We start from the raw sequence: 68,944 nt of genomic DNA, 5'->3' as shown, positions 1-68,944 counted from the left end.
ATATATATATATATATATATATAATAAACTCCATGCTCCTGGAGCCAGAGCTGGAAGAAGCAGCTATGAGCTAACAGAAAGATATCCTGTGTCCCATTACTTCCTTATCAACTAAACTGTCCTTATAAGATTATCTGGAGATGATAGATAGATCTCCAGAGGATACTATTGTGCTCTGTGGGAAATATAAGTAAAGATAATGGGGACACCAGGGATATTAAATAAAACTAGGAGATTGTGAGTACACACACACTGGGATTTATGAGAGACTGGACTAGGATGGAAAGACCAGAGTTTACTGGATTCCCACAGGAATGGCAGTTGATCTTAACAGTCACTCAGATTCCCATAGGCCAGTGTCTAGAAACAAGCTGACAAGGTAAGGGACTTAACAGCTTTAATTATGTTTGACTAAAAGGTGGGAAAGGGATTTCTATACTTAAAATCTAAAGGATAAAACCATAGGGCAATGGGAGGACTTATTCTACTCTTATCTAAGTGATCTAAACTAACAGGGCCCAAGGAGCTGTAAATGGAGTCTCTGGGTGACTGCCTCAGACCTGGAACCTGCCAGGTTTGAGTACAGCTAGGGGTTTTGTGGCTTTGGGATTCTCACTGCAATCCACTGATGATCTCTGGATGCCAATAGCCAAAGTTGTCTCAGGTACCAAGTAGTGAAAGTTTTGCTTGAAGCATTGTCCACCAGATCTCAAACTTCACCTCTTCCCTGGCACAGGACTATTGATCTTCTCTCCTTTTGCTAGATGCCACCACTCAGGATCCCAAGGGAAAATCAGGATGCAAAGTGTCCTTTTACTCTGAGGTCTCCCAGGGCTCACCACAGTTTGTGTTAACCCCAAATGGAGTCCTACTCAGAGCCAAGTCACCTCTTCCTGCTCCTTCATTCCAACCTGGAATCCCCAGCTCCAGCTCCTTCCTGCTATGTACAACTTAATTCCTAATCACTAGCTAATCTAATCTTCCTCACAACAGCTCAAAGGAATAAGGAACTGGAGGAATTCCATGATGCAAAGTGAAAGGAGCAGAACCAGGAGAACATTATACACAGAGACTGATACACTGTGGTACAATCTAACATAATGGACTACTCTATTAGCAGTAATGCAATGATCCAGGACAATACTGAGGGACTTATGAGTAAGAATGCTATACACTTTTAGAGGAAGAACTATGGGAGTAGAAACACAGAAGAAAAACAACTGCTTGAACACATGGGTTGATGTGGATATGATTTGGGATATAGACTCTAAATGACCACCCCAGTGCAACTATCAATAATATGGAAATAGGTCTTGATCAATGACACATATAAAACCCAGTGGAATTGTGTGTGGGCTATGCAGGGGAGGGGGATTTGGAGGGGAGAGAAAGAACATGAATCATGTAACCATCAAAAAATTTTCTAAAAAATAAAAAAAAATTTCTTCCTTTCCCACAGATCTCACAGGTATGCTATTCTATGTTCACCTAATTTATTTATTTCATTCTTTATATTTAAGTCATTATTGGTAGAGGGTGTAAGATATTAATTGAAACCTAATTTTCCCCATACTGTTTTCCAATTTTCCCAGAAGTTTTTGTCAAATAGTGAGTGCTTGTCCCAAAAGCTGGGGTCTTTGGATTTATTGAACACTAATTTGCTGAGGTCATTTACTCCTAGTCTATTCCATTGATCCACCCCTTTTGTCTCTTAGCCAGTACCATATTGTTTTGATGACCACTGCTTTATAGTACAGTTTAAGATCTGGTACTGCTAGGCTCCCATCCTTCACATTTTTTTTTCATTATTTCCCTTGATATCCTTGATCTTTTGCTCTTCCAGATGAACTTTTTAATAATTTTTTCTAATTCTATAAAAATTTTTTGGTAGTTTGATAGGTATGGCACTGGGCAAGTAGATTAATTTGGGTAGGATTGTAATTTTTATTATATTAGCTTGTCCTACCCAGAAGCAAGTAATGTTTTTCCAATTATTTAGTTGTGTTCATATAATTCTTGTGATTGTTTTGGCAGATAGATTCCTAAACATTTTATACTGTCTAGAGGGATTTTAAATGGAGTTTCTCTTTCTAACTCCTGCTGCTGAGTTTTGTTGAAAATATATAGAAATACTAGTGATTTATATGGGTTTATCTTGTACTCCGCAACTTTGATAAAGTTGTTAATTATTTCCACTAGCCTTTTATTTGATTTTCTGGGATTCTTTAAGTATAACATCATATCATCTGAAAAGTCATTGCTTACTTTAATCCCTTCAATTGCCTTTTCTTCTCTAATTGTTATCGCTAGAGTTTCTCGGACAATATTAATTAATAGAGGTGATAATGGGCATCCTTGCTTCACTCTTGATCTTATTAGGAAGGTTTCTAATTTGTCTCCATTGCAGATGATACTTGCTGATGGTTTTAAATATATAGTTTATTATTTTGAGGAATTCCCCTTCTATTCCTATACTATAAAGTATAGGAATGGGTGTTGTATTTTATTGAAGCTTTTTCTACTTCTATTGAGATAATCATGTGATTTCTGTTGGTTTGATTATTGATATGGTCAGTTTTGTGGATGGTTTTGCTAATATTAAACCATCCTTGCATTCCTGGTATAAACCCCACCTAGTCATACTGAATAATCCTTGTGATAACTTACTGGAGTCTTTCTGCTAGTATTCTATTTAAGATTTTACATCTATATTCATTAAGGAGATTGGTCTGTAGTTTTCTTTCTCTGTTTTTTATCTGCCTGTTTTTAGAATCAGTACTATATTTGTGTCATAAAAGGAATTTGGTAAAACTCCTTTGCTTATTTTGTCAAATAATTTGGGATCAGTTCTTCAAATGTTTGATAGAATTCACTTGTGAATCCATCTGGCCCTGGGGATTTTTTCTTAGGGAGTTCCTTGATGGCTTGTTCAATTTCTTTTTCTGAGATGGGATTATTTAAGTATTCTATTTCCTCTTTTGTTAATCTAGGCAATTTATATTTTTGTAAATATTCATCCATTTCACCTAGATTGTCATATTTATTGTCATATAACTGAGCAAAATAGTTCTTAATAATTACCTTAATTTCCTCTTCATTAGAGATGAGATCACCCATTTCATCTTTGATACTGTTAATTTGATTCTCTTCTTTCTTTTTTTTAATAGATTAACCAGTATTTGTTTTTCTAAAATACCAGCTCCTAGTCTTATTTATTAGTTCAATAAATTTTTTTACTTTAAATTTTATCAATTACGCCTTTAATTTTTAGGATTTCCAATTTAGTTTTTATCTGGGTTTTTTAATTTGTTCTTTTTTCTAATTTTTTAAGTTGCACACCCAATTCATTCATTTCCGCCCTCTCTATTTTATTGGTATAGGCACTCAGTGATATAAAATTTCCCCTGAGTACTGCTTTGGCTCTTTCCCATAGGTTTTGATATGATGTCTCCTTGTTGTCATTCTCTTTAATAAAGTCCATAATTGTTTTTCTGATTTCTTCTTTGACCCACCAGTTTTGAAGAATTAGATTATTTAGTTTTCAATTAATTTTAGATTTGCCTTTCCATGGACCCTTGTTAATTATAATTTTTATCTCATTATGATCTGAAAAAGTTGCATTATTTCTGCTTTTCTGTATTTGTTTGCAATATTATTATGCCCTAGTACAGTGATGGGCAAACTTTTTAAAGAGGAGGTCAAAGGAAAGGAAATGCTCATCTGTCAGTCTGTTTCTAAGGCAACTCTTTCAAAGTTTCATTGTATTGTATCCTACTCAGCATATTCATCAGATTAGGAATAATATTATGCAGCTCAATAGAACATTTCATGGGGCTGCATCTGGCCCATGGGCCATAGTTTGCCCATCACTGCCTAGTACATGATCGATCTTTGTATATGTACCATGTACTGCTGAGAAGAACGTATATTTCTTTTTATCCCTGTTCAGTTTTCTCCAGATATCTATTAACTCTAATTTTTCTAGCATTTCATTTACTTCCCTCAATTTTTTTCTTACTTATTTTTTTGGTTCATTTATCTAGTTCTGAAAGGGAAGGTTGAGATTCCCCACTAGTATGGTCTTGCTATTTATTTCCTCCTTAAGTGCCTTTAATTTTTCCTTTGGAAATCTAGATGCTATACCATTTGGTGCATAAATATTTAGTAATGATATTACTTCATTATTTATAGTACCTTTTAGCAAAATGTAATTTCCTTCCTTATCTCTTTTAATCAGATCAGTTTCTACTTTGGCTTTTTCTGGTATCATGATTGCTACTCCTGCTGTTTTTGCTTTAGGTCAGTATTTCCCAAAGTGGGCACCACCACCCCCTGTGGGTGCTGCAGCAATCCAGGGGGGGCAGTGATGACCACAGGTGCATTTGCAGGCAGTGAATAACTATAAGGGGGCGGTGATAATATGTGACAGGGGGCGCTAAGTAATATTTTTTCTGGAAAGGGGGGTGGTAGGCCAAAAAAGTTTGGGGACCACTGCTTTAGACAATGCATAATAAATTCTGCTCCAGCCTTTTACCTTTAATCTATGTGTGTCACTCTGCCTCAAATGTGTTTCTTGTAAACAACATATAGTAGGATTCTCGTTTTTAATCCACTCTACTATCTGCTTCTGTTTATTGGGTAAGTTCATCCTGTTGACATTCAGCATTATGATAACTGTGATTATCCTCCATCATATTATCTCCTTTAGATCCTGCTCTATTCCCTTTCACTCTGTTCCTCCTCACTAGTATTTTGCTTTTTGTCACTCCCCTACTTCTCCTTCCCTTCAATTACCACTCCCTTCCCTTGTCTTGTTCCCTTTCTAATTCTCTGTATGGTGATAGAATTCTATACCCCACTGAGTATACTTGTTTTTCCCTCTCTGAGCCAGTTACAATGAGAGTAAAGTTTAAGCACTGATTGCCCATCACCACCCTTATCCTCCCCTCTATAATAATTTTTCATGCTTTATGTCAAATAATTTACTCCATTCCATCTCTCCCTTCCCTTTTCTCTCAGTGCAACCCTCTCTTTCAGCCCTTGATTGATTTTTACATGTCATTCATATGCATATATATCATATCATACATACATATTATTCCATATCATCACATTTATACATACATCATATCATCATATACATCATATTATCATAATCAGTTTACTTCTCTACCCTCTTTCTGAGTAAATTCCTTCTATCTTCTTTACTACCATGAGAAATTTTTTAGAATTACAGAAATATTCTTTCCATGTAGACATATAAACATTTTCACTTTAATGAGTCCCTTAAATTTTCTCTTTTTTATTTACCTTTTTGGGTTTTTCTTGTGTCTCATGTTCGGCCTTCAATTTTTTTGTTTATATCTGGCTTATTCCTCAGGAATGCTTGGAAATCTTCTATCTTATTGAATGACCATTTTTCCCCTTGAAAGAATATACTCAGTTTTGCTGGATAGGTTACTTGGTTTTAAATGCAAATTTTTTGCCTTTCTGAATATCGTATTCCATGCCTTTCAATTCTTTAATGTAGAAGTTGCTAGGTCCTGTGTGATCATGATTGTAACTCCATAGTTTTTGAATGTTTTCTTTCTGACTGCTTGAAGTATTTTTTCCTTGGCTTGGTGGCTCTTGAAATTTAGCTATTATGTTCCTGGAAGTTGTCAATTAAGTATTTCTTTTTGGAGGCAATCTGAATTCTTTCAATTTCAATTTTATTTTCTTGTTCAAGGATCTCTGGGCAGTTATTTTTGATAATTTCTTGTAATTTGATGTCCAAGGTTTTTTCTTCATCATGACTTTCAGGTAGTCCAGTAATTCTCAGATTGTCTCTCCTAGATGTATTTTCTAGGTCACTTCTTTTTTTATTTTCTTTTTTTAATTTAAATTTTGAATATTTTCCCATAGTTACATGTTTCATGTTCTTTTCCTCTCACCCAAACCCTACTGCTCCCCATAGCTAATGCACAATTCCCCTGGGTTTTACATGTATCGTTGATTAAGACCAAATTCCATATTATTGATAGTTGGTCTAGAGTTATCGTTTAGTGTCTACATCCCCAATAATATCCCAATCAGCCCATGTGTTCAAGCAGTTGTTTTTCTTCTGTGTTTCTACTCCCACAGTTCTTCCTCTGAATGTGGCTATTTTTCTTTCTCATAAGTCCCTCAGCCTTGCTCTGGATTCTTGCATTGCTGCTAATAGAGAAGTCCATTATGTTAGATTGTACCACAATGTATCAGTCTCTGTGTACAATGTTCTCCTGGATCTGTTCATTTCACTCTACATCAATTCCTGGAGGTCATTCCAATTCCCATGGAATTCCTCCAGTTTACTATTCCGTTGAGCACAATAGTATCCCATCACTAACAGATACCACAATTTGTTCAGCCATTCCCCAATGGAAGGACATTCTCTCATTTTCCAATTTTTTGCCATCACAAAGAGAGAGGCTATGAATATTTTTGTATAAGTCTTTTTCCTTATTATCTCTTTGGGTGATTTTATTTTTTTTTCCAATAAGAGATTCCATGTTTTCCTTTGTTTTTTCATTCCATTGATTCTGCTTTATTGTTTCTTGATTTCTCAAGAAATCATTAGTTTCTAGATGGTCAATTCTGATTTTTAAGGCCTAGTTTTCCTTTGTCAATTTTTGGTTCTACTCTTTCAATTGGCCCATTTTTTTCTTGCATCCACTTTCATTTCTCTTCTCCACTTTTCCTCTACCTTTCTTAATTGGTTTTTGAAGTCTTTTTTTTTTTTTGAGCTCTTCCAGACTCTGTGTCCAATCCATATTTTTCTTTTGGACTTTGAGTGTGTTTCCTTTGCTTTCACTGTTCCCTTTTGTGTCTGTACCTTGCTCTTTGACTCCATAAAATTCTTTAGAGTTAGGTGCTTTTTTTGTTGTTTGCTCATTTTTCCTATCTAATAATAGGTAGTTTTTTATTTCTGGGGAGTTGGGGTACCCTCTTATACTTCAGTACTTCTTTAATGCTATTTTTAGCCTATTTTCTGGGTTGTTACTAGTTTACCAGATAGTCTGAGGGCTGAGAGCTCTTAGAGCCCCCTCCCCCTGCTGATTCAATTGACCCCTGAGATGCTGATAGCTTAAAGACTTTCCTCAGGCTTAGGTATAAGCTTTTGATCTTAGTCTGAACTTCATCAGGACAAGGGCTAATCAAATTCTAACCCCAGGCTTGGGCTCAAGGTTTTGGTCTCAAGGTGTTCTTGATTCAATCAAGCACACCCTTGATTGCCCTGTCCTGGAGCTCCATTCTTAGTTTTGGGCAAAAAAGATGGTGTGGGGGGGCTCCCTCTGAGTACTGTGTCCTCACTCCAAATCATGGATTATATCCTCATTCCAAGCTCAGAGTGGGATTCCTGGCTTTGCTCTGGGCCCATATGAATCAGCTCCCTTCAGCCCAGATTGCCCTGGGCTGGGACACTGGACTTTTCCATAAGTTGAAATTTCAAGGGGTGTGAGTTGGCTTGGATCACTATTTGCTCAGGCAGGATCTAAGGGTCTGAGTGTTAGCTAGACCTTAAGTTTGGATCCTGTGACAACAGACAGGTGGGGATGTGGGGCAGGGTTATTGTTTGCTCTTGGCTTGCTCTTCACTCCCTGCTATAGCCTCCTGCTAACTCTGCTCCCCTCTCACCTCAGTTCCCTAGATGGTCTCTGCCTACCTTTTAGGTTTTTCTTTTCTTGAAGGGTGTTTCATTCTGTCTCCTTGTTGGTTCTTTCACTCCTGTATTCGTTTTGTGGTGATATTTTAATCTTGGTTGGAAAGGATTGCTGCAGCTCTAGTTACTCCTCTATCCTGGCTCCATCCCTGGAAGTGACATTAAAAATCTTGTGTTCTTTTAGCTGGGGTATTATTTTTGGATTGCTTCTATGTCTTTTTAGAAAAGGCAGAAGCCTTTAGCCTAAGATTGGTTGAAGCCTCTCCAATTCTGCTTATTCCAGACTTCTGTTCTGAGGTTTGTCATCTCTAAGGTAGGATTCTTCCTCATTTAGAGCTGAGTTTTCTGGGTTTTCTCAGGGAGAGACCTTGTCCTAATCTATGGTGAAAATCTAGTTACCTTTCCCAGATTCCTGCTGGGTCTTGTTAAAATAAATATCTGGGGACAAAAGTAGTGAGACACTCTGTGCCTTGGGCAAGTTCATCTCTGTTGGTCTTTTCATATATAATTGTATCATTAAAAGCTTCAGAATTCCTTCCAAGTGTGGCATTTATACTTGAAAGGGACTTGACTTTACATTTCATTGTCTCTCTTTACCCCATGACATCTGACTTTTCATAATTTTAAGGGGGCATATTATTTTTTAAAATTATTTTTTCTCAATTACCTGGAAACAAAAGAATTTAACATTTGTTTTAAAATTTTTTAAATCTTGAGTTTCAAATTCCAAATTCCCTCCCTCCCTCCCACATACCCTTTCCCTTCCATCTCACCTCTCCCTCCTTCTTGAGAAGTCAAACAATTTGATATAGGTTATACACATATAGTCATGCAAGACATTTCCATATTAGCCATGTTGCAAAAAAGAAAACCCAAGAATAATAAGGTTTTTTTAAAAAGGCCTCAGTCTGCATTCAGACTCCATTAATTTCTTCTTTGGTGGATTTCATCATAAATGCTTTGGAATTATCTTGGATCATTGCATTTCGGAGAATAGCTAAGTCATTCATAGTTAATCTTTTTCCGAGATTGTTGTTACTGCATACAATGTTTTCTTGGTTCTGCTAATTTTGCTTTGCATCAATTCATATTTTCCCAGATTTTTTGGAAATCATCCTGTTCATCATTTCTTACAGCACAATAGTATTCCATCACAATCATATATCATACTTTGTTCATCCGTTCCCCAATTGATGGACATCCCTTCAATTTTCAGTTCTTTATGTTTAAAACCTTATCTTCTGCCTTAGTATTAATTCTGAGATAGAGGAATGGCAATGGCTGGGCAAGGTTAAGTGGCATGCCCAGGATCACATAGCTAGGAAGTGTCTGAGGCCAGATTTAAACTTAGGTCCTCCTGACTCCAGGCTTGTTGCTCTATCCATTGTGCTATGTTGCTGCCCTTCAATTTCCATTTTTTTTGCCACCACAAAGAGTTGCTAAAAATATTTTTATGCATATAGTTCCTTTTCCTTTCATCTCTTTGGGATATTGATCTGCTAGTGGTATTGCTGGGTCAAAGGGTATGCACAGTTTTATAGCCCTTTGGGCATAGATCCAAATTGCTCTTCAGAATGGTTGGATCATTTCACATCTCTGATAATTATGTAGTAAAATCCTTTTTTTCCCACATCCCCTCCAACATTTATTATTTTCATTTTCTGACATATTAGCCAATTTGAGAGGTGTGAGGACCTCTATGCTGTTTTAATTTGCATTTCTCTAATAGTGATTTAGAGAATTTTTTCAAATGACCATAGATAGCTTTGATTTTTTCTGACAACTGCCTGTTCATATCCTTTGACCATTTATCAATTGGGGAATGACTTGTGTTCTTATAAATTTGACTCAGTTCTGTATATATTTAAGGGAGAAAGCCTTTAGTAGAGAAACTTGCAAAGAAATGTTTTACTCCCAGTTTCCTGCTTTCTTTGGCTATGCTGGTTTTGTTTGTGTAAAACCTTTCAAATTTCATGTAATCAAAATTATTTATTTTAATCCTCTAAAGTTAGCTATCTCTTGTTTGTTTATAAATTTTTCCCTTATCCATATCTGACAGGTAGAATAGTCCATGCTCCCCTAAATAGCTTATATCACCCTTTATGTCTAAATCATTTACTCATTTTGAGCCTATCTGGATGTGAGATATTAATCTATATTTAACTTCGGCCAAATTGTTTTCCAGTTTCTCCGAAGTTTTTTTTTTTTCTTTTAATCAAATAGAGATTTCTTGTAAAGGGGCATACTCCTACACAAATTAATTGATCAATGGAAAAAGTTTCTACAGTGGCTAATGTTTATTGATAAGCTAAACTTTGTGTCTCAGCACTTTTTGCCACATTGACATTTCCACGATGGACGATGGAAAGGAGCATCACTATTTTTTTCTTTCCTCCATGAGTTTCCTGGTCCCTGCCTTCAAGGACCTCACAAACCTGTGTACCTGCTCCTTATCTTCTCCCCTCCACCTGCTACCCCACTCCTGAAGCTCTCGTCCTCCTCATTTCCTCATTTTTTTTTTTTTTTTGGTTCCTTCAAGCCCCAGCTGAAATCCCACCTTCTACAAGAAATCTTTCTCAATCTCCCTTTTCTTTTTTGCTTATCTCTGATTTGCCCTGTATGTATCTTGTTTGGACATTGCCTTTTTTTTTTTTTTTAAACCTGTAACTTTCGTCTTACAATCAATACTAAGTATTGGTTTCAAGGCAGAAGAGTGGTATGGGCTAGGCAACTTGACCGAGTGATTTGTCCAGGGTCACACAGCTATGATGTGTCTGAGGTCACATTTGAACCCAGGGTCTCTCCTCTCCAGCAGTTAGGTAGCTCTCTCTCCACTGAGCCACCTAGCTGCTGCCCCTGTACATAGATTTTTGAGTATTGTCTCTCCCATCAGACAGTGAGCTCCTTCAGAACAGGGTTTATCTTTTGCCTCCCATTCTCCACATTCCCAGCATTTAGCACAATGTCCTGCGCACAGTAGTCGCGTAATAAGTGCTTGTTGACTTGACAACGTGACCAAAGGCAAACCACTTCATTCTGGGCTCGGTTTCCTCAAGTTGTCTGCAGGAGTGGGGTTTGGGACCAGATGATCTGCTAAGATCCCTTCCAACTCTAAATCCATGTCCAGTGAACTCTGAATTTTTGACAATGGGCATAACTACCCATTAGGGAGGTCGAGATATGAGCCCTGAAGGTGTTCGGAGAAGCGGTGGCTGGAGCTGCAGGTTGGGACTGGATAGGGGGTGCCACCGTTCCTCCCCGCTCCACCCTTCCTCCGGCTCCCGCTCTTTCCCTCTGAGGTGGCCCCACCCCGCTTCTGTTTTGGGCCCGAGGAGGCGGAGCTCGAGGCGCTGACGGGCAGCGCCTCCGCAGCCAGAGGAGGAGGCGGGGACAAGCCCAGGACTGCTGCCGCTACCGCGGCTGTTGCTGCCGCTTGGCTCTGCTCCTCCGGGGGGGATTCTTCGCCACGCTGCTCGAATCTAGGGGCGCCCGTCTCCCCGCTTTTCAGGCCAAGCCCTGCCCTTCCCAGGAGGGCGCTGCTGTCGCTGGGGCTCCGGGACCCAGGTAGGTGGCACAGGGACCATGGCGCTTGGGGCTGTCTTTTGTACTGCAGAGAAGGCGGTGCGCGTAGGTGCGGGTGCCCATCGTGCTCCCGCGATTCCAACCAACGCATCCCCGCCCGCGGTCGCAGACACCCTGCTCCTGGGCGGCGGCTGTCTGGGGTCGGGCCTCCCAGGGACTGGGCACTGCAGTTAAGAAGGATCCCCGGCCGCCGCCGCCGGCCCGGCTCCCGCGGGGAGGCTAGGAGCCGGCTCCGGCGGCGAGGGCGCGCGCGCGTGTCTGGGGGTGGGGCCAGGGGGCTCGTGTCAGCCCTGAGGAGGGCGCGCGGAGGATAGAGACCGGGTCCTGCAGGCTTTGGGGTAAGCGGGGCACGACGTCAGAGGAAGATTACTGTGTCAGCGGCCTTGGGGTGGGGCCGGAGATATGTGAGTGAATGTGTGTGTGTGTGTGTGTGTGTGTGTGTGTGTGTGTACGTGTGTATCCACGACCAGGCATGTTCCTTGGGAATGTGGTATGGTGCTTTTGAATCATACCGGAGCTGGGCTCTCCATCTTTTAAGATCAATGCGTTTGTATCTGTGCATGCCTTTGGGCCGAGCAAATGCATGCACCCACACTTTTTATGGTCACGCACACACGCCGGTGTGGCCGGGTATGCACGGTGTATTTCCGGGGGACAGCTCTGCAGCCGGCTTCTTTTCCCAGCTACACCCGAAGTTGCACTTGATCCCTGCCCCAGAGACTTTGGGGGAGGAGGGGTGACAGATAGTGGCTTTTGCGGGGGTGACTCCCCGTCCTTACAGTGCCCTGCCCCTCCCCTCGTCAGCTTTCCTCCTCCTCACGGCCTTTCTCCCATGGCAAATCTGGTTGTAATTGAGAAGGAGTTCCCGCTGCCCTGCCCCTTTGCCCTCCCTGGGCACCGGGAGGAGAGCGGGATGGGCCGTGACCTGCTTCCTTAGGCTCTGCCTGCGTTGGGGGTGATTGTGGGTGGGAGCACGCGCGGGCCAGAAGTGAAAGTGCGGGAGCGTGGCTGGTGGAACTGGCATCTCTCCCTGCCCCTTCTGGATTTCGGGTTACCTTGGAAGGTGAGAAGGAAGGGCTTCGAAGAGGCAGAGGGACTAAGGGGACATAGACTGCATATACTGCTGCTCCCATTGTTGAGGCTGCTAAACTCTGGTGGTAGAGCCTAAATATCGCCATCAGAATGGAGAGACTAGCAGGTTGGGAAGGGAATCCCTCTTTGGATGCTCTTGTCCTCAGCCCAGCATTCTCAAGGATCTTTCTCTTCCCTTCCCACCTCGGCTTGCAGAGATCTCCAGTTAATCTATTTCAGCTTCACTGATTCAATGCCTTTTCTTTTTTTAATGTGTAGTGTGAGGGACTGGTTAAAGGTACCCAGGTAAGGAAGGACAAGAACGGGTAACTTTTCTGTCATTTGGGAAGGGGAAGGAAGAATCCCTGAGATGGCATTTATTTATAGCAGCCCCCATGGAAGCAGTTTCAACGTAGCAGAAAGGACAGTCTGCATAACATTCGTGGCACTGCAGCAGCCCAAGTTTTAGAGCTCCCCCCATCACATCACATAACATTCAAACTACCATATGCTGTGGGGTTGGTTTGTTGCTAGTCTCTTGTTTTTTAATTTGTCTATAAAGATGAGAGATAGAGAGGACTGACACCTCTTTCAGAAGTTTATTCCTATTTTCCCCACAGATTTAAGTATTGTTTGTTAGCCAAAAAAACCCCTCAAAACAAAAAACCTAATGAGATTTTGGATTTATTTTGGGGTGCTGGTTTTGGCACTAGACTGAATGTAGCATATTTCAGAGGTCTCAAAGTATTGTATGAAACTATTCATGTTAATAAAGTATCATTTGAAGGAAGAACAAGATTAAATGTGAACCAAGGTAGTTAAGATTAGATAGGCAGAACAGATTGTTCAGGGATAAAAACTCAAGAGTTAAAATATGTAGGTTATTTGTTGTCTTTAAATGAAATTCAGTATATCAACACTGTTTTTACTGAGTATTTTAATGCATGCAGGTGTGTGATTTATTTTTCATATGAAGACACCTAAATTTAGTGTGGCTACAGCAATTAATTTTTTACTTAGATACACAATTTCCCCCTTTTATTTATAGCCTCTTAAAAAAACCCAACAAAACTCAAGTGAGAAAAATCTGGAACATATCTCTTTAAAGTGTAGCACATTTTGCTTTTTTTTGTTTGATAATCAGTATAACATTTTAGTTGTCCTTTAGAACACATTTATATGTTACAAAAAAGACTTTATGCAGACCTGTATTTCCAGTTCTTGTCTGTCATGTTTGCAGCAGAACTAAGTTTCTTGTTATATGGGGATGATTTCGTCAATACCAAAGGCAACATTGATAACCTAGAAAGCCTTTGTAGTTTTACGCAGCATTGAAAAATACTGAATGAAAACAGTGCTGCACTTTAAATAAAGTTAAAGATCTTGATATATGAAATAACTTACTTTGACATCAAATTATTTATTCATAGTATCAAAATGATTGAATACCAGACTCTTTAAAATGATTAAAAATACTTTTTAATTAATAGGTATTTACATAACTAGTATTAGAACAGCAAATTTTGTCTTGCTATATCAAATATGAATTTTCCAGTAGTGGTTTTGGAGTTAAATTTTTTTTAGCAAATGCAACATTATTTTCAGAAGTTTTAGTCTAATTAAACTCTACCTAGAAGCTTACCTTAATTTTTTTTAAAAGATTTAGGTTTTTGGGGGGCAGCTGGGTAGCTCAGTGGAGTGAGAGTCAGGCCTAGAGACGGGAGGTCCTAGGTTCACATCTGGCCTCAGCCACTTCCCAGCTGTGTGACCCTGGGCAAGTCACTTGACCCCCATTGCCCACCCTTACCACTCTTCCACCTATGAGACAATACACCGAAGTACAAGGGTTTAAAAAAAAAAAGGTTTAGGTTTTAGAAAAGTCCTATATTTGATATAGTAGAGTGGTTTGAAAGTACCAACATGTATTTACTAACAATTTTTTTCATGTATAGTGGTTTAAAAAATTAATGAAATGTTTTTGTCAGCATTTGGTATTTTGATTCTCCTTCCACTTGATTTCCAAGTTAACAGAATTTTTAATTTGTCTTAATTAATCTTACAAGTTGTAGAATACTTAGAACTTTAGAATTTATTTTAGAACTATGGTAGAATTCACCTTTAAATAATTTACTTAAAAAGTACTGACTAATCCTCACATCCCTTATGAATCTTCACAATATCAGTTTTCATGAAAAAAAGTAGAGATTGTTTTTGGATGTTAAATTATTATTCATGTCTTAGCCTCACAGTTTCTGTACTTAAAAACTCGGTCTCTTCATAAATCCTTAAATAGTAACAGAATTCATTAGCTTACCCTTTTGAGGGCATGTATGCTGAGTTGGGTACTTGCCTATTTGAGTACTCTTTTCTGTTAATGTATCCCTATTGATTTCTTAGTGAATGCTTTTTACTCCTTTTTCTTCTGTTTGTATTTTTAAATGGATAGGTATTGAAGCCTGGATTTTGGGAGGGTGGGGTTGGGGTTAGTTCTTAATGTTTTCATCTGTCTTAAAATATGAAACACCCTGGGTAAGAGCTTCCTGGGTCTTAAGAAACACTTGACAAGCAGGTTTTTCTTTTCTTTTTTATTTAATCCATTGATCTTGGGGGAATGAATGTTCTTTTTTGATCTCTTGTAGTACTTCAGGTGCATTTGCAGGCCGTCTTCAGTCTGTAGCATCCTTTTCTTGGGGAGTTTAAATCTTTGCTGGTTTCAGGTCTACATCTTTGCAGATTTCCCCCCTAGTTTCCTAATGAGCTTTGTTTGCCTTTTCAGTTCCACCCCCTTTGCCTTCTGTTCTGTTGTTGATGAATTCCTTTTTCAGGAGTCTGGTTGTTTTTTTACCATCTTTAGACTTTTCCATTCTTAGCAGTTTCCAGGATAATGTCACAGTGTTTTATGTCTACTTCCACATGGTTTATGCATGATTTCTCGTAGTTCTGGGCATTAAATCTTATCTTTCTCTATAGCTATGCCTTTTTTTTTTCCTGCAGCATTTTGCCTATTGCCTAACGTGCTGTGTTTCCCCCCCCTAATGTTGTCTTTGTTATCTGCGAGGGGGTCATAGATGTTAAATTCTAAGTAGTGACTAAAAAAGCCCTCTATTACTCAAGAGCATTTAAAATAAGATAGGGTGGATTTAGAATCAGAGTGCTTAGATTCAAATGTGACTCTTCCACTATTAACTTGGTCAAGTCTCATAGCCTCACTGGGCCTCAGTTTCTTTATCTGTAAAATGAGGGGATTGAACTAGATGACCTCTTAGTTCTCTTCCAGTCCTGAGTCTATGATCTCATGATCATGGAATTTTTTCTTCTTTTCCTATCATCAAATGTCCTTTGCTTCATCAGGGTAGCTTTTCTATCCCAAGTACACTTTCAACAGTTCTTAAAGGGAAGGAAGGAAACTAGTATTTATTGTGCCATATTCCAGGTATTTAAAAAAATATTGCCTCTTTTGATCCACACACAACCCTGGGCTACTATTATCATCATCATTTTACAGTTGGGGATACTGAGGCAGATATTGGTTAAGTGACTTACCCAGGGTAATACAGCTAGTGAGAGTCTGAGGCTGGATTTGAACTCAGATTTTCCCTGACTCATCTATAACCTGTACCTGCTCTGATCAGAGATGATGAGTTCCTGGGACTTTATGGTGCTCTTTTCTCTTTCCTACTTTTAGAAAGTCACTCTTGGAGAATGCTCATTCTTGTACTCTCCTGTGATATTTTCAGGAAGGTGAAACGAGATCTTTTTTTTAATAGCTGTGTAATGACTTATTACTCAGCATTCAGTTAAACAAAATAATGAGTCATGTCATAAACGAATAAAATGGTAGCACAATAGAGAGCGCTCCTTGGTTTCACCTTGTGTTCTATTTTTAGCTGGGTGAGGTAGTTATATGTATAATCAGTTACTATGGTTTATTTACCATGAAATTACTGACCATTCCCCCTGTTGCCATCTGGCTTTAGCTAATAGGACCCTCCCCTCTCTGATTTGTCTTCTTCCCTTCCATAAATTATAATAAAAAGTCAAGAATTGAGTTGGAATATAAATATTTTAATAGTCTTCAACAACTATTTTGAGTACTGTTCTTGAGCAAATTGGTAAAATAAGCCTCTGAATAAGAGTTCAAAATAAAAAAGTTTTGTAATAAATGATACAACATTGTAGTATATTTTGGAATCACTTTATTTAAAATTCCAATCCTGAAAGCACACAAATTATAGACTATATTTATAAAATTGAAACCAGGAAATTAGACTAAGAGGATTATATGAACTTTCTAGAGCGGGGCTTCTGGCTTTTATTTGTCCTAGTTTGGTCTTTGATTTGTGTTATAATTTGGGGCAATGTGCTAGGCAATGCAAAAACATAATTATTCTGTGCCCCTTTCCTTCTAATATTTTGTAATCTACCAAATGTGTAAGGTATGTACTAAGGTATGATGACACCCACTGGTAAATATTTGTTGTTGGTTGATTTAATACCATAATGTAGCAACATAGTTGTGCTCATTGATATGATGACTTGATATTTGGAGATCTAAATTCTAGCACCAGTTATTCAATTTTATGATTGTTACTTAAATTTAAATACTAGGAAAAAAATCACTAACTCTCTCATATGTTGTAACCCTCTTTTAGGATGTAAGTTTCTTGAGGGTAGGGAATAGATTTTGCTCTCTTTACTTTATCTCAGCTGCTTAGTAAAGTTCCTGGAGCTTTTTCATTCAACCATTTCAGAATATTTTTCACTTTATAAAAGGATTCTGAATAATTGGGCATTTTTTTAAGAGCTAAAAGGGGACTTAGATATTAGGTAGGTAAATCCTCTTATGGAATGATAATAATAGATAGCATTTATATAGTTACTTTAAGATTTGCAAAGTGCTTTACAAATTTTATCTCATTTAATCCTCACTACAACCTTATGAGCTAGGGACTGTTATTATCTTCATTTTACAAATGAGGAAACTGAGGCAGATAAGGGTTAAGTAACTTATCACCATAGCAAGTATGGGTCTGAGGTCAAATTTGAATTCAAGTCTTGCTGGCTCAAATCCAGTATTCTGTCTGACTCAACATCTAGAAAAAGAACCTGAGAACTTTCAAAAGATAGAGCTCCCTGAATGCAATGTTTCGTTAAAAAAAATAGATCAACTATTGCATAAACAAGGCAGATTTGTTTTTATGTATGTGTGTGTATATATACACACATATGCATGTGTGTATATATACACTTACCCAAAGGGCTCATGATCTCTCTATTAATGAATGTTTGATTCAGTATAGATCATTTTTTTTGTAACAAAACGAAGAAAGTCATCAGTATTTATTATACAACTTTTATGTATAAGTCACTATGTTAGGTGTCAAGAATATCAGGTTGAACAGGACCTTATTCTTGCCCTCAAGAAACTTGTTGTAGTCTACTAGGGAAGATAAATGTTTTCACAGGTAACTGCAATAATAATTAGAATTTCAGGAGAGGTATAAAATACTACAAGGGTTCTGAAGAGGCTAATCTCACAGTTGGTTGGGCAGGGAATTAGCTCAGTGACAGCTACATGGAAGAGCTGGCCATTCAAGGGTGCAAAGGATTTTAAGAATTGAAAACTGTGGTCAGGGAGAATGTTTTTAGTATAGGTCTTGGAATGAAAAAAATCATGGGTGTGTGATTAGTTAAGGGAATGCTGACCCATAAAGTACAGGAGGGCAGACAGAGTGAGAGGGCACTGGAGAGGTATGGAGGGCCTGGCATACAAGGGCCCCCTTATATCGTGCTATTTAGTTGGGAGACCATCTTAGAAGAGAGGCACTAGAAAGTGGAGAGGGGAGATTGGAAAAGGGATTTGAGCTGCATGTTGAAGGAAACCAGGGGGCAAAGACAATTTTCTGATCTCATAGGATCCAGCAGTGGGGGTGCCAAAATCATTCTATCCCAACACCATAAATCTGGAGCTGGAAAGAAATTTAGAGGCCAACTGGTACAGCCCTTTTCGCTTTATGGATGAGGAAACAGGCCCTTGATGATTGATAGTAAGCATCCAAGACAAGATTTGACCTCAATGAAAGCTGTTTTTTCCATCTTGGAGATAATCACCATCTCCAAGAAGCTAAAGCTCCGTGCAATGGACATGACTCCATGTGGCACGCCGCAGGCTAGATGCCACTTACCAAGCCTTCCTTGCCCTTTTTTGCCCCAGTGGCTTTGCTCTGCCATGAGTTCCTTTGGATTGCCATCTCCACCCATTCAGGATCCCCTTTCACAAAGCCGTCCCTTCTTTTTCCCCAGCCAGATACAGTGATCTTTCTCTCTTTTAAGTACTTTAAAAAATGCTATCCTGTATTATTATTTGTGTTTGTGACTTCCCTTTAGCTTGGAAAATTTTTCTTTGGCAGCTGAGCAGTATAAGTATGGAGGCAAGATTGATACCTGGGTTTTGAGTGGGGAAGCCTGGGAAGATTGTGGTGTTCTCTCAAGAGTAATTAGAAAATTAGGAAGAAGGAAGGGTATGTGTGTGGGGGTAATGAGTTCTGTTTTGGATGTGCTGAGTTTGAGACGTCTATGGAACATCTAGTTTAAGATATAAAAGGGCAATTGGAGATTTGAGGGGAGGAATGAATAAATACGTGGTGTGTGTGTGTGTGTGTGTGTGTGTGTGTGTGTGTGTGTGATATATTGTGTTAAAATTAAATTTCCCCCAGCATTCCCCACAAGCACCTCTCACTCAGCATGACCAAAGCAACTCATATCCTTTCTTCATAAACCCATCTTCCATGCTTCTCTGTTTTTATTGAGGGTTCCATCTCAGCCACCCTGGCTCACAGACTTAGAGTCCTCCTTGGTTCCCTCTCTTTCCCCAGCCTCCTATATCCACATCTAAGGGAATAACATTAAAAGAAGATCTTTTGTTGTCACGTTATAACACAGCAACAACAACAAAGTCTTTGGTGGGTGAAAAAGTACTTTGGGGAGTTTTGGTGGGTCTTAAACTTTATTCAGGAGGTACAGAAAGATTTGATTTCCCTGAAGGATTTAACTTCTGTAGGCAAGGGGAGAATGAATATGTGTGTATGTATAGAGATGGTTGTTTTAAAAAATTATAACTTTTCTTCTTATTTCCCCAAGTGCTTCACAGTCATTGTTTATTCCTGACAATAATCTCCTATAGGGGATTATAATTGCCTACATTTTACCGGGAAGGGGGAGAGACACAGAAAAGATAATTGTATGAATCCACAGAAGGATCAGGATGTTAGAGCCAGCATTTAATCTCCAGATTTTAACTCTCATCCTTTTATTTAGATTAGTCAGCCTTTCTGAATCTCCACAAGGATTTTTTTTAATAGAGCAGAAAAAAGAGGAACTAGCAGTTTGAAACTTTTGTGTTTTTCTTTAATTCAACGAACTGAAAACAGTTGTAACTGAATTAATTGAACGTGAAGATCTCTCTAATTTGTATCCTCTTTTGATATGTTCTGGTCTTGTCATTCTATTTTGAATTTACAAATTGTGTATTGCTTGACAAATTGTAACTTAGAATTTTGGGGGAAGGTTTAAATTAAAGGTTTATTTTTCTATTTCATGTTTAGGATCCGGAGGATAGCAAGAAAATTAGTATGCCTGTGCTCTCTTGGGACTCACTGGAAATTGTACTGTGACATCTACTGGGATTTAGTCTGGTGAGCCATTTTTATTTTGTTAAATGCTTGAACAAAAACACATATTCTGAGATATGATAAAATAAAAGTAAAATCCCAGGCATTATTGCAAATGTAATACATACAAGTACATACAAGTAGTTTTTAATATAGCGAATGCTCATAATTGCTGTTTTTTAAATTCAATATTGTCAATAGTTTTCTTTAATTTTTTAAATCTGATTTTTTCATCTTTTGATATATAAGATTTTTGCTTCTTTAAGATAGATAGTATCTTTGGAGCTGTATTTCAAAGTATAGCAGCTAGTAATATTATGGCTATTTTTAAGTTTAAAGTTTTTTTCAGGGGTTAATTTAGGTGGTATTTTAGTAAAAACGTTACCCCTCATTCTTCCAGCCAAATGTTTTGTAAAATAGTTTTGTGTGAAATACTGGTTTTATATCATAATGTTCCAAAAGGGAAAATAAACAAAACAAATCAGAGTAAATAGAGGACTTGAAAAAGGTCATCATTTATATGTTGGAATTATGAAGTCCTTTTCATCATGTATTAAAACACATTAAAATGTAGTATTCTCCTATACCCTTTCCATTATTTTGTTAGGGTGTCTTCATGTATACAACTTCTGTAGAATTGTTAGTGTTTCTTTACAGTATATCTATCACTATTTATTGCAGCCTTCTACTTGACCTGAGTCTTTGTAGGTCATTGCTTAGAAGACTACTTAGAAATATTGTCATAATCCTTAAGCAGAGTAGTTTAATAATAAACCATTGCCCAATTAGTTAGCAGCAGAATGATAAAAAAAAAAGAACAAGATAGAAAACTACTTTGGAATTCCTTAAAATGCAGATAACAGCATGATATTATTTATAAGCGTTGAAAAGGTAAAGGAATAAAATATCATAAAAAAAAAAGAAATCTGAAAGCAATTGCAAATGGGAATCATCCTTATTGGATCTTGCCTGAATTTGGGGTTTGTGACTTGGCATTAAACTGGAATACCTCCCTCCCCTCCTTCCCTCCCAGAAATCCAGTCCCAAAGTCAAACTTTTTTAAAAAGCAACATGGGGGCAGCTTGTGCCTCAGTTGATTGAGAGTGAAGTCCAGAGATGGGAAGGTCCTGGGTTTAAATCTGACCCGCAGACGCTTCCCAGCTGTGTGACCCTGGGCAAGTCACTTAACCCTCATTGCCTAGCCCTTATCACTCTTCTGCCTTAGAACCAATACACACTATTGATTCCAAGATGGAAGCAGGCACTATGCTGGGTTTGGGGGATACAAATACAAATGTTAGATAGTCTCTATTCAGGGCTAAAGTAGCTTACAATTTAATGTAATGGAGGTGAAACAAAAGCACAGAGAAGTAAATATAACATATATACGGAATGATAAAGTTGTTTTTTTTTTTTTGAGGGGAGATGCTAAGATGGAGGGGATGGTGTTCTTAATATGTGAGGCCTCTTCAAAGGGAGAGAGCACTTGGGTCCTGGATAGAAAAGAGCCAGAAATGAAGAGGAAAAATATTTTAGGAATTGAGGAGAGGCCCATGCAATGGAACATAGATAAGAGACAGAATGGGATATATGGGGAACAGTATGACCAGTTGGTTGGAGAAGATGTTTGGGAAGGAAGCAACGTACTATTAGTCTGGAAAGATAGTTTGGAGCTTTGTTGTACTAGGTTTTATATACCAGACAGAGGAGTTTATATTTTGACTTGAAGGCAATAGAGAGTCACTGAAATGATCAGGAAAGTGACATAATCAGATATTTGCTTTAGGGATATCAATTTGGCAGTGCTATGAAGTGTAGATTGGCCTAGGGAGTCACCAAGTCACCAGAAAGACCTATTGAAGTCTAGGTGAAAAGTTGTGAGAGTCTTAAACAGGGTGACTGTTGTAAGAAGGGCATGGGTGCAAGAGTTGTTAAAGAGATGCAGTCGTCAAAACTTGGGAACTTAGTAGCTATGGAAGATAAGTGAGATTGAAGACTCAAAGAAGACTCCCTAAGTTATGAACCTGGGTGGCTGGAAGAATGGCAATGCCCTGAATAGAAATTAGGAGGAGTAGTGGGAAAGATTATGAGTTCTATTTTGGAAATGTTGAGTTTAAGATACTTTGGAATACTTGGGTGGATGGATGTGTTGGAGAGGCAGTTGGAGACAGAGATTTGGAGTTTATTATTATTATTATTTTTATTTTTTAGATTAAACATTTTTTATCGATTTAAGAAAATTTTTCCATGGTTACATGATTCATGTTCTTTCCCTCCCCTCCTACCACTCCCCTCTCATAGCTGACATGCAATTTCACTGGGTTTTACATGTGTAATTGATCAAGACCTATTTCCATATTATCAATATTTGCACTAGGAGGGTGATCATTTAGAGTCTACATTCCCAATCATGTCCCCATCGACTCATGTGATCAAGAAGTTGTTTTTCTTCTGTGTTTCTTCTCCCACAGTTCTTTCTCTGGATGTGTTCTTTCTCATAAGTCCCTCAGAATTGTCCTGGATCATTGGATTGCTGCTAGTAGAGAAGTCCATTACATTCTATTGTACCACAATGTATCCGTCTCTGTGTATAAGGTTCTCCTGGTTCTGCTCCTTTTACTCTGCATCAGTTCCTGGAGTTTGTTCCAGTTCACATGAAATTCTTCCAGTTCATTATTCTTTTGAGCACAATAGTATCCATCACCAGCAGATACCACAACTTGTTCAGCCATTTCTCAATTGAAGGGCATCCCCTCATTTTCCAATTTTTTGCCACCACAAAGAGCATGGCTATGAATATTTTTGTAAAAGTCTTTTTCCTTATGATAGAGATTTGGAGTTTAGAAGGGAAATGAAGACTAGATATATGATTTTGGGAGCCTTCTGCATGGGAGTGATAGTTGAATCCATGGAAACCACTAAGTTTACCTGGAGAATGTATACAAAGAAGAGGATTCAAGACAGCCCTGGAATCCACATAAAGATGGGAGATGAATTATGGTCCTGCAGATTGTAAGGGGTAGAAATTAAAGGTTGGACTAAATTTATGAGAAATGTGGTTGCTGAAATTATTACTCAAATCAGAATGATTTTTTTATGGTAGTTTATTTATAAAAAGGAGAAAGAGTAAAAGTGAAGGAGTCAGAGAGAGATTAGATAATTACTCCAGCCCAGTTCAAACCAGGCAGGGCTTCAGAGGCCCCAGCAAAAGGGGACCAGAGGTAAATTAAACAAGGGTTCTAGCCACAAGACTTCCTCCAAGACCAGGGGCCTCTCCAGAGGCTAGTACCTCCAGAAAAAAAACAGAAAAGGGAATCAGCCATTTTCACTCACCCATGTGGGAGTCCTAAAGGAAAATCCAAGAGCAGTCTGAGGTCCCAAGCTGGAACTCCTCCAAGGCCAAGTTCAAAGGAGAAAAAGCTGGGTCAAGGAAGTTAACACCATTTTTAAAGACAGTTCTTTGCCTTCCTGTGCCTTCCTTCTACGTATATGTGGGCCAATTGCAGCTTTTGCTTTGCTTTGGACTTCTCGGGGGGCTGTCAGTCACTAACACACATAGGCAGGGGAGAATTAATCCCATCTTCACAGTCCCTCCTGTGATCATTTGGGAGTCTAGTCTCCTCAATTGATCATTTAACATAATCATCATGTACCTCAGAAAAATCTTCTAGCTACAGATCCATACAAAATTGCACCTTAGGGGAAACTACAGTAGTTAGAGATACGAGGGAAATAGAAGAGAGGGAAAGCAAAACCAGTGTTTGCTAGGCACATTGACAAAAAGTCAAATAGGGGGCAGTCCCCTTTGGCATCAAAGTTTACATTCAAAATAAATGTGTCCAACCCCCTTCAGTTCAGTCAACTGCACCCAAAGTTCATTCTGGATCTTCTTGATGCAGTATAGGTTTCTGCAGGCATCTTTCTTCAAACAGTTCATTTTCTGGAGTTAGCAAGCTTCTTTTCCTGAAATTTTTCTCAAACAAAATTTTAAATTGTGGATTTTATGAAAATATATACTTAATCTCATCTTCACAAAAGGAGACCTTGAAGGTAGAGAGAAAGAAAACCTGATAGTACAGTTTTATGCAAACCTAAGTGGGTGACTCCTAAAGGGGAAAAGTTGATTACTGGTGTTAAATGTTATAGGCTGTGGAAGCCTGAGAAAAGGCTGCCCTCTTTTTTTTTTTTCCAGCAATAAAGAGATCATAGGTAACCTTGGGAGACAGTAATATAAATCAGATGGTGGAATTAGATATCATATTGCAAGGGGCTGAAAAGTGAGTGGGAGGTGGGACAGTGGAGGCGAAGAATATAAAAGCAATTTTCTAGGAAAAGCAGGAGAGAGAGAAGATGATAGGTCAATGGAATGCTTGGATCCAAGGAAGATTCTTTAAGGATGATGGAGAACTGGAATGTTTGAAGGTAGCAGAAAAGGAACCATGACTAACAAGAAGTAGAAAATGGGGGAGAAAGAAAGAATGCTTGAAGGAGGGCAGTTTGCTAAAGGGGATAAGGGAGGAAGGGATCAAGACTTAGTATTGTTGAAGAGAAGGATCACTTCCTCCACTGAGATTGGAGCAAAGGTGGAAAGGACTGGGAGATGAAGTTGAGGAGATTGGGAATGTGGAATTCGGAGATGGAGGGAGCCTCAACTATTTTAGTAAAATATAAGGTGAGGTCCTTTTGGAAGTGATAAAGTAGGTAGTTGAGAAGAAGAAACTTGGAATAGCCACTATGGAGGGAGTGCTTTAGAATGTCCATCACTGAAGCCTCAGTGGATTAGCTTGCAGTAGCAAAGGCTCAGATTAATTTTTAGTGGCCCTAAATCAAAATGGTGGTAAGTCTCTCTAGAAGGATTCAGCAGCATTTGAACAAGGAAGAGAAGGTAAGTGATGGCAGTAATCTTAAGCTTGGGTTTGGAAAGGCATGAACAGTGATAGGATAAAGTAAGGGATTAAAGACTCAAGGAGAATGCGAAGTTGAACTGGTTACAGAAATGTCAAGATTTTGATAACATGAAAACTGAAAGGATAGGAAATTATGATTAGATAGAGGGATTTTAGAGTTTTGACTTATGGAGGTAGAACCTGTGGTTTCCATATAATATTATTGTGTATTACAGTATATATTATGTTGCTATATAATATATGACAATATATATTATATTGATAATGAGGTCATGGGTTTGGCTTTCTTTATGTGTAGCTGAAATGGAGTAAAGTGAACTATGTCAAATACTACTTCAGAGGGTAAGATTTGAGGGAACTGGAAAGCAAGAATATTTGTGAGTATTCTATGTTGATAACATGCAAACTGAAGTCTATTAAGTGAAAGGGCAGACTGCAAGCATGTATTGTCTAACTAAACGTGCCAGATATTGTCTAAAATGCTGGGAATACGAAGAAGAGCAAAGGACAATTCCTGCTCTCCAGGACTCTCTTGGAGACAAGATGCAAACACTTATGTACAAACAAGCTATATATAGGATAAATTGGAGATAATTAACAGAGGGAAGGAATTAAGAATAAGGACTGAGAAAGACTTCTTATGGAAGATAAGACTTTAGCGTTGACTTAAAGGAAGCTAGGAGGGAAAGGGAGAATTCCAGCTATAGGAGATAATCAGTGAAAATGTAACAAGGTTGGAAGAGGGATTCCTCCTTTTTTCTGAGGAATAGTAAGGAGGCCAGTGTCACTGTATCTTAGACTACCTAGTGGTGGGTTTGAGGTTGGGAGTTAGGTGTTAGAAGACTTGAAAAGTTAGGAGAGGGTTAAGTTAAGAAGGACTTTGAATAAAAGGATTAGGGTAGAGGAGAATGATTTAGAGCCTCAGCTCCTTGAGAAAGGAGGGAGAATGGCTCAGTACTAGTAGATAATAACCCCCCAAATCCAGAATTAGCAAGAAGGCCCTGAAAGTAAGCCCATTCCTCCTCTTGGCTCTGAGAAGTACATCTGTTACAGAAGAGGGAGTTGGGATTGCTAGGAGGTGGCTAGGATGCTGAGAGGAAGAGGTCTAATGTGTTGGTTAAAAATAAAATAAGGGTTCCATGGGAACAATAGAAGTGGGGGGTTGAGTTGGTTAGAGGCTTACGAGGGTTAGGGCTGACATGGATGAGGGACCATGGAACAATACTGAGGGGTGAGACCTTATTTTGGAATTCAGCAGCAGGACATTCAGTATATTATCCTAACTCTTTTTTAGTAGTTTTGGCAAATTTTGTCTTATTTTTTGAGCAAGAAATGGAAAGTGTGTGCATGGAGGTTTAGGGGACAACACTGGCAAGATGCCCTCTCTTCCTGGATGAAGCTCTATTTGAGATGGAAGTGAGATTTAACTTATTCTCTAATCAAATCGGGCAACTTGGCTCTCTGCAAGACTCAGCGCTTAGTGGGTTCCTTTCCTGGGGTGGGCATGGTGACGCATTTCTACTTGTCGAGGGCAGAGATGGATGGCAGAGCAGAGGGCAAGGTGGCTATGCTAGCTAGACTTTGGCATCTTGGTGGAATGGCTAAATGGGAATAAGTTTGTTTTGGTGTTGAGATGAGGCTCCATTTACACATATCCCAGTCAGGAAAAGGAACCAAAATTCTGCAGAAATCCAGGGGACTTGGGTTCATTTCCTGGTTCTACTACTTATTATCTCCATGACCTTAGGCCTCTTTGGGTTATTTCACCTCACTGGTTTCACCTTTATCATCCATAAAGTGAAGGACTGGGTGGTGTGAAAGATCTAAATCTAGTAATCCTATAAAAAGGAGTGAAAAAGGCTTAAGGCTTTTGAGTAACCAGAGTAGTTGCTGTAAAGCCTTTATTTATTTTGTAGGAGAAACCTGCCAGGCCTTGGTTCAGAGACCATTTTTATCTCTTCCTTTACTAGCAAGTTTGATTTCTTAACCTACAGAGGATTATAACTAGCAAGCTGGGGGAAGGGGAAGGGTAAAGAGAGTAAACTTGGTTGTGAATTTTCTACATTTGTTGCCTCCTTTTCCTTTTCCTCTTTTTTTTTTAAACATTTTTTAATATTCATTTTTAACATGTTTACATGCTTCATGCCCCTACTTTCCCCTTCACCCCTCACTCTCCCCCCACCCATGGCCGACGCGCATTTCCACTGGTTGTAACATGTGTCATCAATCAAGACCTATTTCCAAATTGTTGGTAGTTGCATTGGTGTGGTAGTTTCGAGTCCACATCCCCAATCATGTCCACCCCAACCCATGCGTTCAAGCAATTGTTTATCTTCTATGTTTCCTCTCCTGCAGTTCTTCCTCTGAATGTGGGTAGCATCTTTACCATAAATCCCTCAGAATTGTCCTGTGTCATTGTATTGTTGCTGGTATAGAAGTCCATTACATTCGATTTTACCTCAGTATATCAGTCTCTGTGTACAATGTTCTTCTGGCTCTGCTCCTTTCGCTCTGCATCAGTTCCCGGAGGTCTCTCCAGTTCGCCTGGAACTTCTCCAGTTTGTTATTCCTTTTAGCACAATAGTATTCCATCACCAGCATATACCACAGTTTCTTCAGCCATTCCCCAATTGAAGGGCATCCCCTCATTTTCCAGTTTTTTGCCACCACAAAAAGCGCAGCTATAAATATTTTCGTACAAGTCTGTTTATCTATGATCTCTTTGGGGTACAAACCCAACAATGGTATGGCTGGATCAAAGGGCAGGCATTCTTTTATAGCCCCTTGAGCATAGTTCCAAATTGCCAGCCAGAATGGTTGGATCAGTTCACAACTCCACCAGCAATGTATTAATATCCCAATTTTGCCACATCCCCTCCAGCATTCATTACTCTCCCCTTCTTTCATTTTAGCCAATCTGCTAGGTGTGAGATGATACCTCAGAGTTGTTTTGATTTGCATTTCTCTAATGATTAGACATTTAGAACACTTTCTCATGTGCTTATTGATACTTTTGATTTCTTTACCTGAAAATTGCCTATTCATGTCTCTTGCCCATTTTTTATACAACTGATTTAACTCCTTGTATATTTGAGTAATTAGACACCTGTCAGAGTTTTTTGTTATAAAGATTTTTTCCCAATTTGTTGTTTCCCTTCTGATTTTGACTACATTGTTTGTGTTTGTACAAAAGCTTTTTAGCTTAATATAATCAAAACCATTTAATTTACATTTTGTAATTTTCTCTAGCTCTTGCTTGGTTTTAAAATCTTTCCTTTCCCAGAGATCTGACAGGTATACTATTTTGTGTAACTTATTTATAGTTTCCCTCTTTATATTTAAGTCATTCACCCATTCTGAATTTATCTTGGTGTAGGGTGTGAGATGTTGATCTAAACCTAATCTCTCCCATATTGTTTTCCAAATTTCCCAGCAGTTTTTGTCAAATAGTGGATTCATGTCCCAAAAGTTGAGCTCTTTGGGTTTATCATACACTGTCTTGCTGATGTCATTAACCCCAAGTCTATTCTACTGATCCTCCCTTCTATCTCTTAGCCAGTACCATATTGTTTTGATTACTGCTGCTTTATAGTATAGTTTAATATCTGGTACTGCTAGGCCTCCTTTCTTCACATTTTTTTTTCATTATTTCCCTTGATATTCTTGATCTTTTTTTATTCCAAATGAAATTTGTTATAGTTTTTCCTAATTCAGTGAAGAAGTTTTTTGGTAATTTGATAGGTATGGCGCTAAATAGGTAAATTAATTTGGGTAGAATGTTCATTTTTATTATGTTAGCTCGTCCTACCCATGAACAGTTAATGGCTTTCCAATTGTTGAGCTCCAGTTTTATTTGTTTGGAAAGTGTTTTGTAGTTGTTTTCGTATAATTGCTGTGTTTGTTTTGGTAGATAGATTCCCAAGTATTTTATATTGTCTAGGGTGATTTTAAATGGTGTTTCTCTTTCTACCTCTTGCTGCTCTAATGAGTTGGAAATATATAGAAATGCTGATGATTTATGTGCATTTATTTTGTATCCTGCCACTTTGCTAAAGTTGTTGATTATTTCTACAAGCTTCTTAGTTGATTCTCTAGGATTTTTTAAGTAGACCATCATATCATCTGCAAAGAGTGATAGCTTAGTCTCCTCATTGACTATTTTGATACCTTCAATTTCTTTTTCTTCTCTAATTGCTATTGCTAGTGTTTCTAGTACTATGTTGAATAATAGAGGTGATAATGGGCATCGTTGTTTCACTCCTGATCTTATTGGGAAGGCTTCTAATTTATCCCCATTGCATATAATGCTTGTTGATGGTTTTAGGTATATGCTGTTTATTATTTTTAGGAAGGTTCCTTCTATTCCTATACTTTTCAATGTTTTCAATAGGAATGGATGCTGTATTTTGTCAAAGGCTTTTTCAGCATCTATTGAGATGTGATTTCTGTTTGTTAGACTGTTGATATGGTCAATTATGTGGATGGTTTTCCTAATGTTGAACCAACCTTGCATTCCTGGTATAAATCCCACCTGATCATGGTGGATGATCTTCTTAATTACTTGCTGGAGTCTCTTTGCTAATATTCTATTTAAGATTTTTGCATCTATGTTCATTAGGGAGATTGGTCTATAGTTTTCTTTCTCTGTTTTTGGTCTACCTGGCTTTGGAATCAGTACCATATTTGTGTCATAAAAGGAATTTGGTAGGACTCCTTCTTTGCTTATCATATCAAATAATTTGTATAGTATTGGGATTAGTTGCTCTTTGAATGTTTGATAGAATTCACTTGTGAATCCATCAGGTCCTGGTGACTTTTTCTTAGGGAGTTCTTTGATGGCTTGTTCAATTTCTATTTCTGATATGGGATTATTTAGGTATTCTATTTCTTCTGCTGTTAATCTAGGCAATTTATATTTTTGTAAATATTCATCCATATCTCCTAAATTTTTATATTTGTTGCCGTATAATTGGGCGAAATAGTTCTTAATGATTGCCTTGATTTCCCCTTCATTAGAGGTAAGGTCTCCCTTTTCATCTTTAATTCTGTCAATTTGGTTTTCTTCTTTCCTTTTTCTTATTAGATTGACCAGTACTTTGTCAATTTTATCTGTTTTTTCAAAATACCAGCTTCTAGTCTTATTTATTAATTCAATAGTTCTTTTACTTTCAATTTTATTAATTTCTCCCTTAATTTTTAGTATTTCTAATTTATTTTTCATCTGGGGGTTTTTAATTTGCTCGCTTTCTAATTTTTTGAGTTGAATACCCAATTCATTAATCTCTGCCCTCCTTAATTTGTTAATATATGCACTCAAGGATATAAATTTCCCCCTGAGAACTGCCTTGGCTGCATCCCACAGAGTTTGGTAGGATGTTTCATCATTGTCATTCTCTTCAATGAAATTGTTGATTGTTTCTATGATTTCTTCTTTGACAAATTGGTTTTGGAGAATCATTTTGTTTAATTTCCAATTGGTTTTTGATTTGCCTGTCCAGGTGCCCTTACTAATTATTATTTTCATTGCATTATGATCTGAGAAGGTTACATTTATTATATCTGCTCTTTTGCATTTGTTTGCAATGATTCTATGCCCTATAACATGGTCAATCTTTGTGAATGTACCATGTGCAGCTGAAAAGAAGGTGTATTCCTTTTTGTCCCTTTTTATTTTTCTCCACATATCAATTAAGTCTAATTTTTCTGGGACTTCATTCACCTCTCTTACCTCTTTCTTATTTATTTTTCGGTTTGATTTATCTAGATCTGAAAGAGGAATATTTAGATCTCCCACTATTATGATTTTACTATCTATTTCCTTCTTGAGCTCTGCCAGTTTCTCCTTTATGAATTTGGGTGCTATGCCAGTTGGTGCATACATAGTGAGCAGTGTTATTTCCTCATTGTTTATACTGCCTTTAATCAGTATGTAATGACCTTCCCTGTCTTTTTTAATCATATCTATTTTTACTTTGGCTTTGTCAGAAATCATAATAGCCACTCCTGCCTTCTTTTTCTCATTTGACGCCCAAAAGATTTTGCTCAAGCCCTGAACCTTAAACTTGTGTATGTCCACCTGCCTCATATGTGTTTCTTGTAGACAACATATGGTAGGATTTTGGTTTCTGATCCACTCTGCTATTTGCTTCCGTTTTATGAGAGAGTTCTTCCCATTCACATTCAGAGTTATAATTATAAGTTGTGCATTCACTGATATTTTCGTATCCTCCCCTATTCCTACCCCTTCTCCTTAAACTATTTCCTTTTAAACCAGTGGTTTGCTATTAAGACCCTATCCCTTATCCCCTCCCTTGACTAACTTACCTTTCTACCCCCTCCCTTATTATTCCCCTCTTTTTGTTTTTAAAGGCCTAATGAATTCCCTCCCCCTTCTTCTCCCCTCCCTTTTTTTGACCTCCCCACTCCCCTGCTCCCCTTGGTTTATCCCTTCTGACTTTCTCAGTAGGGTTAGATAAGAGTTTTATATCCCAATGGATAGTATAGCTACTCTTCCCTCTCCGGGTTGATTACACTGAGAGTAAGGTTTAAATATTACCTCTTAATGCTCTCTTCCTCTCCTTCTTATAATAGTATTTGTCCCCTTTCCTTCCCATGCCCTCTTTGTGTGTAATATAATATCCTATTTTCTTATTCACTCAAGTTTCTCTTGGTGTCCCCTACTATTCACCCACCTCTTTCCCACTCCCCATATCATCTTAGACCATTTAGTATTCAACCCTTTCCCTCTGAATTATTCTTCTGATTACTATAATAGTGAATACTATAATAGTGAATAGAGTTCACTACCGAGAATTATACATAGCATTTCTCCACATAGGAATGCAGATAATTAGATCTTACTGAGGCCCTTAAAAAGGCAAATTTAAAAGTTATGAGTTTTCTTTCTTTCCCCTCTGTTTCTTATTTATCTTTTTATGTTTCTCTCGATTTTTGTGGTTGGATATCAAACTTTCCATTTAGCCCTGTTCTTTTCTGTGCAAATACTTGGAAATCTTCAATTTTGTTGAATGCCCATACTTTCCCCTGGAAGTATATAGTCAATTTTGATGGGTAGTTGATCCGTGGTTGCAGGCCCAGCTCTCTTGCCTTTCTGAATATCATATTCCAAGCCTTGCAGTCTTTTAGCGTGGAGGCTGCCAGATCCTATGTGATCCTGATTGGTGCTCCTTGATATTTGAATTGTCTCTTTCTGGCTTCTTGTAAGATTTTTTCTTTTACTTGGAAGCTCTTAAATTTGGCAGTTATATTTCTGGGCATTATCTTTTCTAAGTCGAGTGTGGAGGGTGATCTATGGATCCTTTCAGTTTCTATATTGCCCTCTTGTTGTAGGACTTCAGGACAATTTTGCTGAATAATTTCTTTTCGTATGGAGTCCAGGTTTCTATTAATTTCTGGTTTTTCTGGAAGACCAATTATTCTCAAATTGTCTCTTCTAGACCGGTTTTCTTGGTCTGTCACACTCTCATTGAGATATTTCATGTTTCCTTCTATTTTTTCAGTCTTTAGACTTTGTTTTATTTGTTCTTGTTGTCTTGAGAGATCATTAGCTTCTAATTGCTCAATTCTAGCCTTTAGGGACTGGTTTTTGCCTGTAATCTTTTGGTTTTCGGCTATAATCTTTTGGTTTTCGGTTATGATCTTTGGTTTTTGGCTATGATCTTTTGGTTTTCGGCTATGATCTTTTGGTTTTCCTTTTCAATCTGGTCATTTCTGGTGTTCAATTTGCTTATCAGTTCATTTGATTTCTGAGCCTCACTTTCCAATTGCAAAATTCTGCCTTTTAAACTGTTGTTTTCTTGCCTGATTTCCTTTTGAGCTATTTCCCATTTCTCTAACCAAATTTTTCTTTTCAGTTCTGAATTCCCTGTCACTTCCCCACCCATTGAGAAAGTGAGAAATATGATCAACACCAATTATACATAGATTTTATTTTAAAAAGCTTTTTTATACCTGTTTGAATATACTTTTTAATGGAAAAGATAATGACTCTTTTTGCATCATACATGTTAAATAAATTTACTCCCAGAAATTTAAAAAAATTCATATTCTTGGCTATATTTTTCTACTTTTGCATCCAATAATAAAAATATATCTCAGGTAGGCAGAATGTAAGAACATAATGAAGGAAGCTGAAGGGTTCTCCATCAAAAAGGAATGGCGGAACAAGTTGTGATGGAATATTGTTGTGCTATAAGAAATGATAGGCAGGATGACCTCTTAATGACCTATTCTCTGTTTTCCTGAGTCTAGTATGTAGAGGTAAAAGCCAGTATATACCTTAGTTGTGTATTTTTTAAAATAGTATTTTATCTTCCCTCAATTACATGTAAAAACAATTTTTTAACATTCTTTTTTTTTTTAAAGTTTTGAGTTCCAAATTTTTTCCCTTCTTCCTTCTCTTCCCCTTCCTTGAAACAGTAAGCAACCTGATATGTGCATGTGTGCATATATATGTATATGTTATATGTGCAATCATGTAAAACATTTTTCCATATTAGTCATTTTGTGGATACCTCAATAAAAGAAGTAAAATATAGTATGTTTCAGTCAGCATTCAGACTTTATCAGTTTTTTCTTGGAGGGCAGATGGCATTTTTCATCATTAGTCTCTGGGATTGTCTTGGATAGCTAAGAATTACTAGATTATTCACATTTCAAGAAATATTGCTGTCATTGTACCATGTCCTTCAGGTTCTGCTCACTTCATTGTGTATCAGTTCCTCTAAATCTTTACAGATTTTTCTGAAATCATCCTGCCTATTATTTCTTATAGCACAACAGTATTCCATCACAACTTGTTCGGCCATTCCTTTATGATGGAGAACCCCTCAGTTTTTATGTTCTGTCTACTTGAGATATATTTTTATTATTGGATGCAAAACTAGAAAAATATAGCCAAGAATATGACTTTTTTTTAACATTTCTGGGAGTAAATTTATTTAACAGGTTTGGTGTAAAAAGAGGCATTATCTTTTCCATAAAAAGTATATTCAAACAGATGTAAAACATTTTCAGATTTGGTTAGATGATTTTCAGATTTGGTTAGATAGAGCTGTACACATCCCCCACACACTTTTCCATCATTGCCTCTTGAGCTGTGCCTTAACAGATAAAATTCTACCACACATTTGCTACAATTGGAACAATTTAAGTGGATTTGAGCAGAATCGCCATAATATGAATGAAAATGTTTATTTGTGTGCTTAGTCAGTCATCATCAAACAGAAGCCTTTATGAAGGGCTAACCATGTGCCTGGGCATAGATATTCCTAAATGGAAAGAGGCTCTGACCTTCAGGTGTTTGCCTCCCAATGGGAGGTGAAATGGAGATGAAATTGAGGTGAAGACCCAGAAACTGGTTCAGAGCCAGGCCTGGAGAGGAATGAGAATTGCCTGGTGTGGACGCCTGCCTCAATTAGAGGTTCTAGGAGGAGCCAGAGATGGTGGAGGGGACTGCCATGGAACTCCAGGCCTCAAGTGAGATTTCAGAATGAAGTGGTTTCTTGGTTATGATAGAGGAAGTCTAGACTGCAGGGAGGAAAGAGGGACTTATTTTAACATGTTAAGATTATTTTAATTAATAAAATTAAAATTTATTTATTAAAACAAAATTTTATTGATATTTTTTGCTTAAATTAACCCCAATGTTCCTCGTTATTGACTTTTTAAGTATGGAATCAGGCATGATGTTTGCTTCTTTGGATGAAATTGTATTAAAAACTATTGGAAAATGGAAATAATTTCCCAGTTTGTCTAGTTTCTCTCTTTATTTCCCCTGCTTTGTGGGATTGGGGAGGTGGGTTTGTTAGTCAGGGCCATTTTCTAATAGGTTAAATTTATTAAATTCTTCAAGAATTATGGACTAGACTTCTCCATAGAAATGATGGTAAAATTTAAGGCTTGAAAAAATGGACATAGAGCTCCTTTACTTTTTTTTAATCTTTATTCGTTGTAGATGAATGAGATGCATAGTGCTTCTCTTATGCAAAGATCTTGGTGGTACTTAAAATTGCCTCCAATTTTAATAATACTGAAAATATTATAGTTAAAGTGTTATGCTTCAGGCAAAGTCTGTAAGTTGGGGTCTTTCTCCAAGTAGAACTTATTATTAATTTTAGCAATTTTTAGCAACAGATATTCTATAATTGGGTGACTTTTGTAGTAAGATAATGGTCATTTAAGAAAAAAAATAATGAGAATAATAGCTAGCATTTATATAGAACTTAAGATTTATGTAAAACTTAAGGATTGCAAAGAGCTTTACCTATATTAGCTCATGTGAATTGGATGCTATTATAATCCCCATCTTACAAGATGATGAAACTGAGCTAGTCTGAGGCAAGATTTAAATCAGATCTTCCTGAATCTACCTAGCTGCCATGTGTAAACTCAGACATGAATTGTCCATATCTGAAGTCATATTTATTATGGTGGCATTTTAGGGAACAGTCAAGTTGTCCTGGTTTCGAATGGTCAGGAACACAGCTGCTTCGAGATCTCGGAACACTTCCAGATTAGGTCACATTTACCCTGTCCTCTTAGGTGTCTGGCTTGGGACCTGTTCTTGATCTCGGCTGGTCCAGTTGGGATCCGTGCCTCTGAAACGGGCCGCTGCCACTTTGTTCTTATATATAGGAGGGAATCGTCTGGGGCTCCTCAGATCAGGGATCAAAGTGAGCAGTCATCCTTGAGTCTGGATCTACTTTATCTGTTCAGGCTCAGGTTGGGGGTGTGCTGTGGTAGGAGGATTTTTAGATTACTGTTTTATGAACTTTGTATCAAAATCATGGAGACAGAACACAGAGCTGATCAAATCTAGGAATTAAGGGAGAGTTGAGGAATCAGGAACCATTTTTTGCATATTAAAAAAAATGATGAAGAAATAGACACATTGTTTCAATACAAATACTAAAATCATGCAAAAATAATTTGTGTATACATGCTTTCCTGGGAAACTAGAATCTTTAAGGGACCTTTTCAGTTTTTTGAAGGTATTTCAAGCTTGCTTTTCCTTTGTCCATTCAACCCTTGGACTACCTTGTATAGAGTATTTTTCAGGTGTACATACTGATGAACATGCTCTTATTGGTTATACACATAAATGCATGTTTTCATCTGGGAAATAAGACATTCTTTATCCTCATGATCTTTCTTTTGTGGATGATAAAGGCCTCGAGGGAAATATTGAAAAAAGTCTTCCTTCCAGGAGGCCAGGCAATTGGATGCAATCAGCACAGTGTTACCCACAAAGTGGAAGACCTCACCATCCAAAGGAATCCATTCTCTTTAGCTTGGAGCCTGAGCTGGTCTCCTCCATCCCAGGTGTGAAAACTTTAGTGAGCATACTTCTACCTGATTTATTCCTTTCTGATGTTTAGGATCCAAGAGTGGTTCAAAAAGGCTCTTTTTGGTATCTCTTTCAAGGAATCTTGAATGATTATTTTTCAGTTAATTGTAAGATGGTAAAAATGTGGTATATTGTTGAACATCATAAAAGCCAATTTGCTTCCTACGAACACTTTCATAAAGGATATTCTCAACTGATATAAATATAAAGACTTGTATAGACAGGTTGTAGGCATAGATAGATTGATAGTTATTCATGTTCCCTCAGTTAACTTCTTTCTGTGTTAATAAGGTCTGAGATTCCCCTCCCCACACCTTCTGAGATCTTTCCCTTTTTTAGATACCTTTTATATCAGTCCTTCCTTCTGACTGCTTTTCCTGACTTGCTTCTCTTTTGTGCTATTTCTACTTATATTTCTGCTATAGGGAAGTGGATACTGGGATGTTAGGGTTCCAGTGTGTTGGTTTCACAGTCCTTGATGGAGAAAGCAGTTACAAATCTTTTCTATTTTTCTTGTTTGTTGCCCTCTTTACATTTTCATCCTTAGGTGCTCTTTGCATGCCTTGGCTTTAGTTCACTATTTTGCTAAGACTTTTTTCAACTGGCCTTTTTTTGTCCCTTTGCTTCTTTCTGCTTTATAAAATGATTCTGCTCATGAACATCCATCATTCTCTTTATGTAAGATTATATGAATGAGTTTAAACCCGGTGTTGCCATTGGCAGCCCTCTCTCCTTTTAGCAAGCGTGTCTGGTGTTTGCTGACTAATGTTGTTTTTGAGCTTTTGGAGTAATTACATTGGCTAAACTTCTGGATAAAATTATTATAGTCATTGTTGATGTCATTTCATTCTGCAGTCTTATTCTCATTTTTGAATGTTTGTTACTTGTTTAAATGGTTCCCAGTTATCTTACACTTTACGTATTTTTTATTACTGTTGTATTTTACTACTTTTTGTATTTTTTGTACTTTTTGTAAGGCAATTTTCTATGTAGAGAATAGTAACCCCCAGATAACTCTCACACCAATCACAAATCTTTTCCTGTCTGTTAGAATATAACCTACTTGGGGTTTTTTTTTTGGCAGTGTTATTTGGTATTTACCATTTCAAGCATTTATCAGGTTTTTTTTTGAAGAAAGTATTCATGTTAATATGATAGGTGTGAGTCTTCTGTGTAATCTACAAGACTTTATCCTCTTTTATTCTTTTTTACTGAGCCGCATTTTCCTATATATTTCTCCCCATTCTTACTTTTTCCTGACTTTTGCACCAAAGTTAGCAAGTAGAGTGTCTGTAGATTCAATTTAGAGTCTTATCAAGTCTTTGTGGACATCTTCAGCAGCTGATTTTGGTGCGTAAGCTGCAATTATTTTCATGGTGGTCTTTTTTAAGACATTTACCTTTCTTACTACAATATGTGATGACCAAGCATCTCCTTGATAGTCTGGTTTTTTTGTTACCTTTGGGTCCATCCTCTCCTTTCTTTGCCTCATCAAGGACCATCTTTCCATTTTACTGCAGTTTCCTTTTATCTTCCATTTATGGCAGGAATTGCTATAGTTGGACAAGACTGACATGATTCAGGTCCTTTAAGCAATATGTCTACTCATTAGTCAGTGGACAAAGTTCTCACATTTAAATTACAAGAACTGGGTCAGCTAGGTGGTTTAGTGGATAGAGAACCAGGCCTGGAGATGGAAAGTCCTGGGTTCAAAATCTGGCCTCAGACATGTCCCAGCTGTGTGATCCTGGGGGAGTCACTTAACCCCAGTTGCCTAGCCCTTACCACTCTTCTGTCTTTGGAACCCATACTTTGTATTGATTGTAAGACACAATGTAATTTAAAAAATAAAATAAAATGAAATGCTTAAATTGAAATTTATGGATAGGCTAAAAACTGTGATTCTAAGCACTTCCTGCTTCCTTTTTTTGCTCATGAAGAACTGAAAGGAGGGCATACAAGATTGAGGGTTATAAAAAGTTTTTTCTTTGTTTTATGGGTTGCCGTAGCCAAAAAAAATTCATTACAATGTGTCCAGCCTACTGGGAATATATCTTTCTTTAGTTAACTAAGTTGGTTCCTGGAAAATATACTTGGCCTGTTTCTGGAACCATACTCAAAGCCTTTCTGGCATGGCAGAATCTATAATAGTTTATGCTCTCCTGGTATAGCCTTCAAGAACATAGTCACCTTTCTACCATGACGAAGCACCAAAGTAGACTTGGTAACTGCATAACTGCTGGTAAAATAAGTCTCTAAGCAAAAGAACTGATTAGTTTGTATTAGATTTACATTAGTTTAATTATAAGTAGATATCAAAGTAAGCTCAGATGAATGTAGGAATAAAATTTTTTTTTCTCTTTTTGAAAGTGGGAAGGAGGGATATTTAAAAGAAGAATAAAGGATACCTTCTTTACTCCTCATTGAAAGAAAAAGTGACCTTTTAATCAAAAGTACAGTAATACATGTGCAGCACCTAATTAATTGTTAGGATAATTAAAAAGTAGTTTACTTTTTTTTTTTTTAAACCCTTACCTTCCATCTTGGAGTCAATACTGTGTAATGGCTCCAAGGCAGAAGAGTGGTAAGGGCTAGGCAATGGGGGTTAAGTGACTTGCCCAGGGTCACATAGCTAGGAAGTATCTAAGGCCAGATTTGAGCCTAGGACCTCCCATCTCTAGGCCTGACTCTCAATCCACTGAGCTACCCAGCTGCCCCCGAGTAGTTTACTTTTGTTATACCATAATTATCCAGATTTCTTACTGAGATTTATTTCATATGTTCATTTTAGTAATTTCTAAGAGCAAAAAAAGGCATTTCAAAACATTTTTGTTCTTATATTTTGTTTTAGCATTTCTCACCCTCCCACCCCAGCCAATCGAGCCATTCCTTGCAACAAAAAATAAAAAAGAGAAAAATAAATTGGGGCCAAACCACCCTAACATCTCAATAATTCAAAGTATATATAGTACTGCATGGCTGTAGTACCTTTTGAAAAGAAGGAAGAGGGAGTTTCGTTTTCTTAACTTTTCTAGGATCAAACTTGGTCATAATTACAAAACATTGAATTCTTTTTGTCCTTTCCAATGACATTGTCATCGTTATATATATTGTTTTTCTTGGACCTACTTATCTCACTCTGAATCAGTTCATTTAAGTCTTTCTATGTTTCTCTGAATTCTTCATGCAGTAAGATTCCATTATATTCCTGTATTGCTGTTTGTTTAGCCATTACCAGATTGAGGGGAATCTCAGTTCATTGCCACCTCAAATAGTGTGGCCATGAATATGTTAGTATACAAGAGAACTTACTTTTCTGTCTTGGACCTCTATGGGTCATTGCCTAACACTGGGATCTCTGTTTTAAAAGTTATAGACATTTTTGTATTTCATTTCTAGAAAGGTTGAGGCATGTCTTTTGAAGTCTCTCCAACATTAACATTACTGTATTTTGTCTTCTTGGTCAATTTGTTAGATGTTAGATGAAAGCTGAATTTTTTTGGTTTGCATTTCTTTTATTATTAGTGATTGGGAGCAGTCTTTCATTTGATTGTTAATACTCTGTAACTTTTTTTTTTAAAAGAACTTGTTCTTTGCCTATAGAAAATAGCCCTTATTTGTGTCAGTCCATCTATGAACTGGATCTCAGACTTATCAGAAATATTTGATACATAATGTTTTCCCTCCCAATTAGTGCTTTACCTTTTTATTTTAGCTGTACAAACTCTTAAATAATTTAATTAAATTTATATAATTTAGCTTAATTACATAAATTTAACTTACATAAGAAAAAGAGCTATGCTCTCATTGATAAGTAAAGAAGATGCATCTTGCTATTTCAAACAAGATTTTCCTTTTTTAGTATTTCCTTTTTGATTTTGTTATTGCTAAATAGCAATACTGTGCTATTTCTTTAAATGCCTTTACGTTGAAGTAATTATGTCCTCTGCTTGACTGGAGTAAATGTAAATGTACCATTGAGAACTTATGAGCAGTAGTTTTAGGAATGTGGACCCATAAAGTACTTTGAACCCGGGGTAGTTGTTGCCTAGGGAACTCAACCTGAAGGTACAGATGGTGTATGTGGGGGCTTGGCATACCAGAGGGGGCAATAAAATGACAAAGAAGCTTTGTGCCTGTACTTTATGAATACATTCTTTGAGTAAAGAATTGTAAGGCTCTTGACATGGTTGCACATTCAAAAACATCACACAAAAGGAAATCAGTTATGTTTTAATAGGAAAGAGAACACTTATTGAGAAGGGTCTTCAAGTTCCTCACTACCCCAATTGTTGTTTATAATCAAATCACCAAACTGTTAGAGCAAAGAGCAATGCTAGAGCAATGCTCATATTTCTAAAGACTTTCCATTTTTTAAAAATCCCTTTTGTCTTAGGAACAACTCAAAGTCAGAAGGGCAAAGGCTGGCCAAACAGGGTTCCATGACTTGCCTAGTGTCATGCAGCTAGGAAGTGTCTGAGGCCAGATTTGAACCCATCTGAAGTGGAGTTATGGAAGTGGTATATTCTAGCTTTAAAAGCTAATCCAATGAGTTTTATTGATCCTTGAAGCTAATGGAAGATGCTGGAGTTTCCTGAGTAAGGGGAAAGACAAGGTCAGATCTGCATTTAAGGGGAAAAAATCACTTTATTTGCACTGTAGAGGATGGGGTTGGAGTGCTGAGAGATTTGAGGCAGGGTTAACAATTAGGAGGCCATTGAGATGATCTAGGCAAGAGCTGATGAGGGACTGAACTAAAGTGGTAACTGGGTGAGTAGAAAGGAGAATTTGGATTTGAGGAATATTTTTAAAGTAAAAGGAGGCTACTGATGTGTGGCTGATAAATGTTGTATACTCCTTGGTGGAATAGGGCCTCTAAGGGGAGATTTTGCTCAAATGTTTTAAAATAGTAAACAAATACTAAGCACAGCAAAATCTTGTATTTTCTACATCTGGTAGTCAATTGTGTGATGACAAAGATGTAGATTCTTGTAGAATAATACTTACAAAAGGCTGCCCTTTTCCTACTGATAAGCTCATTTAGGATGACCTCAATGTACATGTAGATGGTTCTGTCCATTGATCACTATTCTTAATTAATGAAAAGCCAGTTTTTGTTTTTGATCAAACATTTCTTTGGTAACATCCTTTATTATGGAGTTGTTCATTGGCATTGTCTACTTGCTATTTTTTCCTCTTAATGGTACTTATTTCTAATTTTTCACAATCAAACTTGCTTCTAATTTGCTAAAAACCCATTACCACCAGAAATACACTGGCATAAAAAAAGATGGGCATTTTTTTCAGAGAGAAGTTGGAGGCCATTAAAGGAACCCTGAATTTCCCAAAGGTAATTTAGCCTAGTGTTCTTTTTACTTCTTCTCAATGATTTGGGGCTGAACTCAATGTCCACCTGCAGTGTCTGTCCAAAAGATGTAAAAGGGTTCCTGATGATGTAATTGTAATCTTGATCTGAGTAGAGCCAAGGCTATTTGGCAGTTGCTCACCATATTGCATCAGAGTAGGTACAGTGGTCTGAGCTCTTCTCAAAGAGAAACCATTGGAGAGAAAGCAGGCACAAGGTTTCCAAGTTCATACTTAATTTCTCAGATCCATCATGTATCTATCATCTATTCATCTTCCTTGGAGAAAGTTCAACCACTACCTCTCTAGTTTGTGCCAGCTGGGCATTTCCATTTGAATGTCCTTAGACACCTAAGGACACCATAATTCAAAACAGTAGAGTCATCTTTGAGTTTTCCTTTCTCCTTTACATCCAGTTAACAGGCCCTATAAATTTTTTTTCCTGTTCTCCACTATAAGCACCATATTGATTTATGCCTTGATGACTCTACTAGCTTCTTAATTGGGTTCTCTGCTTTTATTGCCCTTCCCTCTAATCTAGACTGCACAATGCAGTTAATCTTCCTCAAATTTTAAAACACTCCTTTCAGGATTTTTTTTCTCTGTCTGGAAAATCTTTAGTAGTTCCCCAAGACTGTAAGAATAAAGTCTCTAGATTCCTTTAACCAGACATCCAAGACCCTTCATATTCATGTCCCAGCTTAGCTTTCCAATATAATTTCTTGATATTCTTCTACAAGAAACATACATTTCTGCCCAATTATTTGGCTTATTTCCCTTCTACTGCTATAACTTTTGCATTGTCTTTGTCCCACGTGCTCTCCCCACTTTACACCTAGGTCTTCCTGAAGAGCCATCTTAAAATCTGCTCCTTCATAATGCTTTTCTCCATAAACATCCACATCATCCTGAAGTGATCTCTTCCTCCTCTGAATTCCCAAACACTTATTGTTTATACCATTCAATTTGCAGTTAATTGTATATTGCTTTGTGACATCTATTGTTGTTGTGAACTGTTATTTGTTTTCTATTTTTATTTTTCTCATGTATTTGTTTTGTTTCCTCAACTAGATTTTTACTTCCTTGAAAGCACAAACTATGTTTTGTACTTCATTATCTCTTCCACCACCCAACATAGTAGCCATTTCTCAAAAACTACACATTTTAAAATTTTATTTTTCTCCTCACTTCCACTGAGGACTTAAAAATGGAAATTAAAATATGCAAGTATATATAAAAATATAAAATATTTCAGCTTGAGATTTGGCCTTAGATAATGAAAAATGTCCAGTTGAATTAAAATTTTTTTTAAATTTAATGTCTTATGCCCCAATTCTTAAAAATTTATTTGAGGAAGCTTAAACAATTAAAACTATATTTAACTTGAAGGAAATGTGCCTTAATCAATTTGATCCAGAATCACTGTCACTTCAGAATTGTCATTCAGTGCCCTTTTTAATTATGTCTCCTAATTTACTTTCGTTGCTTGCAAATTCTTAGTTCTACAATAGAAACTTATTTTGGGCTAATTAGCCTGCACAGAATGTCTTTTTAGTCAAACTCATACTCCAATAGGACTTACCTATATATCATTCTTGACAAATAGTCATTCAGCCTTAACTTAAAGACTTCTTGAGGTGGTGGGACAAGGGTTAAGTAGGGGATCAAAACTTTCCCAGCAACTTATTTTATTTTTAAGCACTAATTGTTAGAAAGAGTTCCTTTTATTAAGTCAAAATCCTTCTTTCTGTAGCTTCTAACCTTTGTTGTTCTGGTGCCAAGTAGAATAAACCTAATCCATGTTACATGGGATAATCTTTCAAATACTTGAAGATACCTGCCATTTTCCCTCGAAGACTTCTCTTCTGAAGTTAAACAATCCTCATTCTTCAACCAGCCCTCATATGCCATGGTCTCTAGTTCCCTTAGATTCCATTTTACTTGTTATCTTATGGACCACATTCATATTTTCCCTAAAAAATTTTTTTCCTACTTTGGTAGCCAGTTGAACCTATATGTGTTCTAACTAGGGCATGCTCCCATTTAAAAATGTAGAATAAATTGCATTTGCTATTTGGAGGGCTATCATGTTTCGCTGTTTACTCACGTTAAACTTGTCTTTCATTAAAACTCCCTGATTTTTTTCATAGAAAATGTGATCTCTAGTTATGTCTCTCTCTCCCATTTTGTACTTGTAAGGCTGATTTCTTTGTATCTAAGTGTTAGACTTAATGTTTATCTCTTTTTAATTTTAACTTATCTCTGTTACAGTAGAGTATTCATCAAATTGTATGACCATCCCTTTAATAATAAGTTGCAATCTGTGGAAGTATTTTTGGATCTGGACTGCCTCTTTTCCTCCTAGCTTTGTGTTATCTGCAGCTTTGATAAGCATGAGATTTACTCTTTCAATCCGTCACTGATAAAAATAGTAAGTAAATCGCGCAGGGCCAAGTATAGATTTCTGGTGAAAGTTTTGGGTTGACATTGGATCTGGTCCTTTAACTAGGTCTGAATCTACCTAAATGGCATGTCGCCCATACCTTTCCATCTTCTTCACATGAATAACATAAGACACTTAGTATGAGATTTCAGAAAACATTTACACGGTCTGTGGCATCTCCCCAATTTTTAAGTTAGGCTAACCTGTCAAAAAAGAGAAATTAAGTTAGTCTGGCATAATTTGTTCTTGATAAAACCCATATTAAAAAAAATATATATACATATTTTTTAAACCCTTACCTTCCGTCTTGGAGTCAATACTGGGTATTGGCTCCAAGGCAGAAGAGTGTTAAGGGCTAGGCAATGGGGGTCAAGTGACTTGGCCAGGGTCACATAGCTAGGAAATGTCTGAGGTCAGATTTGAACCTAGGACCAGGATCCTGTCTCTCGGCCTGGCTCTCAATCCACTGAGCTACCCAACTGCCCCCAATAAAACCCATATTACCTCTTAGCAATCACCATTTACCTTTGAAACTGTTTACACACCATCTCTTTAATTGGTTCTTCCTCTTTCTTTAGTTCTAAGTCACCTTTCCCATTTTCCATGATCTTTCATATTCATGAACTTTTAATTTTGAGAATCTTGGGATGTAGTTTATTTAGGGTGACAACTTTTTTAGGCCAGCTAGATTTTTTTTTGTTTTGTTTTTAACTATTTATCTTCATTTTCAACTTACTGTTATTAATGATATTTATTCCTTCCTTCCTTCCAGTCATAATGTCAGTCTCTGTCAATAAACATTAATTAACAGTTTTCTATATCGGTGATGGCAACCCTATGATATGTGTGTCAGTACTGACATGTGCAGCCATTTTTGATGACACGCAGTTGCATTCTGCCATATACAGAGAAGTATGGGGCCACATGCTGAGGAGGAAACATTTGCTGTAGTGTAGTGTAGACACTCTGTGCACTATAGATGACAATTCTACTTATATTAATTTACATATTTTGGTTTTTTAAATACAGTTATATATTGCAATTATACGTTTTTGTTATTTAAACTATAAATATCACGAAATTTTTTTTCTGGAAGTGTCACACCATCTGAGTTATGCTTGGTTTTTTGGTGAATTTTGATACACCAAGCTCAAAAGGTTGCCCATCGTTGTCTATATGCTAGACACTATGCTAAATGCTGGGGATATAAGTACAGCCCTTGATCTCAGGAAGCTAATGGTCTAATGGAGGAGACACCATGAAAATAATTATGTATAAACAAGTCATATGAAGAATAACTTGGAGATAATTAACAGTGGGAAAACAATAAAATTAAGGAGGATCTGTAAAGACTTCTTGCAGAAGGTAGAATTTTAGCTGGGACACAAGCAGTACTGTTAAATTATAGACTATATACAGAAATTAAGTTACAAAATATATGCAGAATAAATTCAGTGTAAAAACATTCAGTTGTATGCAGAGACTTTATGCTACAAAAATGTTGCCAAGAAAAAACTTTTAAGGAATCTTCCTTGATGAATAGATAATTATAGTAAGAATCTTGTTTTCCCATAAATGGGTCAGTTTAGTTTTAAAATTATGCTAAATATTATTATCTTTGTATAATTGGTTCATAAAACTTTTTCCCATATATAGAAAATGTAAAGATAAATGTGTATTTCTGTTTTTCTAAATTATCTTAAAATTTCTGAATGGGCAGGATCTGAATTCATGACCTTTTAATATATTTGCAGCTTAGCAAATAAAAATTCAATAAAACTCTTGGTGAGAAGGGAAACATAGTATTAGTTCATAAAAATTTGGTGATATTTCATGGGGTTCACATGGCATAAATCTTCAAGTTTATGTGCATTACAAAGTAAATGCCAGCATATTATTTTATTATCCACACTTTATCAGTAGTATCATACCATTAAAGTGCCATTAAATAGAGGTGACTCTTGCTTTAAGAAAATACTGACAAATCTCATTTGCCATCAGTGTTAATGTTGAATTTAAAGGCAAAAGACTTTGAGGTCTTTGGCACACTATTATATACTGTGTGAGCTTGGACAAATCATTTTACACTTGAGCCTCATTTTCTTACTTTATAAAATGAGGATAATAACATTTTTACTACCTTCACAATTGTGGGAAAATTTATATTTTAAAGACTTGAGAAGCTCCAGATAAGTGTGACTTTTCAGAATGTAAGGAAATGGTACATTCTAGTGAAATGATAATCTGAGTAACTGTGAATTGCCACATATAACAAATCTGAATTGTAAATTTTTAGAGAGTTAGTATATGATAAAACATGCTAAAATATTCAGAACATTATTTAAATCTCTGGTTCAGATGGCAGTAGATCTTGCCCTGAACTTCAGTCTTTTTTTTTTTAATCTTAGTTATAATTTTATCAGGTTATAGGTGTAAATATAATAGGATATGGGCTTAAATCTGTAATGACCTGAATCTGAAGACACCTATTGCTTTTCCTTCAGTAAATAAAACATGAGATTGTACAAAAAAGAAGAAATTTGGTTACCCATACTTTCTGGTTTGACATTCATATTTCAGAGAAAGATTAGTTGGGAAGTTATTGTTTTATGAAAAAATTCCTCAGAATACCTTAAAACATCAAGTTTCTTTTTTAAACAAACTTTATTGTTACCTTAATAATAGCTTATTAATCTGTCCATTTGGAATTTTCAGATATTTTCTACAAGCAGAGATGATTTTATCTTTGCATTTTCTATGATGGGAAAAAGTTTTATAAATAAATTGTAACAAGACAATAATGTTTAATATAATTTTAAAACTACTATGACTCAATTATGGCAAAACAAAATTTTAACTATAAGTCTTTGTTTATTTAGGAATTCAGAATATTCGGGAAGATTTTGAAGAGTTTTTACTTGGTAATTATATTCCTTAGTAAATAATTTTTATTATTACTATGGCATTTCAATATAGAGGAACAAAAAGGAATTGTATATAAGAAAATTTGTTATATAGTTTTGGACACAACTTTCTCCTAGTTCATCTACTTGTCTAACTGTTCCTTCTTAGTCTCACTGGCTGATATATTCCAACCAAACTCCACATTGTATGTGTTCACCTAGATTCTGTACTGGATTCTCTTCTCTTCTCTCTTCTCCCTGGTAATAACTTCATCAGTCAAGAGGAGATTCCTTTTGTCTGTCTGTCTATCTATATCCCTTTCCCACCCCCCCACCCCCCACTTTAGTCCTTCATCAGCCAGTTGCTTATTAGACCTTTCAAGATGCATCTTGAACTCCATTCTAACTTGAACTCGTTATCCTTCTCCCTAAACCTTTCTCTCAACAAACTTCCCTAATTCTGTTGCAATAGTATCTCTGGAGTCTCAAATTTGTAATCTCAGCATTATCCCAAATGCCTCTCCCTCATGTCCTCATATCAAATTAGTTAACAACTCTTGCCATTTTTATGTTTGATACATTTCTTACATGTGACTTCATTCTATTCAGAAAGCTGCCACTTATCTTGATTATTGTAACGGTTATCTTTAAAAAATAATCATGGTAGACTTTAGTGAATGACATTATCACAAATTGCCTCTAAGTTCAATTTTTTAAGTATACATTTATTATCTGTACATCTATCAGTTCCTTTAAATATGGTGCACAATAAACATTCTAACACTAAAACACAAAAGTAAAAAACAAACTGGTTTTATTTGCATAACTCATTGAGAATATGCAAAAAGAAAAAGAACTCTTGTCAATTTATATGTTAGGGGTGGGGTGCAGTGGGAGAAGGGTTAAATTTATATAACTAAATTTAAAGATTAAAGAGATGATAATTAACTATTTTCTCATTATAAGCACAATTAGAAATAATTTGCCTCAGATCCTTTTTTGGAGTTAGGAGGGTTATTCTTGTCAAATTAATTAATGGAAAATATTGATTGATGTCAATATTGAGCTGAATCCTTAGTTTAGATCAGATGCATGAAAAGAAAGCTGTGAATTCTAAGTATTTGGGAAAACAATGGTAGTTCAAGAGAACAGATAAAAACAACATTGCTTCCTCCTTTTGACCGAGATGAGGGGGGGATTTTTGGAGCAGACTTTTGTATACATTGTCAGATATTGTAATTTTGTTTATGCTTAATTGTTTTCTCTGTTAAAAAAAGAAGTTTTCATCTGAAGGGATGGTGAGGTTTTACTTCTAGAGATGACTGTGATGTAAAGACAAGGCATTTTTAAAAAAATCAGATTCCCGGGAATCTAATATTATATATTTTTTTGGTTTATTTTTTTTTTACACAACACAATTTTGAATTTAATCTGTATTAATAATAATTTCATCGCTCTCTTAAATCTAGACAATCAATGAAACAACAAATAAAGTCTTAATTTATGACATTTGTCATTTCCTGAGGCCTAAATGCTGATTCTGAAATTTTAAGGATCAGCTCTCAGGAGCTTACAATTATGTGTTTTTAAGGAATATCATTTGATACCCTTCTGAAATTTTGTTTGGCTACATTTTAATTTGGGGCATTGGTGCAGTGAATAGAGCTCCAGACCCAGAGTGAGGAAGTCCTGAGTCCAAATTCAAACCCAAACACACCTCTGTTTGATCTCATAACTTCATCTCTAAAGTGAGGATAAAAATAGCACCTACTTCCTAGGGTGGTTGTGAGGGTCAAATGGGATAGGTATTAAAGCATTTAACACAGTGCATGGCACCTGGTAAGTGCTAGGTAAATGTTAGCTAGTAGTAATAGGAATAGAAGTTATAGTAGTAGCAGCAGCAGCAGCAGCAGTAGTAGTAATAGTAATAGTAGCAGTAAGAGCAGCAGTAGTAGCAGCAGTAGCAGTAAAAGCAGTAGTAGTAGTAATAACAGCAGTAGTAGTAGCAGTTAAGAGCAGCTGTGGTAGCAATAATCGTTGTAAATGCTAGATAAATGTTAGCTATTATTATTACTACTACTATTAAAAAACAATAATATGCAGGATGCTGACTGCTGCCCTGAGGACTCTGCTTTTTGTGCCTGAATCAGTAAAGAGGCATTTCCCCCGTTTTTTGTTGTTCTTCAGAACAAAACCTTTCGAAAGCCCGTCAGCCCTTGGTTTCACGTGGCTGGTAAGTTCTGGAAGGTAGGAGCAGAGCACTGACTTTGTTTCAGGGTGTGCAGGGTGAAATCTGTCAGTGATATTGACCGAGCTTCTGTCCAGCGTTGGGTCAGGTGACCCGCGTCTCCCCAAATGCTCTAACTCAGCTAAAAGTTTCCCGTGCTCTCTTTTCCTAATCCGGGTCTGTTTTATTTTTAGGGGTTTGCAGGCTGGTACTTAAAATGGAAGTGGACATTAATGGAGACTCCAGAAGTACCCTCTCTACCCTTCCTTTACCTGTGTCCGAGGTAGGTTCCCCGGGGAAAGTGGAGACGGAAAAGCCTCGCTGCTCTAGCACTCCCTGCTCACCCATGAGACGGACCGTGTCGGGTTATCAGATCCTTCATATGGATTCTAACTACCTGGTTGGCTTCACCACGGGTGAGGAGCTCTTAAAGTTAGCCCAGAAGTGCACAGGAGGGGAAGAGAACAAGGGGGAGGCGGTGCCTACCTTGCGCTCCAAACAGCTCGAAACCGGACTCGCCCGCTCCTCTCGATTGTACAAAACCAGGAGTAGGTACTACCAGCCCTACGAAATCCCTGCTGTGAATGGAAGGAGGCGGAGACGCATGCCCAGCTCAGGAGACAAGTGCACTAAGGCTTTACCATACGAACCTTATAAGGCTCTCCATGGCCCTTTACCTCTCTGTCTTCTCAAAGGGAAAAGGGCCCATTCAAAATCCCTGGACTACCTCAATCTAGATAAAATGAGCATCAAGGAGCCCGCCGACACGGAAGTTCTGCAGTATCAACTTCAACACCTGACCCTTCGAGGGGACCGAATGTTTGCTAGGAATAACACATGAATTGCTCTGAGGGGAGGGTAAGCGAATTCTGGGTTGGTTTCACTTGGCTGCAAACATCCACTCTTGTTCTGTAGAAAAGAATCTCCTGCATTCTAAGAGGTTATTCTCAGCTAAGTGTTCTTGAAGGGACAACGATGACTACAACAACATAATTTGAATTAAAATTTGAATATGGAAGCAAAATTACAGGTATTTGGGGGGAAAGTTATTCTAGAAAAAAATGATCTCTAAGAAAATCAGAGTGACTTTAATTGGTAGGCATTACTTCGGATAACTATTTAGGTAGCAAAAGCAGACTTCAATAGATAAACATAAAGTCTTTACGATGCTTTGAAATGCAACTTGGAGATGAGATCTGCCTAGTTGTTGCTAACTTGGTATGACATACTGGAAATTTATATCAGATAAGTACTTGATTACTTCTTAATTTCTTTCTGTATTTTACTATGATATATAGAATATATATGTATGGTAATGATATGTTTTTGAAATTGAGAACCTGAATATTGCTGTATTGGACCACTTTTTATTTTTAAAAATTCAGTTTAAATGTTTTATAACTGATTTTGCACTGGAAAAAAATAACATTTCAGATGGACAAGAAAATCTTTGTTCACTTGTTTCAATAATGTTATTGAACGATTTAAAAAATTTCCTCTTGGAAATTTATCGATCTTCCCTACTGTTGTAAAATATTTCTTTAAAGTATATCTTAATAAAATTAAGTTTGAGATACAAACTATTTATTTTACCATTTGTGAGGGTAGACCTCGCCAGGAAGTTTAAGGTATGAGGTTTCATAAGTTGAATTAAGTTCTTTTTGCTTCCAAATTTCTGATTTAAAATTCACCTGAAACATCATGAGGTACAGGATTTGTTTTGTTTTGTTTTGTTTTGTTTTGATTGTGGATTATAGTCATAATACTGACTGCATCTGAATCTTCAATGAGTGAAACTTTTAGAAATGAAGTCATAATTTCTATTACTGAATATTTAAATTAATATTGAAGTGATATCTTTCAGCATGGCATTAAATCATTTCAGTTTTTGCTGTGCATAGCACAGAACATTTTTATTCAAAACCTAGCTTCTAAGATTAGTCTGAAGGCATAAAATGCTTCTTCTACAGTCTTAATGGGTTAATCCTGGATTAGCTAACAATTTATGTCAAATGCACTGGTTCAATTTGTGGCTGAAGAAATAATGTCCAAACATTAATAACGAATACTATCAAACTGAGCTTGAATATATTTTGAAAATGTATGTAACTTTACCTTTTTTTGTAAAAGTTCCTATTTTTTTTTTTTGGCGGGAGGGGCAGTCTCTTAAAGGTGCAATTTATCACTGAAGTGGCATTTCTGGCAGCATTTAACATTTGTTTTGGAAGGCTAGTGAATGATTTCAGGTTTATTAGGAAGCTTGTTTGTGAAATAAGAACAGCTTTTAATGGATAAACTGGTCATTCCTGGTGCAATTGCAACTTCTCTTTAACCAGACTGAATGAATAGGAAGCTCTGGAGCTGAGCATGTGCTATGAAACACTAGGAATGTTTTTCACTCACTCATTGATGTAATACCTCCACTGTAGTAAGCTACAGTACAGAGCCTTGGAATAGTTTGCCTCCATCTTGCTGATTTGATCAGAGTTGTTTTGCTGGAGATATTTTCAGTTTTTGTACATTTTCAAGTAAATTGCACCTTTTTAAACTTATCGCGTTAAAGAATAATCTCCAAGATAAACTATATATCTATACAGTTGTTAGTTTGACAAGAAATAGAATACTGTCAGATGCCAAAGAGAGGTGGGGTTTTATGTTTAATGATTAAACAACCATTATTTATTGCTGATTCACCCTATGGAACTGTATTGTTTCTGGTTATGAAATAAAGGGATGATGCAAACGTGCATTGTTGTGTAGTATTTTAAATGTGGGTTATTAGAAATAGATGAGCATACACTTAGAGATTGCATCTATCACAAAGAAATTTTTGTTTTTGAGGCAAAATTTTGTTTAAAAAATTAATGTTAACACCTTATGATTTTAATATACATTATACCTATTAGAAAGCAAAACCTTATCCATGTAAAGCCTATATGTACCTAACTTCCCCATCTAGCTCCATTTGCCATTACTGCAATCTAGAATTTATATATATATATGTATATATACATATAATATGAAATAAGTAAATTATATATACATATATTTATATGTGTAAATATAAAAATATATAAATACACATTCAAATGTATATACATATACACAAAATATATAAACATACATAAAAGATATCAACATTATTAAACTGGATATATATGTAAAGATACATGGAATATACATATAAAATAAATTATGCATAATTTATTTTATATGTATAATTCATATTATATGTGTGTGTGTATATTCTAAGATAGAAGGAAAGGATTTATATATCCTTTCCTTCTATCTTAGAATCAATACTGTGTATTGATTCCAAGGCAGAAGGGGGCAGGTAAGGGCTACATAATGGGGGTTAAATGACATGCCTAGCTAGAAAGCATCTGAGGCCAGATTTGAACCCAGGCCCTCCACTGAGTTCCATAGCTGCCTCCTAGAATTATAGTTTACTAGTGTGTGTGTAATGGCATTTACAAAGTGCTGAGTTCTCTAAATTACATTCTTGTCTGATTTCTTTTAAACCTAAAATCAGAATTTTCTTGACTTACAGTTAATATCTTGTGATACTTTCCAGATATTTTAACATTGGACATTATTGTTAATTATGGTTAATTAATAATAATGATGATTCTTCCCTGAAGGGAAGAAGCCCTGGAGCATAGTAGATAGAGAATCCTGGGTTCTAGGACCACCTCTGATGCATGCTGACCTCTCAGTGTTCCAGGCAACATTCTCTTGTTGCTGCTGTGTATTGAGAAGTAAAGAGTTTCCTCATCAGAAATTTTCTTTATCATTGGTTCTTAAAATGTAATCCTCTTTCAGGAAAGAGATCTTCAAGATCAAAAGTATTTTCCTAATAATACTAAGATTTTTTAATTTCTAATATAGTAAATATCAATAGCTTTGACGACCCACATAAATAAAAACTCTTTAGGGGTTCCTCAGTAATTTTTAAATGTGTAAAAAGGGTTCTGAGAACCAAAGGTTTGAAAAAATATGTTAGTATAATTGATAGAGAGCACAATTTGAATAACAAAAATAAATTCCTTTTTGGCCATGGATTCTGAAATCTATTTTTGAAAGCTCAGGGGAAAAACCAAAAAGGATAGTAATATGAGAAATGTTATATATGCTATTATCTGATTCAGAAACTTTACATTTGATTCATAAAGACAGAGTTAGAAACTCTAGGCTATTTAGTAAATCAAATCAGCTTTCTTTACCTAAGAGTAACAAAATTATCTTTTAACCATCTTTTTTTTTGGTGATGGTTTATGTTTCCTTTAACTTGATTTCCATGATTTTGATTTTGATTTTGATTTTTTTGACCCTGTCATTATTTCCATTGCTCTCAAATGAATCTTCTAGATTTCCATCAATTATGGTATTTTGGTATTTGGAGAGCTAGCCTGGAAGTTAGGAAGACTGATATGTAAAGGCAGGGCAGGGCACTTAATCTCTTGGTCTTTTAAACAGCACAGATTATAAATTACATTTGTTGGTGGAGTTTCCTCAAGTGGGAGTTCCTTATACCCATGAAAAAAAATTACTGGTGCAGTCTCTATCACATTACCCATCTCTATGTTAGGGTCATGAATATTGTGTAGTCTAGTAAAAGAATATGTCAGAGATAATTAGGGCATCTCTGCCTTTGCTCCAATTAGGGACAGATTTCATCTTTTGACTTCTGATCCATTGGCTGCTATCCAGCCTTGGCTGTATGTCCAGAAAATAGAACAGGGAGAAAAAAAAAAAACAGCCACGGATCAGATTTTGGTCCTTCTCTCTGGTCCTATTCTCATTGATTCTGACCTCCTGGATTCTAAGCCTTATCTCCCTATATTTGTGGTACTTTCCTGAACTCTTCCCTGACTTTTTTGTTTCTTTAGGTTTATAGTAACTCAGGCTGTTCCTAATTAGCTGAATTTATAGTACTGGTCTTTATCTTAGGACTTTGGGTGGGAAGGCATCTTTGAGATCATCTAATCCAAACTCCACTTTTTATAGGTGAAATAGAGGCCAAGAGAGATTTGAGTAATCTGCCCCAGATTATATAAGTGAGTAAGAGAGATAAGATTCAAACATAGTTCCTCAGATTCCAACTCTACTATATCATCCTGTCCCAGATGCCTCTTTGCTAGACTCTAGTATTGTAAATCATTTTCAAATATAACTGAGATACTGGGACAGTTGTTTGAGGTTTTAATTTGGGGGATTCAGGAAACTTTATGGAAAATAAGTTAATCTTTACTATATAATTTAAAAAATAATTTAATCATATAATTATACACTTTTCATAAAATTGGTCTGCTAAAGAAAGGATGTTTCTTGAGGTCTTGAAAAGAGAAAAAATTCACACACATATTTTTCAACTCATCAATAAATGATATCTGGATAATAGACGTGATATTCCACAAAGCTTTTATTATAATATGAAATTTAAGACTTATAAAGTGAGCTTTCAAAATGAGAAGAAACCCCTATTTGACTGAAAGTGTCTTATTCAGATGTCATATGAAGTTCTAATAGGGAATATATAAAAATATAAATACTAAAAAATATAAATAAATTCTAAAATATATATATACATATATATAAATTAGTTGGGACATATATTTGCTTATAAGTTCCTGATCTGAGGAGAATAAATATTAAGTAAAACTTTTTCAAAGAAAATAACTTGACAAAGGCAAATGAAAATGACAAATAGGGTTTGAGAAATGTAATACAGTCAAACATAAAGGCGGAATTGGAGGCTGTCAACATCTAATTAAACTCAATTTTTATATCTAATATGCATTTAATACACTAGTCTAGAGAAAAACTAAAGAATTTTTGTTCCAGGAGGAAACTTCTAGAAAAAATATTAAAGGAGATTAAATTTAATTTGACATCTTAAGTGGTAAGAGATCCCTAAAACAACCCTCTGTCTCTGCAAAGGGCATACAGTAAATGCATGTTTAAGACTATGGACAAAGCAAATTATAATTTAATGCTTTCAGAAGAAAAGTCTGAAACCCAATCTACTGATCTTTGGTCCACCTGACCCTGAGACTGAGTCTGAAGTTCATCTGTACAGGGATTAAAACCTACACACTTGAAAAGGAAACTAATCAGAAGATTGGCAGCAAAGACTATAAAAAGAACACACAAAATTTAGCTAAGAATTTTAGGCCACCAGTGGTTTTTTTTTTCTTGGAAAAAAGGCCTTTAATAATTACCTTTATGGCAAAGTTAGCAGCAATCTTGTTTTTTAAGCGAGTGATGAGTGATGATGAGAGAGGGTACCTTCAGAGAACCAGTGAAACAAGCACAAGTTGTGGTTCAACAGTTCTACTTTTGACCTGATTTACTAGTAAAATAATCCTGTGCTGAGCTTTTATGTTAAACTTGTACACAGAACTATTTTGGGGGAAGACTTTTCATCCCCAGTATCTGGTTTTGTGCTTTAGGGAAAAAATCACAAGAGACATAGTTGGCAGAAGCCTCAAGTGCCATCCAGTCCAACCCCATACTCTGTACCTTACAGGGTTATTGGGAGGCTCAAATGAAATATTTGTAAAGCACTTATTACACAGTTCTTGGCACATGGTAAGTACTATAGAAATGTTCATTCCCTACAGTTGTCAAGTCCAGCCTTTGCAGATCTTCCGTATGGAGGACTTGCTGCTTCCTGAGGCAGGCCACTGAAAATGGGCAGCTGGTAATCGTCAAAAAGATTCCTTACAAAAATAAGATACAGAAACTTCCAAGTTTGCTGACCAAGTAGGTCTAACTCAGATTTTTAGATCAGTTAACTTATGAATTATTAAAATATGGCTTGAAAAATATGTGCCAGGTTTAGCTGTGAGAGACCACTTTAAAAGTGACTCTTCTTGCAGTCAAGTGGCAAACGCAAGGTTAATCAGTTTTGCCAGTACCATCCTTCTCGAAGGTTTTTAAGAATTTACCATGTCTAAGTCATTTTTCAAAGTATTTAGGATTACAAACATACTTTTGACATGCCATCGAGGTGTTTGTAAATCTAGTTAAGGGAAATATATATATATATATGTGTGTGTGTGTGTGTGTTTATATAAATACACATATAAATATATATTAAAAGATAAACAATTTGTGATGGTATGCAAACATTGCTAGAGAAGTGTTAACAGCACTTTAGAGGAAGAGAAGATTATTGTAAAATAGGAAAATGATACTTGAATAATAAGCAGTCTCTGTGACATCTAAAGACATGGAAAGCTTATTTTTCCTTGTGATCATATCCTGCCCAATTTATGACAGACAGCTAGGTGGATAGTGAGTGGAATGTGCTGGACTTGGTGTAAAGAGGACCTAAGTTCCAGGCCTTTCTTAGACCCTAGCTGTGGGTAAATCACTTTTCCTCTTTGGCCACTTAAATGTCTTCAGCCCAGTTTCCTTGTCTGCAAAATGGCAATAACAATAACTTGAGACTCAGATGAATTATTAAAATGTTTTGAAAGCTTTGAACATTTTACCCCGATACACAAATTTAAATGTTAAAATGACAATGGATTAAATTTAGTCTCAATACCTTAGTACACTTTTTGAAATAGTTAAAATATTTTAAAGTCATGAATTTGAATATGTTCAGTAAAATCATGTTGAATTTTTCCTGGCTCAGTCAGTAGAACATATTCTGTTATGTAGCTTTCAAAATCTCTAGAGTAGCTGTTAATCTTAGGGTCATGAGTCTGTACCCAGATAGTGTGGCATATCAGTTTAGCTCTATGACCTCTGAGGTTCCTTCCAACTGTGCTGTCTCCAGTTCTTGAAAGCAGCCAAATAGGAAACTTGGTGAGAGAAGAGGGGAATGATCCCAGGTTTAACAAAAGAATTGAACATGGAGAGGATTAATATAATACTATGGGAAGAAAGAAGAACAAACCAACAGCGTTCAATTATTATGTCCATCTCTGCTTGTTTCTATGGTGAAATTCACTGTGATGTTGGTACAGCAAAGAAAAGAGATAAAGTGGAAAAAAAATCAGAATTTAAAGTGGTGATTCCATGGAGAAAAATGGGTGATTATAAGGATTTCTTTGTTATATATCTATTGATATTTTAGGGAGAGATTCACTTTGAATCTATGTTTTGGTATTAGTTGGGGAGTCGGGAGAAGGAATTTTTATGTGTGGCATGTAATTTATATTTAAAATAAATTTCTATAGTTTGAAAAAAATTGCCTTCAAAAATTATAGAATTATATTGGGAGAAATGTTTTACCTTCCAGAGCTAAAATTTGGATTAATTGAACTTTTATTGTTTTCTCATATTTTTGAGAATCTTGTTCTCTCTTTACTTTTTAAAAATATTTTATATTTAACATGAGCATATTCTACATACCTTTTTATTGAATTTTTTGTGGTTCATGATTTTATAATAATGAATATAAAAATGGTATTGGGGCAAAATTGGATTAGGTTTGGCATGTCACAAAATTATTTTAAGACTGGTCAAACTAAAAAAATTATGTTAGAGCTTTGTGTTCAGCGATGAGATTCAAATACCATTTTGTAATCTCATCACTCAAAAAAGTCACATCAAAACAGGACAAATGAATATTCTCCTCTCCCCCTTTCTTTTCCATCTCATGTTGCTTATCTTTGCAGACCTAAATACTCATATGGATCTGTGATCTCTTTGTTGTCATTCCTTCCAGTGATACAGACCATAATGTGTATATGCAAGCCATTAAAGGAGCTCTGCAATTTTTCAAAGGCAATCCAGCCTACTCTCCTTCTGTTGAGTTCTAGATCTCATTCATTCATTCATTCAGTCAGTCATTTATTTGCTCATCAAAAACATTATTTATACTATGCCCCAGGCACTGTGCTAAGAGCTTATGATAATAGGAACTAATGTTCTAATAGGGAAAGTGGTGGCCAGGGAAGAAGAATCATGTAAATATTAAAAATTAATATCCAAATACTCCAAATATTATATTTAATGAGATTTTATTTATAAAAACTTGAAGCAAAAGAAAAATTAGCAGCCTCAGCAAAGAAAAAGAAAGTTCCCTGACCCCACACGTGAGAGAAGAGAGAGAGTGAAGGTGGGGTTACCCACAACTATCTACAAACAACCTGAGCAGGCAACTTGGGGATGAAGGAGGAAAGGGATGCTGGGAGATGAAGTCCAAGGGTACAAGATTTCTAATTATATGTTCAGAAGGTAGAATCGAGACTTTGGCAACTGACTGGATTTGTGGGTTGAAGGGGAAAAGTTGTCTGTTCAAGAATATTTAATAGCTAGCACTTCTGTGGTGCTCCATGGTTCACAAAGTGCTTTACAAATATCTGGTTTTATTGTCAAACCAACCCTGGTAGGAAGATGATATTATTATCCCCATTTAGAGGAATTTGGTAGGACTCCTTCTTTGCTTATTATATCAAATAATTTATTTAGTATTGGGATTAGTTGTTCTTTGAATGTTTGATAGAATTCACTTGTGAATCTATCAGGCCCTGGCGATTTTTTCTTAGGGAGTTCTTTGATGGCTTGTTCAATTTCTTTTTCTGATATGGGATTGTTTAAGTATTCTATTTCTTCTGCTGTTAATCTAGGCAATTTATATTTTGGTAAATACGCATCCACATCACCTAGATTGCTATATTTATTTAGAGATGAGAAAACAGAAACTTAAATCTTCCTGACTTCAGACTTCCTGACTCAAGCCTACCATGTCTTCCTGTGAAGTTCCTCCTCCTCCTCCTCCTCCTCGTCCTCTTCCTCTTCTGCTATAAGTGGCTGTGCTCTATGGGTTGTGTATCTGGATGATTGGTATTCTGTATCCACTTGGTTTTTCCTAGATGGATGTTGGTTATTGATCTAGTCCTGGATGCCCTGGGGCTTAATGTAACTAACATAGTGTCAGTCCTCTGGAGGACTTTACTTCTATAGGGTATATACCCTCTTTAATTTGGATTGTGTACTGTATCTCCATCATGAAGGGATTCATGGTTTGACTGGCATGTTTCTACTTTATGAGCTGGTCAGTCTGCCAACTTGCTTAGTCTAAAGATGTATCAGTGAGGAAGAGATACTAAGATATTAAGTAATCACAGCCGGCCAACTGGTACTATAAATAAGCTTCAGGAAATAGTATCAAAGTGGTGTTTCCTCTGCTTCTGAATTCAGAAAAGATGGCAAGCCTATCTGAAATTTTTTATGTGACTTTAGAAATTTGAATATTATACCTTGGAATGGGAACAGGCACTTTCATTATAAACAGACAGCCCGTAGCAGTCTTGAAAATGATATAAAATGCCAAGAAAAGGGAATACAAATATTGTGAAAGTTGTATTTTATATGTTTGCACATATTATCCCTTCCAATAGAATGTAAACTCCATCAGGGTATTTTTATCTTAATATCTCCAGCACCCTGCAAAGTGCCTGGCACAGAGTAGATAGGTAATAAGTGCTTTGATTAATAAGTTCTGTTGATAAAATTCTCATATAAAGTATTTGAAAATGAAGTCTTGTTTAAATTGGAACTATTCAGGAAAATGAATTTCCATTTATCGGCAGGAATAGAAGCATGAAGAGATTAGATGTATATCTATTTCCAAAAAGGATTTAAAAGTTATAATTTAAAGAATGGAAAAATTTTAAGTATCATTTAGTTCAATTCAACAACAACAACAACAAAAAATAAGCAATCGATGTTGTTAAAAGATGTAAGTATGTTAGCTAGAATGGAGACAGAGAAATGGCCTTTGGACTTGGCAACTAAGAGATGGTTGATCACTTTGGAGAGGGCAGGTTCCGTGCTTGTGAGACTGAGCAAAAATATAGGTCATGACAGTGGAGAAATACCTCCTGGGAGGCCATCCTATCAGTTCCCGTACCTAAGCTAACCCAGACAGATCTCTATCCTATTCTTAGTTATTTTGGGGAAGGAGATTGCCTTTTGGTATACGAGATTTTCAGTATTAGATGGGCAGCTTAAGGTTAGTAATGGCTAGAGATGTTGAGGTCACCAAGCAAATAGTTCAGAGAGACGTTCGTTGTCTTTTATTAATTTCAAAATAAATTGAACAGGCGGGAAAAGGAGAAGAGAAAGCTTGCCGGAGCTGTTTCCTTTGCTCTAGGAAAGTTACCTTCTGTATTTTGCCTGCATGGAGCAGAGCTATCCGAGTACTCTGGCTCATGGCTTGATGGTCTTCTGCAAGTGGTTTATTGCTCTGAGTTTAGATCCTAGCTAATGCAAGCATTGTACACAAAAGGGATGTTTTAGGGTCCGTTGCTCTCTTTAATAACACTACGATCTTTGTTGCTTGATTAAAGACTAAAAAGTCCTCTCTCCTGTGACAACAGGTATCTTTTACACGTACAAATTACTTTCCTCCTAGCTTTGTGATGGAAGCAGTGTGATAATTTCCCCCATGCTACAGCTGAGAAAAGAGGCTTAGAGAGTGTAAGGGAATTGAAAAGAAATTGTTGCTTCTTGGTGCAGGGGAAGGCATGCTATATCTGGGGTCAAAGGACCTGGCCTCTGTTTACCTGAATAAGCTCCCTTATTACCTGTATGTGCTAGATGGTACAATGTGTGCAGTGGATAAAGAGTACCAGGCTTGGAGTCAGGAAGACCTAAGTTCAGATCCAGCCTTAGACAGTTTTACTTAGCTGTGTGACCCAGGGCAAGTCATTTAACTGTTTCAGTTCCTCATCTGTAAAATGAGCTGGAGAAGGAAATACGAAGGCACTCCAGTATCTTTGCCAAGAAAACCCCAATGGGGTCATGAAGCATCAGACATGATCGAAAAGGACTGAACAAGAATGACAAAAATTGAACAAATCCCTTAGCCTCTCTAAAACTCAGTTTCCTCATGTGTAAATGAGGGACTTGAACTGAATGACATCCAAGGCCCTACCTAGCTCTAAATCTAAGATCTTATGTTTGGATCTTGGATTTGTTCAGAATCACACAGTTGGTAGCCTTCTTGGGATTCAAATTCAGGTCATGGATTATTCACTTTTCTTTCTACTCTTGTATTGCAAACTGTGTTTCTTGTGATGTGGACAGGGACTTAGAAAATGCCAATGACAAGTGCTGTTTTCCTTCTAAAATTTTGAGTAAGGAATTCTACCAAAATGCTTATATGAAAATTTCACAGAATAAAATAGGCATTGATTTCAAAATTTTGCTTTAAAATGTTCTCTTTTATTCTAGGATACTCTATGCCTTAGTGGCTCCCAAGGTCAGTATTTGTGAACTTCACAAATGTAGTTTAATCTCCATTATATTCTGTGGCTTATTAGCTTGAAGATTGTTGACATCTAGGTTGTTAAGGCCTTTGTCTATACCTTGTAGTGTCTGTTATGATGAAAATTGTTTTATGTCATCATAATTCTCCTCATATCCCTGACCCTCTCCTCTCTAGAGAGAGCTACCCCATATAAAAAGAAAAAAAGATGGGGAAAAAATCAGTAAAAGTGATTAATACAGTAAAAAGGTGTAATCATCAATACATTCAACAGTGGTTTTAAACACCAGCTCACTAAAATAATTGCCTATTTTTTAGTTCACTCTTTTTTTTTTTTGAGGGGGAGAAGGTGTGTTCTTTCTTTTCAGGAAAGGTTAGTGATCATACTTTCAATATACAGATGAACATTTTGATTTCTTTACCCAAATGATAATAACTTTGGCTTTAGTGGGCTAAAAACCAAACCAAACCCTTATTGCTACCTTACTGTGTGTTCTCTCGTTTCTTCCTTAGTTCTATAAGAAAGACATCAGATATACTTTAGAGGTACACAAATGAGCTTCTATTAGGTTGAAAAATCTTACCTACCTTTGAACTTGTTTTTGAATGAAATATTATATAGCCTCAAGATCAATTTCTTCCTGTGTGGGTAAGAGATTCCTACCTCACACCTTGTTAATAATTTAAATTGCTATTATATTAGTCCAAACATATCCTGCAATTTTCTCCCGACTGTCTTGTAGAAAACCTGAGTGTGGACTCTAATAGTTATATAATTTTAGTGTATACCAATTTTATTGTTGTTTAGTCATCTCGACGACCTTAGCATGGAGTTTTCTTGGCAAAAATACTGGAGTGGTTTTCCATTTCCTTCTCTAGTAGAAGAAGGGAGGTTAAGTGACTTGCCCAGGGTTACATAGTGTCAGAGGCCAGATTTGAACCCCAGTCTTCCTGACTCCACGCATGGCACTCTATCCATTGAGATGCCTCCTAGTGTACACTAATAATATATTAGTATATATAATATAATATATTGAAAAATAAATTTAATTTTTATTATCACATAAAACACACTTCCATATTGGTCATTGATATGAGCATACACATAAAATCCGAAACCCCAAAATAAAACCATAAATACACTGATGCTTTGATCTGCATCTATCTGACTCTAATATCTCTTTTTCTGGACAATATGTATCTTTTTAGAGCTTTCAAAAGTCTCATTTGATATCCATGTGGTCTTTATTCCAGACCAATACAGCGTAATTCTAATTCCCCATGGATTCTTCTAAGTGTGTCTTTTAACACAATAGAGTTCAACATATACTTGATGTCATCAATTTAAACACAGATTAGGTCATGAAGTTTTTTAGATGTATTGAAATGAAGCTTTTTAAATAAGCTTTATTTAGAAGCCTTCTGAATGTATTCAGTTGTTTTCATCAAGTATGAATTTTCTTGGCCTTTTCAAGGACTGATTATAGACCTTGACATAATTTGATGGGCGAACAGCCAACCCAAATAGGTTTCTGTAGTTTGTTTCTGTGTTGCTTTTCTCGTGAATTTGTCATATTTCAGACCTGAGACATTTGAGTCGTGCAGTGGAAGCTTTTTGCTGTTGTTTCTCATCTGCAGAATGAATTATTTGTGCCCAGAGCAAGGTCGTGTAATTGGCAAGGGCAGCGTCTCTTAAGCATCTTCCTGGGCTTTGCTCTGTGGAGCTCCGATATCTAGAAATCCTTTGAAGCATCGAGCCGGGGCGATACAAGCACCTCTTCTTAAGGACTTCGGAGATAGCAGGATTCCTGGCCTTGCTAGGTCTGTGTAAGTGTCTAGATGAGAACAGCATATCTTCAAAGACAAAGGCGAAATCTCTTTCTTTGGGCTAAGGGATAAGCTGTTAGGGTTAACTTTAAAGGCTACCTAGATAGATATGTGATCTCTGGTGTGGGCATCCCTTCCATTAAGGCAGACTACAATCCTTTCGTGCTTTTTCTTTTTCTTTTTTGAATTTAGCAAATTTTATTTAATTAATTAATTAAGAATATTTTCTCATGGTTACAAGGTTCCTTCATGCATTTTCAAGTAACTACACTGGACCTTGAACTAGTTGCTGGGAGAGATTGAAAAGAAAAACAAACAAACAAATAATACCTGCCTTCAAGAGAGTTATATTCTCCTGAAGGGATGCAGGCAAATATAATATGAGGTAATTTGAGAAAGGGCGATTTTACTAGCAGTTGGGATTGGGAACATTCAGGGATTTCTATAAGGATACCATAGAAGGGCTCTCTAATGCACTGGAAATCCTTCCTTGGTTTTGCGAATATTCTGTGAATGTCAGGATAGCATCCATGACCTGGTGGACAGAATGCTGAGTGTGGCAGCTCAACTGAGGTAGGAGACCCGAGTTTGAATTCTGCTTCAGACATTTATCATTTAATCACTTAAATTTTCCATTTCCCCATTTACAAAATGGGAACAACAATATGGCATTTTAATATTACCTGTCTCCTAGAATTCTGAGAAAGGAGCTATATTTTAGAAACACACACACATATTGTTATTCTGAACTTTGCAAACATGGACATTTCCATATATAAAAAAGAGCAGAAAATATGGAATTTGAAACCAGACATCCTTAATATATATCAATTATTTTTTAAAAATATGTAAAAATGAGGGGGCAGCTGGGTAGCTCAGTGGATTGAGAGATGGGAGGTCCTAGGTTCAAATCTGGCCTCAGACACTTCTCAGCTGTGTACCCTTGGGCAAGTCACTTGACCCCCATTGCCTACCCTTACCACTCTTCTGCCTTGGAGCAAATACACAGTATTGACTTCAAGATGGAAGGTAAGGGTTTAAAAAAAAAAAGTAAAAATGAACTGAGACAATTCTGAGGGACGTATGACAAAGAATGCAATCCATCTCCAGAGAAAGAATTATTGGAATCAGAATGCAGATGAAATCATATGATTTACCACTTGTTTATTTGGTTTTATGTTTTGAGGTTTTGGTTTTATAAGATTATTCACTTAAAAAATGAAAATATGGAAACATGTTTTGCATAATAAGGTATATAACCCATATCAAATCACCTGCCACCAGCAGGAGTGGGAAGGGAAGTTTAGGAAAACTTATATGGAAATTTATTACATGTAATTGTTTAAAAAAATATTAAAACTCTTACAGAAAAGGTTGTCTCTAAATGGACACAGTCCTAACCACTCTTTATACCTACAAAAGCATTTTGAAACCCTGACAGTATGCATTGATAGAAAAGATAGAAACCACTGAGGCCTCTGAATTACAAATAAATAAAAATAAAAATCCTAGAGATTGGGAAGAGCAGACTGTCCCTTAGTGAGATAGTTCTCTCTATTGGTTTGGACTGAGAGGTCTTAGCTCATTCCCAACCTATATTCTTTGGATACTGCTAACCTTGTCTAACTTCTGTGATTTCTCTTTGCTGCTTTCTTTGATGAAGATATTTACTTAATGGTCATTGTATAGATTGTTACCCTACTTCTAAGCTTATTACTCTGTATCTATGTGTTTCTTCAAATCTGTTATATTCATTATTTCAGGGTAATCATGTACCCTAATCTGTAGTAATCCATAAGAATTAATATGCCACAATTTATTTAGTCATTTTCTAATTGATGGGTGCCCCTTTCATTTCTAGTTCCTTGCTATAACAAAAAATGCTACCTACATAAAGGTCTTTTTCTTCTTTCTTTGTTCTTTTTGTAGCTATAGGACTGGTATCATGGGGTCAAAGTAGTGGTATTGAACAGTAAAATGATTTTTGGGCATAGTTCAAAATTGCTTTCCAGAATGTCTGTACCACTTCAGAGCTCTCTACCAGTGAGTCTATTTAGCATGCCTGGCCTTCCTAATGCCCTTCCAATAATTGTCATTTTCCTATTTTGTCATCTTTGTGAATCTATTAGATCTAAATTAGAATCAATCATGTTTTAATTTGCATTTGCCTTATTCTTAGTCATTAGAACATTTTTTTCATGTTAGTTGATAGTTTAGATATCTTCTCTTGACAACTCATTATTCATATCCTTTGACCAGTTACTTACTGGGAAATTGTTTTTTTCTTAAATATTTGAATCAATTCCTTATATATCTTATATAGCAAACTTTTATCAGAGAAACTTACTATAAAAGTCTTTCCCAGTTAATTATTTCCTTTAAACTTTAGTTGCATTGGTTTCATTTGTGCAAAAGCTTTTTTATTTTATATAATCAAAAAATCGTTTTCTCTTCTGTGACCTCTTTTCCTTTATTGGTCATGAACTTTAACCCTCTTTATTAATGTAGAGGTATCTCCTTCCATGTTCTTATTTGTCTCTGATGTGACTTTTAATAACCAGACTGTATATTCTTTTGGAGATTATTGGATTACATGGCTAAACTAATTTCTGCCAAACATCTTTTCTTTTCTTTTTTTTTCGCTAGAGTTAAGTTCTTACTCTAGTAGTTGGGGACTTTGTGTTTATTAAACAATACACTTCTTTGGTTTTTTTTTTTGCTTCTGGATATTGAGTCCCTAATCTGTTCCACTTTTCCTCAAGTACTGTTGAGGAATACAGCTTTGTAATAGAGTTTAAGATCTGGTATTGCTAAGTCCCCTTCTTTGCCACTTAAAAAAATTTCCTTTGAGAGTCTTAATCTTTACTTCTCCACATAAATTTTGATAGCAATTTTTTTTAGGTCTGTAAAATAACCCTTTTGTAGGTTTGTTAATATACCACTGAAACTGTAAATTAATTTATATATTTTCTATCTTGCAACTTTACAAAACTTACTCTTTCAGGTATTTTAGTTGAATCTCTAGAATTTTCCAAGTTAACCATTATATCCTTTGTAAAAAAAAGTTCATTTTGTTTCTTCTTTTCCTGTGCTTAATCCTGCAATTTTTTCCCCATCTTATTGCTATCACCAGCATTTTTAAAAGCAACATATTAAAGAATAGTCACGAAAATGCTTTACCCCTGGTTACACTGGGAAGGCTTCTAGTATTCCTTCAGTAAATAAAATCATAGACTTTCATTTTAGATAGATATTATTTATTGTATTAAGTATCATTGTATTAAGTAATTATTAAGGCTCTTTTATTCCTATTTGTTTTTTGTTTTTGTTTTTTTTTTCCCCTTAAAACCCCTTCCGCCTAGGGGTCAAAACTGTGTATTGGCTCCAAGGCAAAAGGAGTGGTAAGGGCTAGGCAATGGGGGTTAAGTGACTTGCCCAGGGTCACATAGCTGGGAAGTGTCTGAAGTCAGATTTTAACCTAGGACCTCCCATCTCTAGGCCTGGCTCTCAATCCACTGAGCTACCCAGCTGTCCCCTTTGTGTTTTTAATAGAAATGGGAGTTATATTTTGTCAAAAAATTTCTAATTTTTTTATTAGTATGGTCTTTTTTGCTTTTAATTTGCCTAATATTAATACTATTTTATTATTATTATTAAAATTATAATTATATATAAGTATATACATAATCAGTTTAATTATTTATATATAGATTTATGCTTTTTTTTTAGTTTTGCAAACAGTTTATATTATATTGGAATTAATTGATCTTGGAATGTTTTATAAAATTTCACTTGTAAATGCATATGGTTCTGTCTTTTTTTCCTTCATGAATTTATTTGTGGTTGAATCTTTTTCTCAGATTAGGTTATTTTGTTCCATTAATTTGGGCATCTTTTTTTGGTAAACATTCATCTATTTCATCAGTTGTTTTAGCATATAATTGGGCAAAGTAGTTTCTGGTGATTTTATTTATTTTGTCCTCATTTGTTATGGATTATCTTTTTTGTTTGTATTGATGCAGCCAATTTTGTTTTCCTTCTTTTAAAAAATCAAATTAGCTATTTTTAATCTTTTATTTATTTTGTTGTTATTCAGTTATTTCAGTTCTGACTCTTCATGACCCCTTTTGGGATTTTCTTGGCAAAAATACTTAAGTGTTTTGTCATTTCCTTTTCTAGCTTATTTTTATTGATGAAGATCTGAGGCAAAAAAACAGGGTTAAGTGACTTGCCTGGAGATATATAGCTAGTTTCTGAAGTCAGATTTGGACTCAGGAAGATAAGATTTCCTGAATTCAGGCCCATCACTTTATCCACTGTACCAGCAAACTGTGCCCCACAATAATTCCTGCTCATTTATTAATTCATTTTCCCTTTTTTCTTTTCATTAAAATTTTTCTTCTTTAATTTTTCATAATTTATATTTTGGTATTTAGTTGAAGTTTTTTTATTTGTTGCTTTTTTATTTTTTTTATTTACATGTCTAATTCATCAGTCAGTTTAGATGAAAATGTTTAGAGATATTAAGATTATTGAAGGACTGCTTTGAATTCATCCCCAAAGTTTTATTCTATTGCCTAATCATTTTCATTTTCACTGATGAAATTATGTTCTATGATTTTTTTCAAACCCTTACTAGTTATCTTAGAGTCGATGCTATGTATCATTTCTGAGGCAGAAGATCAGTAAAAGCTAGTTAACTGAGATTAAGTGATTTGCTCAAGGTCAAGCTAGGAAGTGTGCAAGGCCAGTTTTGAACCCAAGACCTCCTATCTACAGGCATGGTTTTCTATGCAATGAGCTACTCTAGCTGCCCCCTATGACCTATTTTTTAATCTATCAATTCTTAGAATTAATTTATTTAATCTTTATTTAAGTTTGAATCCTTTCTTCAAAGGCTATTTATTGATTATAATTTCTAATGTATTGTAGACAATCAAGGAAGTTTAATATTTCTGATTTCCTGTATTCCTGTATTGTTGAGGTTTTTATTCTTAGTAAATTTCTAATTAAAAATACTACACACATATTAATACTCTTTTCTATTTCCATTCAGTTATCATGATGTCTAATTCTTCTGAAATTCATTTTATGTCTACAGTTTATTTCTTGAACTTTTTGTTAGTTTTTTCCCCTCTGAAACAGGTACATGGAAACCTTGAAGTATGATAGTTTGGTTGTCATTTTCTCTTTGTAATTCAAGAAAATTTTCTTTTAAATATATAGATGACAAACCATTTGCCACCTACTTAGTAGGTACTGATATAATTTCATCATATCTATACATATTATAACTTGTCTCTGTCTCTTTTTTAATCATGTTTTTTATCTTTGCTTTGTTTGACACTGTTATTGATTCCCTTGCTTTTTAAAGTTCACCTGAAAGCATAAAAGATTTCTGATCTAGCTGCTCATTTTAATTATGTATTAAAACTTCCCATTAAAAGTATGCTTTTGGTAAACAACATTATTAGATTTCCTAAACAATTTTACTATTATTTTTTGATGAGCAAGTTCATTCTATTCTCGCTTATAATTATGATGGGCTTTTAAATATACATACTTTTATTTTTAACTTTAACACCAAAAAAGAACATTTCCTTATATATAGTGAAACACAAAAATATGAAACATTTTGTTGGCAGAAACTTCGTTAGCAAAGATAAAAA

At 36.1% G+C, this 68,944-nt stretch overlaps 1 protein-coding gene across 1 annotated transcript; it reads left to right on the top strand.

Annotated features, from left to right (window-relative positions):
* The first annotated feature begins 11,133 nt into the window (after positions 1–11,133).
* Positions 11,134–50,649, top strand: MACIR (macrophage immunometabolism regulator). Its single transcript, XM_044657631.1, has 3 exons — positions 11,134–11,245; positions 19,939–20,028; positions 49,411–50,649. Exon 3 carries the CDS (start codon positions 49,434–49,436, stop codon positions 50,055–50,057), a length of 624 nt encoding a protein of 207 aa, XP_044513566.1. The 5' UTR covers positions 11,134–11,245; positions 19,939–20,028; positions 49,411–49,433; the 3' UTR covers positions 50,058–50,649.
* The last annotated feature ends 18,295 nt before the right edge of the window (positions 50,650–68,944 follow it).

Source organism: Gracilinanus agilis, chromosome 1, assembly GCF_016433145.1.
Source record: "Gracilinanus agilis isolate LMUSP501 chromosome 1, AgileGrace, whole genome shotgun sequence".
Taxonomy (NCBI): Eukaryota; Metazoa; Chordata; class Mammalia; order Didelphimorphia; family Didelphidae; genus Gracilinanus; species Gracilinanus agilis.
The sequence above is the reverse complement of the archived record's forward strand: the minus strand, read 5'-3'. Positions and strand labels throughout refer to the sequence as shown.

Bases quoted from the DNA above. Each gene is read 5' to 3' on its own strand.
- MACIR (XM_044657631.1), top strand. From the start codon at position 49,434: ATGGAAGTGGACATTAATGGAGACTCCAGAAGTACCCTCTCTACCCTT.